The sequence below is a fragment of the Coffea arabica genome, chromosome 6e (genome assembly GCF_036785885.1).
Source record: "Coffea arabica cultivar ET-39 chromosome 6e, Coffea Arabica ET-39 HiFi, whole genome shotgun sequence".
Classification (NCBI taxonomy): domain Eukaryota; kingdom Viridiplantae; phylum Streptophyta; class Magnoliopsida; order Gentianales; family Rubiaceae; genus Coffea; species Coffea arabica.
Genome location: NC_092321.1, coordinates 17,333,535 through 17,394,376, shown reverse-complemented (window position 1 = coordinate 17,394,376; position 60,842 = coordinate 17,333,535). Strand labels below are relative to the sequence as shown.

At 33.9% G+C, this 60,842-nt stretch overlaps 7 protein-coding genes and 1 long non-coding RNA gene across 10 annotated transcripts; 5 read left to right on the top strand and 3 right to left on the bottom strand.

The window, feature by feature from the left end:
- Positions 1-1,688: 1,688 nt before the first annotated feature.
- LOC113697306 (GTP-binding protein BRASSINAZOLE INSENSITIVE PALE GREEN 2, chloroplastic-like) lies at positions 1,689-6,255 on the top strand. Of its 2 annotated transcripts, none has more exons than XM_027216880.2 (4): positions 1,689-2,077; positions 2,180-3,513; positions 4,322-4,489; positions 5,298-5,500. In XM_027216880.2, exons 1-4 carry the CDS (start codon positions 1,957-1,959, stop codon positions 5,382-5,384), a joined length of 1,710 nt encoding a protein of 569 aa, XP_027072681.1. In that variant the 5' UTR covers positions 1,689-1,956; the 3' UTR covers positions 5,385-5,500. The 2 variants fall into 2 exon arrangements, with proteins under 2 accessions (XP_027072681.1, XP_027072680.1); XM_027216879.2 differs by having other exon boundaries at positions 1,694-2,077; positions 5,462-6,255.
- Positions 6,256-6,848: 593 nt separating this feature from the next.
- On the bottom strand, positions 6,849-8,936 carry LOC113696994 (protein EARLY RESPONSIVE TO DEHYDRATION 15-like). The gene is made up of 3 exons (XM_027216387.2): positions 8,779-8,936; positions 7,621-8,033; positions 6,849-7,230 (listed from the first exon to the last, which is right to left on the bottom strand). Exons 2-3 carry the CDS (start codon positions 7,979-7,981, stop codon positions 7,076-7,078), a joined length of 516 nt encoding a protein of 171 aa, XP_027072188.1. The 5' UTR covers positions 7,982-8,033; positions 8,779-8,936; the 3' UTR covers positions 6,849-7,075.
- An 11,529-nt stretch (positions 8,937-20,465) lies between these two features.
- On the bottom strand, positions 20,466-23,049 carry LOC113696472 (uncharacterized). Its single transcript, XM_027215882.2, has 2 exons — positions 21,289-23,049; positions 20,466-21,199 (listed from the first exon to the last, which is right to left on the bottom strand). Exons 1-2 carry the CDS (start codon positions 22,903-22,905, stop codon positions 20,612-20,614), a joined length of 2,205 nt encoding a protein of 734 aa, XP_027071683.2. The 5' UTR covers positions 22,906-23,049; the 3' UTR covers positions 20,466-20,611.
- A 7,951-nt stretch (positions 23,050-31,000) lies between these two features.
- Positions 31,001-32,152, top strand: LOC140009560 (non-specific lipid-transfer protein 1-like). Its single transcript, XM_072055509.1, has 2 exons — positions 31,001-31,425; positions 31,943-32,152. The coding sequence occupies exons 1-2, from the start codon at positions 31,079-31,081 to the stop codon at positions 31,950-31,952; spliced, it is 357 nt and encodes a 118-aa protein (XP_071911610.1). The 5' UTR covers positions 31,001-31,078; the 3' UTR covers positions 31,953-32,152.
- Positions 32,153-33,501: 1,349 nt separating this feature from the next.
- Positions 33,502-38,399, bottom strand: LOC113694671 (uncharacterized). 2 transcript variants are annotated; one of them, XR_011817282.1, is made up of 3 exons: positions 38,226-38,390; positions 38,000-38,131; positions 33,502-33,634 (listed from the first exon to the last, which is right to left on the bottom strand). It is a non-coding gene; the product is annotated as an uncharacterized lncRNA (long non-coding RNA). The 2 variants fall into 2 exon arrangements; XR_003449447.2 differs by lacking the exon at positions 33,502-33,634 and having other exon boundaries at positions 37,829-38,131; positions 38,226-38,399.
- Positions 38,400-41,408: 3,009 nt separating this feature from the next.
- Positions 41,409-42,766, top strand: LOC113695987 (non-specific lipid-transfer protein 1). Its single transcript, XM_027215258.2, has 2 exons — positions 41,409-41,948; positions 42,478-42,766. The coding sequence occupies exons 1-2, from the start codon at positions 41,602-41,604 to the stop codon at positions 42,485-42,487; spliced, it is 357 nt and encodes a 118-aa protein (XP_027071059.1). The 5' UTR covers positions 41,409-41,601; the 3' UTR covers positions 42,488-42,766.
- A 5,102-nt stretch (positions 42,767-47,868) lies between these two features.
- Positions 47,869-48,734, top strand: LOC113694580 (probable F-box protein At5g04010). Its single transcript, XM_027213421.2, has 2 exons — positions 47,869-48,605; positions 48,716-48,734. Exons 1-2 carry the CDS (start codon positions 47,869-47,871, stop codon positions 48,732-48,734), a joined length of 756 nt encoding a protein of 251 aa, XP_027069222.2.
- Positions 48,735-51,251: 2,517 nt separating this feature from the next.
- On the top strand, positions 51,252-59,871 carry LOC113695397 (uncharacterized). Its single transcript, XM_027214481.2, has 14 exons — positions 51,252-51,396; positions 51,483-51,584; positions 51,701-51,766; positions 51,888-51,952; positions 52,785-52,882; positions 53,102-53,153; positions 54,841-54,933; positions 55,423-55,533; positions 55,782-56,109; positions 56,912-57,363; positions 57,900-58,009; positions 58,829-58,887; positions 58,966-59,153; positions 59,557-59,871. The coding sequence occupies exons 1-14, from the start codon at positions 51,345-51,347 to the stop codon at positions 59,743-59,745; spliced, it is 1,965 nt and encodes a 654-aa protein (XP_027070282.1). The 5' UTR covers positions 51,252-51,344; the 3' UTR covers positions 59,746-59,871.
- Positions 59,872-60,842: the final 971 nt, after the last annotated feature.

Below are 60,842 nucleotides of genomic sequence, written 5' to 3'. Positions count from 1 at the left end.
CACCGGATGAGAAACCGCTGAAATTCGGTAAAATGGCTCCGCTGGAGAGTTTTTGCGAGTTTAGTGACCTTTTCGGCCACAAAAAAAGTTTGGTGATCAAAGGGTGCCATTTTTAATAGTTTAGTGATCTTTTGGGCCATTCACTCTAAATATATTGATTGAAAGGAAAAAGAGAAATTAGATGGGTTAAACCTTGTTTCAATTTGAATAATTAATAACCATTGATTTGAGATGCTTTACAAACCCCTAATTCCTTTTTTTTAGAAAAAAATTATGAATTTTTCCCTTAGAAAAAATTCCTAAGGGAATAAGTACTTAAACCACTTTGAATTTATAGTTTAGCCCTCAAAAGACAAATTAATATCCTTTTGAATTTCATTCTCCAACAAATTGTATTATTATGACATTTGAGGCTCTCAAAAATCAAATACTTTTGACCTTTTAGAAGTCAAACTAAAGGAACCAATAATACAATATATGAATTGAAAGGGAAATATTATTATAGATTGAGGGACACTAAGAGAATTTCCATATGGGCTTTTTAAATGTTTCTAAGGTCTAAAAATTGGTTTTTTTTTTTTTTTTGCCTTCTGACAAAGAATTTCCAAAGGAGCAATTGATATTTTTGGGGGGTTAATCTTTATGAATAAAAATATAAGGTAAATCAATAGTGAATCTTGCCATATTGAAGTGTGAATCTAAAATATAAAATATTTTAAGTATATGACTAGACTAATGTGCTACCAATACCATGGTGTGAAAACCATTTTTTTTCACTTTTACAAAATTCTATGAAGTTCCTTATCATTAGGAGGTCATGAATATGATTAATCTTTAAAATATAAAAACTGCATAAGCAAGTTCTTTAGTTTAGCTTTACCAAATCTTCAATTACCAGAGAACAGGATTAAACTGAGTTGTCATTTATGGTCAAATGCAGCAATAGAGACTAGTTTTGCTAAATTAATTCACGAAAATCAGAGAGAATTAGGTGTTGCAAATTTGCAATTAAAATAACAGGCGACGGAAGTGGGATAGATATGTGGCATATTGGTAATTTTACACGGGAACTTATACTTACCAATCTAATATCATGCGGACCAAATCTTCATATAATGCTTGTACCGTGTGCATTGGCAAATGTACCATTTCAAAAAGAACAATCATTTGAGAGAAAATGTACAATCTTTTACTCACATTGATTTAGTCCCTTACTTTTATTTCTAACTAATTTGATACTTGAACTTGTTTTGCAAATCTATTTAAGGACCTCTATGATGGCATCACTATTTAAAACCAATCTAAATTCTAATTGACTAACTAAGTAGAGATATTATAAGAACATCACTCATAAAAACTATAATAAAAAAAAGTAAATAGTGTAAAAAATTATCGGGTAAAACTTTTAAATCATGTAAAAAATTACTAAGTGAAACTTTTTAAAAATTTAATATTATGATTTTTTACGCGATTTACTTGATTTATTACTGTTTCATTAATGATGTTTTCAAAATTCTCCTATTTAATTGATCAATTTCAATTTAGATTGATTTTAGGTGGTGGTGCTGTCGCAGAAGTCTTACATTAGAGCTGCAAAATAAAGTCACATATCAAATTGGCTAAAAATAAAACTTAGGAATTAAATCCATACTAATGAAAAGATTTGGGGACGAAATTGACCATTTATTCATCATTTCAAGCTTTGGTCAGCCGTGGCTATGCAAATTATCCTGGCAATAAAATATTGCAGTCGGATTAGATATGCAGATTGCATAATCATTTTTTCGGAGGGGAAAAAAAAGGAACCCGAGTTCCGCATTACTATGCCTAAAAAAGATTTTAATAACAAAGCAGAAGGAAAAAGAAAAAGCAAAAAAGGGTCCAGACTCCAGCATCTCAGGGGTTTAGCGGAAGAAATCTCTTCTGGGCTAGAAGAAAGCAAAGCACTGAACAAAAATGGCAGCAGTTTTGCCATATGCACCACCTCTATATTCAGCTGTTTGTAATTTCAACGTTAAATTGTATGTAAAGAACTCTATTTGTTCAAATGGTTTTGCAAGGCCTCGATTTGTCACAGGTATGTGATTTCTTGTCTACTTCTTTCTTTTACATTCTGCTTAAATTACTGTAGTTTGTACGTATTAGCCAAAACCCACTTGGAAAAATAATTTCTTTACAGGTCTGAGTAAGAAAAGCAGCAGGAGTAGTTGTGAAATTAGGTGTAGTCAATCGACAACAATCAAGAAAACACAGAAAGATAGTGGAAAAGGTCATAGGAAAGGTGAAGGGAGGTTGATTTTGAGTGAAGGAAGAGATCAGGATGAGAGTTATGAGCCTATTTGCCCTGGTTGTGGAGTTTTCATGCAAGATAAGGACCCTAATCTTCCTGGTTTTTATAAGAAAAAGAAGGTGGAACTTAGTGAGGTCATAGGGGATGAGGATGAGGAGGATTCGGGGGGTTTAATGGATGATGAATTTGATGATTTTGACGAGGAGGATGAGGAATTTGAGGATGGCATTGAAGGGCAATTAGAAGGGAGTGATGATGGGGTTGAAGGAAGATTTCAGGGTGCAGATGGGGTTGATTGGGATTTGGAAGAGTTGGAAAACGAATTTGAGAAAGAAGATGATGAGTTAAAGGAGTTGGATGGGTTTGGTCCAGCTGGTGTTGGTTATGGTAACATTACGGAAGAGGTTGTGGAGAAGGGGAAGAAGATAAAGTTGTCGAAAGCAGAGAGAAAAAGGATGAATAGGGAAGCTCGGAAGGACAAAGAGGAGGTGACAGTATGTGCTCGATGTCATTCTTTAAGGAATTATGGGCAGGTTAAGAATCAAGTAGCTGAGAATTTGATACCGGATTTTGATTTTGATAGGTTGGTAACTACCAGGTTAATAAAGCCCACAGGCGTTGCTGATGCTACGGTTGTGGTTATGGTGGTTGATTGTGTTGATTTTGATGGTTCATTTCCTAAGCGAGCAGCAAAGTCTTTGTTCAAGGCTCTGGAAGGAAGCAGAGATGGTTTCAAGTCTAACAAGAAGCTTGTTTTGGTGGCTACGAAGGTTGATCTTCTTCCATCGCAGATTTCCCCAGCAAGGTTAGATAGATGGGTCCGTCACCGTGCCAAGGCAAATGGAGCACCTAAGCTGAGTGGGGTTTATCTAGTTAGTGCTCGTAAGGACCTGGGAGTGAGGAATTTGCTGGCATTTATTAAGGAGTTGGCTGGACCAAGAGGGAACGTCTGGGTAATTGGAGCTCAGAATGCTGGGAAGTCGACATTGATTAATTCATTTGCTAGAAAAGGAGGAGTAAAAGTTACAAAGCTTACTGAAGCTGCTGTTCCTGGGACAACACTGGGGATATTGAGGATTGGGGGAATATTATCTGCCAAAGCAAAAATGTATGATACACCAGGCCTGCTACATCCATATCTCATGTCCATGAGATTAAACAGGGAGGAGCAAAAAATGGTTGAGATACGGAAGGAGCTTCAACCTCGAAGCTATAGGATCAAGGCAGGGCATTACTCTTATTTGCATGCCAAAGCTTATAAAAAAATTCTGTCTGTTTCAGTACAAACACGCGTCAAGGAGGTTCTTAGATGTTAGAGTTATGGATAGAAACCCTCATCCTTATTCCAATACTTAGATGCAGTTGATTAGTTCTGGCACATTGGCATAAATAGGGGTTTTTGAGGCCACTAAATTAATTGAATACTTTTTTCTATTGAAAACGTAATGGGAAACTGATGATTAATGTAAGACAAAGCAGTAGGTGAGGTCTTGCCACTATTCCTCTTTGACATGATCTAATCTGATTTTGTTTGATAGTTGCTGAGAATTTGGTCTTGAGGATGGAGTAATGTTGAGGTTTTATATGTCCATGAGATCCAAAAGAACTCACTTTTTGTTCTTCCACCCAATAAAGCATCTTCTCTTACTGGCTCTAATTGAATGATGGCTAGAAAAGTTGCTTTAGTAGTCCAAGCTGGGGAAGAGAGTAATATAAATAGTTATAGTTGCAATACATAAGTTCATAATTCCGTTACATCCATGGATTAATTCTTTTCTCTGTTGTTTCAGTTTGATTCTTCCAACTTTTGGTGGCAGACGCCATGTGTGTATATTATTGTTTATCTTGAACTGTAGATAGTTTTTTCTCTTTTTTTTTCCCCTAGCGAGCATTTTGCCTTTGTTATGCAAATACATTTGAGTATTGCTATGTGGAAATGCCAGACCGTAGATGTCGGTTTATTTTCAAGATTGTTTTCTCTTTGGAGAAACAATTTTTTGTTGGCTTTAATGGAATTTGTTAATATTCCAGGCAGGTCAGACTGTACATGTTGGTGCCTTAGCAAGACTAGATCTTATCCAGTCTTCTGTAGAGACAATCTATGTCACTGTCTGGGCATCTGCAAATGTTTCTCTCCATTTAGGAAAGACGGAAAATGCTGATGAGATCAAGATCAAGCATGGGGGAGTCAGGCTACAGGTAATGCACCAACTTATATACACCATCTTTATCACATTTGTTGCTGTGAAGGCTCCTTAACTACAGAACTCATGAATATTATAAATTTAGTCTGAATCAAGTTTTGGTATAATTCCTCCTTTTGGGTTATTGGCCTATTGGGAAGACGAACATATATAGATATCCATGTTGGTACTTGGGTATGTGCCGTGTTCATTCTACTAGATTGCCTCTCAGACCTCTCAGATGAATTAGAATTAAGTTGTAAACACCCTTTATTCCAGTCCAGTGGAAGTGGAACAATGTAAAAGGATGATGTATCTAAACGATACACATGTTGTGAAAATCATTTGGTCTTTTTAGTTATACCCAAAATCTAGACTGTTGTCCAATTTATGTTCTATAAAAGATTCATCACCAAAATTTAAGCATATGGAGGTCCTCAGATGTTGAAAATTTTAACTGGGTATAAACACCAATGCTCTTTAGACTCTCTTAGAAGCATCTGTGTCACTTATGATTATTTTAGGCTTTGTTTCAAAAAACGAAAGATATGATACAACTATGGCATATAATCTAAAGTTGATGACGGAAATGGGTAAATAATACCTCTCAAGAAAGTTAAAAATGAAAAGAATTCATTCCCAATATTTAATTTCCTACCTTCCTCTGCTTGAAAAAGTGCAGCCGATGTGCGTTAGCTATATGCAACTTCCCCACCCCCCCAAAAAAAAAACCCTTTCTATAATAGCAATATTTTGCTGTTTTACATTATTCAATGTTGAATAAATGTAGACAACTTCTTTGTTTGATTTTCTCATATCTACAGAGGTTTCTGTTCTACTTCAAAGATATTGCTTCCTCAAATGCCAAATTCAAAATGTTCTACAATGCTTGCCAGTATTTTCAATGTTAAGCACATTTACTCTCCTCATCCGAAAAGTGGAGTTGGAGGAAGGAATTAGGTGTAACACACTTTTACTACTCTTTCAGCCACCTATTGGTGAAGTAGGAGTTCCTCAATTGGGCAAATGGGTCAGGAAAGAAGTTAAAGTGTCTGGAACAAGCTGGGACGTGAACAGCATTGATATTGCGGTGGCTGGCTTAGGTTGGTTTTCTTTGGGTTTGAAAGGTGAAGCCAATTTAACACTCTGGACATATGATGGCATTGAGATCACCTTGCGAGAACCTTTGGTTCTTGACAGGGCTCCTTTTCTTGAGAGACCTGGGTTTTGGCTACCAAAGGCTATATCAGATGCAGTTGGTAATCAGACTAAACTAGAAGCCCATGTGCGGAAAGAGCATCAAGAAACTAGTATCACATGTGATTAAAATTTTTTGTTTCAGCTTGAGGATGGAAGAACAAATACGAGCAATATAGCAGGACATCTGCAGAAGAGGATATTGAATTTCTTACCAATATAAAACCAGATTTCTGATCGTGCCAGCGTTAAGTAGTTCCACAAATGAAAGCAGTCACCAGTAAAAACGAGTATTTCAGCAGCCTACCGTACAGAATTGATTTTTGATACATGGATTACGAGCCTTTCCGCTCTTACTGTACGGAATACAACTTTCATATTGGAATCAACGACATTGTTGTATGTGCCTCTCAAGGATGATGCTCCCACCAGATATAGAATTAAGCTCTGCTACTTGTAGGAATCTAATGCAATTTCCTGAGATTATAGGTTTATTTTATTTAAACTTCGTAAGTTGTCCATGATCAGAAGTAGCATGTAATGCAACCGTGCAACACATGAAAAAGAAAGTAAATCCTTCGCTGATCCTTGGTATAGATTTTTTTTTTTTTTTTTTTTTGTCGAAACGATGGGATGATTCTTGGTATAGATGGTGGTAGTTGTTTAGTTCACCGTACGATTCTGCATTTGTGGAATTTTATCGAATCAAAATCATATATAATTCGGGGCCTCACACAAGCAAAAATTCTCTCTTGCCGTCCTCGCAATTTTGTCATCTTGGATGCATCTTCTTCTGATGTTAGCAGCCTAGTTTTACTTTAACCAGCGATCTGGCCGGCCACCAAAATTATTTTGGCATTATTAGGCGACCAAAGCTTTATTTTACTTCGGCCCCAGCAAGCGACTTGTTCGGTCGCCAAATACGTACAAGGATGAAAAAAACCTACAAAAATATAAGACTAATCAGTGGTATTAGAACCGAAGCAAATCAGCTGTTTCATACGCCAATCAGCTGATTTATCAGGAAAAGCAAAAACCCATTTTCCTTGCGCAGTTCGGTAACATGATTACATTAGAACTAAAACCCCCAAAGGCAAGAGACACGATGGCACAAGGCGTGTCAATCAATTCTCGCAATCGACGTCCAAACGAGCAACCATTGCAATAAGATAATGACATTCAACTAAAATAACTCTCTTTTTTTTTTTACTTTTCCTGTTTGAAGATGGAAACCTCTTTTTTACATTTTCTGGAAGCTTGTTTATGGTTACACTAAGGAAATGATGTCAGAATATGAACAAGGCAAAGATACAGGAAATGCAACCTTGCTCTATACAGAAAGTTACATAAAGCAGAAGGGCTCTTGGCCGACTAACGGCCAACTAGCATCTAACAATCTAGCATTTCAGCGGGGCTGCTGGATCCGGCGAGGGCTGCATTTTGGGCTAATGAACTTTGCAGGCTTCTCCAGGAACTTAGCTTGTTCTGCAGGAGACCTGCTCCCTTTCTCCATTGACAACTTGAAATTCTTTATCAGTGCCCCAGAGTCACTTGAAAAACCTGTCATACAAAACAAGAAAGATGAGGAACCATAGATAAACCACCTGCCACCTTAAATTGAAAATATATGACTACTATATGCATATATGCTTCACCGAATTAGACTCGAAATTTTGTTAGTTTACATTATCAATCTCTAACATCATTTTATCACTTTCAGCTGATTTTTCTACTTATTAAATGCCCTAAACAGTACAATTATTTCTAACAATTTCAAGCTATAATGAACAGGACCCTCAACTATCCGCCAGAACTCAAAATGGTAATTTATGAATGTCTGTAAAAAGACATTTAACTGGAACAAATTACACAACCTTGATGCAAGCAATAGATTAAGATGCAATTTTTGAGGTATCCTTTGATGAAAACTAAGAGAGACAGAATTCGTACCATTTGCAGGCATTCCTTTATCAGCAGAGAACACTGACATGTAACCCTGTCCAGTTTCAGATGAGCGGAGGAACTCCTCAAACTGAGCTTCCATGGTCAAGTCGTCCTCATCCATGCCAAGATCAATATTATCCGGCAGCAGATCAACAACATCAGTATCTTCATAATCATACCCATCATCTTCACTGCCAAAGAAATCCTCAACATGGTTCTGACTGAGCCAATAGTCACGGAACCAAGTGGAGGTAGTCACCAAGTTCCACCACTCTTGGGAGAAGTCCTCCACTTGGCGCATGCAAGCAGGGATGTACAAAGGCGCATTTGGGTTTAGAGTTGACCTTCCTCCGGACACTAATGCCATTTTTTCCACTTTCAATCTGCAATTATCTTTCTTGATTTCCTTATAGAAGAACCTGAAATACAAGATTAAAAAAGTAAGTCAGCCACTGCATACAGTACATGTAATTAAAGGAAACTGCAGACCTTCTCTCATAAACAAGACTAGAACAAAAACATGTAGAACATCAAAATAAAATATCTAAAATACCACCCCCAAGAGGATCGACAACAAAATTGCAAATATTTCCCTTATTTTTCTCCAGAGACAAATCTTCCACTCATTTGACGCATCATAACCATTAAAACTACCATATAATATTAAACACAGAAATTCACAGGAAAGGAAGAATATATTTGATTTCCATAACTACTATTTGGAAGCACAAACGCATTAAAAAGCAAAAAAAAAAAAAAGAAAAAGAAAATTTCTATTCTTTTCAACTTCCAACGGATATTCTTCCAATACTTCGAAAACCTTAATTATTCATCGAAACCGTTGATAGTCCAATATCAGTTACCTAACAATTCATCAACCGCCGATCTACCTAGTGACTCGTCATTTTCATCCTATCTCAGCAAATCTGATAATCTAAACCGATTTACCTCACCACAATTAAGTTCATCAGCAATTTTCAAACACACTTGACATCAGTTGACTCTATACTCAACTTCATCGAACATTCCCCACTTCCATCCAAAAAAAAATCCGGAAAAAATAGCAGAAATTCATCATCGATCAGATCTAAACAACTGAAATTCGAAATTCAAATTCCAAATGAAAAATGAATTTGCAAAGCGAAATTGCAAAGCAGTCAGTACCTTCCGAGTAGAGCAAAATATCCACGAGAGAGCACGAAACCAACCGGGCCCCGTATGAAGATTTTTCAGCTCGAGACCGGCATATTTGTAGCCGAGCTGTCCGAGCCTATAAGGTTTGGATACCAAACCTCAGGTTCGGAGTCGACCAAGCCCGCCCACTGATTGACTCTCCAGAAGCTTTATCGACAACCAAAAATAATTATTGTTTTTATTAAATGTGCATCGAGAGTTGTACTCCGTGGAGTACCAGTTGTACATTCATCCTAGGCGGTCAGAGTCGGGTAAGGATAAGACGTGTGCAGGTGTTGGCTGACTAGTCGATGGGTTTCATGGTGGGGCCCATCGACGCATGTTGCCCTTGATTTGAGGGTTTGTGGGGTAGCGAGATCAACGGCTGAGATGAAGTTTGGCGTGATTGGATGGATGAGATTGATTGAGTTGTTATGATGATGTGTCCTGTGAGAGGATTGTGGGGTCCACTCTGGGCTCCACAGCGCCCTTTAATCCGGGTCCGTTCACGTGATGGGTAGGTCGGCCAGCCACCTAAATGGCTTTTTTATCGTGCATATGATTGTGTCTGATTTGCATTATCTAAACGCCAAGGCCCCAAAGTTGATTGAAATTTGGGCTTTTTGTGAAAGTGAATGTTTAATTATTATTATTATTATTGTATATAAATTAACAATTGTTATTGTTATTATTATTGTATAATGCCATTGTATATAAATTGTAACTAGAGGAATTTGAATTCATAATCTTCTACTTAAATTACCTCTTAATTTACCATCCAATCGAACCATTCCTTGAATGTTTTATTAGTTGAAAATTAATTAGTTTTTGTTTATATTACATTTAGCATTTTTTTAAAAAATAATACACTTTTTTTAAGATCTAGTTTGTGTGAGATGATAAATTATTTTGGAAAAGTATCAAGAATGTTTTAATTTTTTTCCACAAAAGAGCCCTTTTGTATTGTAATTTTTGAGAACTTTTGAAATAAGTAACACTGTAACATTTTTTTTTTTTTTTTTGAAATGTTTGTGCGTGAGGAGGAGAGGTAATTGAAAAATGTATTATGGCACTATTCTCAAAAAACAAAAAAAATAAAGAATTCCACAATAATTGCAATCCAGATCCAAACAAACTTAGAACTTAAGATGCCCATTACAATTATTCTCCTTTTGTTTCACAACCCCATTACAATCATCCCAGGGTAGCATAATGCCCAGCCCTTTCCGATTTGGGTCGAGATTTTATCCTGAAAAAGGCCTGGCTACATTTGGATTGAAATTCTCAGCCCGACGCAAAAGCGGGAGATTTAGGCCCAGACTTGGCCCTAGTACCATGATGTTGTGAACTAGTGTGAATTCCATGTATATGTTTTGCATGTCTCAGTCTCACATAACAGCCTGTTTAGATTGTAATTTTTTTTGGGAGTTTTTGTAGAAAAATATATTGTACTAGCATTTTATTTAAGATATGATGTTTGTGTGATAAAAAAGGTGATTGAGAAATATGATAAGAAATATTCTCACGAAAACTCGTAAAATTTTTCTGCAAAAAATACAATCTAAACAAAGACCATATGTTTGTGGATTGTATAGAGATGGAAATGGAGGTTCAAGAGAAACGTATAAGAACTACTACTTTGCCACCACTCCAATGTTCATCTTTCTTATGATGTTTACTAACTTGGCCGTCGAATTGTGACTAGGGGATCAAGTTCCGTACTTGTTAATGTTTTAGGGCTAGAATTCACCATTGTAAAGATCTCCCAACTCCCATCACTCTTAAGTTGTTTTTAGCAAATTGTAAAGCCAAGAATATATAGGGTAGTTTGGAATTTGGTGTAGGGGCAAACTCAAATATACAAAAGAATACTGGTTCGTTAATCGCTAGTATAACTTGCGTAATATTAGGTTACAACTCTGTTTCTGGAGAAGATTTAGGTAGGTCATGACCATAATTATTTATGCGGCATGTGAAATAGAATCAAGTGAGATCTTTATATGTTCATATAAAGTTTTTTCGTTGGTTCTGAACCAATTACTAAACATGTCAAATAGTTGATCATAATCGACCTAAAATTTTATCTATTCCCATGTACACACACAACATACCAGGCGTCGACAGCTCTGTTTTGAAACTCGGACCGGAATAGCCGGTCGAACCGATCGAACGGGGAACCGGCCAAGTGTCCGGTCCGAGTCATGGTAAAAAACCGAAAATTTAAAGCTCGGTCAAAGCCGGTCAAAAACCGGGTTTGACCGGGAAAAAACCGGTTTTTCCGATTCAATGGGCATTTTTTTAAAAAAAAACTCAATCTTTTCAATATTATGTTTTGGCCCCCTAAATTGTTAAAACTTATTAATAGACCTCAAATATTTCATACTTTATAAATATTATCCTAAAATTTGATGTTATTTTTCAATTAAATTCATAATTTTAATTCTAAACTTGTTAATATTTATTAAATAACATAATTTGCTACTTGATTGTTCTAATTTCTTTGTATTTTCTTGTTAAATATATTTGAAACATCAAATATATATGAATATACCTTTATTAATATTAATATTAATATATTATTAGATATTTTATATATAATATTTTAATTTTTAAATAATTTTTATTTATGACGTCATCCGATTTGGCCCCTATCGACCCCCGGTCGAACCCATTGACCTCTGACCCCTGACCTCGGCCAAGTCGATACCCGGTCCGGTTCTGAAAACATAGGTCGACAGTCAAAATGGAATATAGGACTGCATATGTAGTCTTCGTTCCCATGAAAGCGTGATAATCGGCCTCTATGCCAGTCTTACTTCGTGCCTTGACATGCTCCTGGAATACAGGAATAGTTGTTAACTGGCCAACTTTGAATCCTGCGTTATGATGAATGTTAGTGAATCCTAAGGTTAGAATTCTTGAAACCTAAGGCTATAAGACTTTACTTTAGCTAATTAGGAGAGGGTTTTAAAGTATTTTCTAGTGCCAATTCAAGATTCAAATTCTGTGTATAGTAATTGAGGGTGAGAAATGTATGAAGAAAGGTAAAAGACAATTGAGGATGAGAAGGGCGAAAGGAGATGTTATAATGAATGCTGGTGAATCCTAACGTTGGAATTCTCAAAACCTAAGGCCAAAAGATTAATTTATTTTACCAAAGGAAGGCTCTTAGAGTCTTCGATGCTACTGGTTTATGATTCAAATCTTGTGTTTGATAGTTGAGGGCGAGAAAGATGTAAGGAGAGGTGAAAAGGTTAAAAAAAATTAAGTACATCACAAATGTCCTACAACTCATTGAATTAAAAATTTCTTCAAAAAAGGAAAAAAAAAAAAGAATATCTCAACATTTGGCAGCAAGCTTTAGGGCTTAATCACATGTTGTCCCTCCAAGCTTTGGGGACAGTCATACTTAATCACCCTGAACCATACAGTTTGCTCCCCATGAACACTAGCCAACCTTACATATCTTAATTCCGGAAAAGAAAAAGTAAAATGTAATGATACTGCTGCTCTTTTGTTACTCAAATTATCTATAGTTTACTATTATTATCATTTTATTGCTAAAAAACAAGTGAGATTTGATTTAATGCCTATTTTCTTCCTCTAAATTTAAAAATAAAGCATATTAGCTCTTCTTAATAATTTTGATTAAGTATTGAATTATTGACTAATTTGAAAACAAAAAATGACAATAGTATTTTTCTAACAATTTTCGATAAAGTAAAAAGTACTAAAGCAAATAACAAGCTTAATATCACCTTACGTAAACGTTTTACTAACTTTATCTATAGATATTAATATGTTATATACATACATACACACACACACAAAAATTAAATTAAAAATAGCTTTTTTATGTTTTCTTTTTAAGCTTTATAGTATCTTTTGATATTGATACTCAAGTAAGTGTACACAAGAGAAGAATTACACCTTAGCAATATACAAATGAAAATAAGGAAATACAAATCAGGCAACCATGAACAAAACTATGCTAACAAATTAGAAAGTGGGGCTTTCAGCTCAAAACAGAGCTCTATTATCTACCATCTATGCCAACCCATGGTGATGCCCCTTAGATCTTTGCATACATGTTCACGTCAATCACCTGAGAAGGTGAAGGTAGGGGTGGCAATTTCCGACACGACCTGAAAATACGACACGAACCTAACACGAAATTAATGGGTTTGAGTTGAAGTTTCAGGGGTTTGGGTCAGAATCGGGTTGAACCCGATGAACCCGAAAAGAAAATAGGTCGATTTCGAGGTGACCCGATATGACCCGTTTACGAATTAAAAATAATTTAATAAATATAAAAATTATTTTATCTAACTAAACTAAGTTATTCCTTTTTTTCAAAGGCATTAATTACTTAATCCTAAATGAATTTATTTAACTTGTGTGAAGTTGAAATTATTATTTTTGGACAAATAATATATTATATTATTTTTTACTTTTATACTGATTTAATTTAATTTATATTTGGTTTGAGATAAAACACTTTTACGGTGTTTAATTTATTTTAGATTTGGTTTGGAATTATTTATTTAAATTTTTATTACTTGATTATGTAATTAGTTTTGTGAGAAATTGATTTTATTAGAAATTATAGTGGTAAATTAATAAATTAAAATTAAGTTTCGGGTCATTTCGGGTCGACCCGCCTACCCGCCAACCCGAAATTTTCGGGTTCGTGTCGATATCCTGACCCGTTTCCGGTTGGCGGGTCAGGTTCGGGTCAACAGATTTTCTGTTATACATGGATCTCAATCCGACCCGTCAACACGAATTCGACCCGATTGCCACCCCTAGGTGAAGGAACTACAAGTCTACCCCTTGACATTGCTGTTGATTTTTGCACCTCAAGATATGGTATACTATGACAGCAAAAGCCATTCTCCCAAGTCCTAACAAGTGACGAAGGAAGGACCAGAACAATATCGAACCATCCACTTTAAGTCCTACTCCCAAGAATCTATTACCCTGTATTCCAGGCATTTTTTTTGAATAGTTTTCGATTGACACCTGCAAAAAGACATGAAAAAAAAAATCAAGTGATTTTGCTGCCTTAAACAAATCCTACATGCAGGATCAACATTCAATCCCCAAGCTAGCAAATCTGTCTTTAGCATATAATCTTCTTCTGGACACCAGTGATTGGACGAGAGCATGGCTGGGAACATGCATTTGGCCCTAGCACCATTAGCTGCTGCATAGTTGATTTAACCGTGACTACACCTGATCCTTCTGCCACCATAAGCTTATTTCTGCGTCAATGATTTAATACTGTATTTTTGTGTAGTAAATCCTATACATAAGGTTGTTTTTTGGGATTCTGATTTAAGATAAGTAAATCAGGAGAGAACCATGTAGTATATATATATATATATATGCAGCTTTCGGCTGCTATGCGATTATATTACTTGTTTTTCTCGTGTTACGTTTATGTAACATTTAGTATATCATATATTTCTCTTTGCTCTTCAAAGTACGTTATTTGATGTTGGCTAAAATTTTCAGAAGATTACGAATCAGTACTACGGCAGTGCGTACAGTGAAAACGTATAAAATGGAGTATTTTTATGATTATCTTGAGTACTTGTATCAATTAAATTTGAGAAAAATGCAGTTTTGATACTCAAACTTTGACCCTTGACCAATTATGGTATCCAAATTTTGGATGAAAACAAATTTGGTACCCAATGTTACAATATTATGCATATATGGTACACTTGACGGATTTTTCTAAATTCTAATTGGAAAAAAAAAATTACATACTGGCGTGTCTCCGATTGCAAAATTTTAAAAAAATTTAAAAAACTGCTAATCCAGTACTAATAGACCATGGATCACTCATTTAAGGACAAAATAGCTTATCCTAAGAAAATATCTAATCAAGCTAATCAAACACGCTCAAAACTCCCCTTTCCTCTTAATACCCTCTAATTGAAAGGAAAAAAAAGAAACTTTGAGACCCTTATTTCAATCGAGACTTTATGGATTCAACCATAAAATCGTAATTTTTTTTTTTTTTTGAAATTTAGTGTCACATGAAAAGCTTGAAGCAACAATTTGAAGACCCTTCAATTAAATTCATGGAAGTTTTTTCACGATTTTGTTGCTGGGCACGTGATAGCACATGAATTTTTTCAGTATAAATTTGGAAAAATTTGTCAAGGGTACCAAATGTACACTTCATATTATAACATTGGATATCAAATTTGATCTCGTCCAAAGTTTCGGTACCAAAATCGCTCAATGGTCAAAGTTTCGGTACCAAAATTGCATTTTACTCATTAAATTTTGTAGACACGTTAATTACTAGCTAAGGTGTATCATCAGCATTGATGCATTTAAGCATGCTTTTTTAGAAAGTATACTTAAAAAACTGCAGCAGATTTCAGAGTAAAAGAGAACTCTATCTTTTGTACTGATATGTTAGAGCATAAATAGTACATATATATATACATATAACAAATCCTTTGATATTCCGTTTTAGGGACTCTATTTACCAAAAAGGAGAGCAGTAAGTAAAAAACTTAGAGCAGAGTTGTTCAATCGAAAAGGGAAAATTCATAAACTCTTCATGGATTCTCAAATTTTAACTGTGTTCTTTTAATTTTGAGATCGTAACCCCTAGTTGAATTGAATTTCTTTACCATTACCAAATTCTAAGTGGTCATCTATGACTCAGACAAAGAATTTTTAATTCATTACGACTTATTTGAAAAGAAAATATATCAGAATTTGGAACTGGAAAGTTGTAATGTATAGTTAGGGATCCTTTTAATTCTTAATGCAAGACTGTCATTTTTAGTTTGTGAGATCCAAGTGCCAATTTTTTTTTTCTTTTTGAGTGAAAGTTACCAAATTTGTACTTTTAATTGGTTATCTCTACAATTGAAGCAAAACCCAAACTTATTTTTTTTTTTCAAAAAAAAATAAAATTGACCTTTAACACGCTGTGTGTAATCTATGGAAGTCACTCTAAGTGGTAAGTTCAAATTTATAACAAAAAAAATTTAATAAGAATTTAGGGATTGGATGTTTGAACTCTTGATAGGAATGTTTTTACATCTCAAACTGCCAATTCAAAATGGCTGGGATGACCGGGATCGTGTTGTCAAGGTTGGTCCCGGGCAGAGGGTGGTTCTTGGCAGCCTCTCTTTGCATTTTAAGCCTGCTGAGCATCATGATCAGCAATGTAAAGCAACTGCTCTCATCAATTGCACGGTTTTATCAATCAATGATGGTTCTGGACTGAGAATGCATCAGCAGGCAATGAAGACACATGTGTTTATCCTCATTGCAAGCAAGAAGCATTGGCTTATCTTCATGCTCTTAAATAGAGTTGCTATTGAGCCGAGTCAAGCTTGAGTAGTACCATGCTCGAGCTCGAATTCGATTATTATCGGTGCTACTCGAACTCAAACAAGTATATAAATTTGACCTTGAATTCGACTCAACATAATAGAAATTGAGCTCAAATTCTACTCGTTTGAACTCAAGTGAACTGCAAGCCTTATCAAGTTCGAACTACTCAAACTCGAGCTGGGGTTTTTTTTGTTTTTAATTGTTTACGTTTTAGATTTATCAGATTACCATTTTGCCATCCATCACTTGTTTTTACTAAACATTATTTCATGTAAATTTATTAAAATACAAACCCATAATAGTCATTCTATAATTAAAATATAAAATATATAAATAATATAAATACTCGATTAAACTCATCAAGTATTCGCATAATTACTACTGAAGCTCAAACTCGATTCGTTACATGAAACGAGCAACTTGAACTCAGTCAAATCGAGTTCCAGCTAATCTTTTGACCAAACCGTTTGCAAGTTACTCGCGAACGGTTTGACTTGCCCACACCCCTACTCTTAAATACATGTATGGTATCGGTCAATCTTTGGATTCCCATTAAGACGGACTCCGTCTTGTTGTTCCAGTACTTTATGAATTTATCTAATGCGCCAGTTTATCTTAGGCCTATTTTAGATGATATAGATGGTCAAAGTTTGTAGGTACAATAATGTTGCTCTTGCGCACTGGCTAGCAACCTCGACTAGAGCTCTATAGCTCTTCTATGTTAATAATATTGTTTTGTTATGAAACAACTAAAATGTGAATGTCCCTTTGTATTCCCAAGAGGATTAATTCATGATTTATGGCTATATTATGTATAGAAGTTACAATCCATAAATCTATTCATGTAGTGGAAGAACCGTTTCATAGGTTTCTTCATATTCTTGTAATAGTGGGTGTTTAATAGAATTGATGTACCTTTAATCTTGTAGTACCTATATATAGAGGTACATTGACATCCTTTGGAAGGACTTTTGTATTCATTGGAATATAAGAATATCACTCTCCATTTCTCTAATGTTCTCCAATATTTCACTTGATATTATAATAGCTTACTTTATTAGTTTTATAACACGTTATCAGCACGAAATCTCTACTTTTGAGCAAAAGGTGAAAACGGGGGCTCTACCTTGAACAAAGGTGAAGTACAAGATTTTGTCGAAATTCTGTCCATATTTCTTCAAGAAAATTCTGAGGTAAATTTCTAACTCAAAAAACTTATTTCAATTTCTTATGGCTAATATTTGAATTATCGCAAAATACAAGTACCTACTGTTGAGCAATCACTAAACACAAACATATATTGTTTGACATCTTTAAGGTAATATTTCTCCTTTTAATTTTACTTATTTATCTTTATAATTATTTGTTATAAATAATTATATTCTGATGCATTCAGTTTTGGAGATGTTATTATAAAAAATCAATTATATTTGAGGATCTACTTGTCCTTTGAAATACTTAAAGAAAAAGATTCGACCACCTGAAGATGGTCGTTGTTTAACGAAAATATTTGACCACTAGAAGATGGTCATTATTTCAAAAGCCTGATATGATAAATTTACCTGTGGCTACAAAAACATAATTATGCAATTTTCAGAATTAATTCTCAGTTGAAATGGTGTTGAGAAAATTTTACTCATAAGATATATTAAAAATAATACTCTCCACAATTGATTTCTCGAATATGCTCCTGTAGTAGCAATATTGAGAGAAATTTTGAGAAGTATTTTGTACTTATTGCATGCTAATTCTAGTCCATTCCCAGAAGTGAATCCGACTAAATTTCAATTTATTAGTTATGGTTGTTGCCATGACTATGATTTTGGTAAATATATATTTTACCATGACAAGAGAAAAAGTTACCACTTGAAGTGGGATAATAATGATAAGGACAAGAAAATAAAGGTCCTAAAGATAAATGTCCCGAAGTACATTTGACAAATCAAAATTATAATCGCATCTTCACATGGCCAATTTCTTTAAACACCCTGAAGGTGTATGATGCTTGATTTAATTTATGATAGTAATTAGCTTTTCTTCCTGAAGAAGAAATGAATGTTAAATATTTGGGATCAAAAAAAAATTATGGTGATGATATTTGTCCCATAAGAATTATGGTGACAATGATATGTGTCTCATTAATAAGTGCTACTATATACACTATATTCCAATGAGAGAGACAAACACAATCTGTTGTAGTGTTTAAGTGATTGAAAGCTCCAGAAGAGCCACTACTATATTTTTCCATAAATAAAACACTACTTTTTATCATGTCTCGAAAAATTTATTGAATTTGAATATCCGTTGAAATGGATATCAAATTGAGACACTAAATGAGACAATAATAGAGATCATGTTTAGAAATCAAATGAGATAAAGGTTAATTATATCATAATAACCATTCGAGAGAGAAATGGTTATCGATATAGTTGTCTTCATTCTCATTTGATTTATAATCATCACCTGTAGTAAATCAGAAATTTACTGATCCCAATGAATACATGATTTGACGAAAATGAGAATATTTGAGAGCCGACAAGTATTTATACATACCCCCTTTATATTATATATGGCTCCAAAAGAAATTTAAATTTTATGTTGGGTATGAATCAGTTTTTACGATTAAATATCGTAAAATATTGATGGGTGATCTATTGAATGATTTATTTATTCTGATGAACTACGATTCCCGACATTAGGGGGAGGAAAAAATCAACCGATAGGAAATCACCTGAAAAATTGAATTTCCTCGATCCTCATACAAAATAATGTGAACTAGAAGTTCAAGAAATTATTCATTTGCAGAAAACTGCAAATCAATTCCTGCAGGAAATATCTTGATTAAAATTGATGTCCCTGAAGGACATGCACAAGTGCTACATATAAATTTAAGACCGGCTTACCTAAATAAGGTATAAATTGATTTCGAATAACTCCGGAGATTAAATAAATGTCATGACAAAATTCAAGCTCTTGAAGAGGTCGCTCCTGAAGAGCCAACTCCCGAAGAGAATGAAATCATAGAAAATTTATTTGGAGCCTAATGAAATGTAGCACTTGATATTATAGAAGTTGATGAGAATCATGAATTTAGATCGGTTGATGAATGTCGGTATAGATATTATTGGGTAAAATGGAAAGATGCGATCCAATCTGAATTGGACTCATTGGCTAAAAGAAAAGTTTTTGGACCTGTAGTCCAAACACTTGAAGGTGTAAAATCAATAGAATATAAATGGGTATTTGTGATAAAGAGAAATGAGAAAAAGGAAATTGTGAGGTATAAAGCAAGACTTGTAGTCCAAGAATTTTCACAAAGGCCTGGATTTGATTATGATGGAATGTATTCACCTATAGTGGATGTTATCACATTTAGATATCTTGTGAGTTTTGCAGTACATGAAAAATTAGATATGCGTCTAATCGACGTTGTTACTGCATATTTATATGAAAATCTTGAAAATGATATTTATATGAGAATCCCCGAAGGATTCAACATGCCTGAAGCATGCAAATCAAATCCTAAAGATATTTATTCTATTAAATTACAAAGGTCTTTGTATGACCTAAAATAATCTGGACGTATGTGGTATAACCGCCTCAATGAATGTCTAACTAAAGAAGGTTATACCAATGATCCAATATGTCCATGTGTTTTTATCAAGAAAAATGGATCAAATTTTGTGATAATTGCTGTATATATTGATGATCTAAATTTGATTGGAACTCCTGAAGAGATTCAAAATAATGTTGAATATTTGAAGAAAGATTTTGAGATCAAGAATTTTGGAAAGACAAAATTTTACCTTGATTTACAAATTGAGCATTTAAAAAGTGAAATTTTTGTCCACCAAACTGCATATACCCGGAAGGTATTAAAGCGGTTTTATATGGATAAGGCACATACATTAAGTACTCTAATGATTGTCAGATCATTAGATCCTAATAAGGATCCTTTTAGACCGCAAGAGGAAAATGAAGAGATATTTGGTCCTGAAGTACCATATCTCAGTACAATTGGCGAAGAATATTGGAATGCGACGATTAAAAGATCTCAAATGATGTTTCCATCAGGGGGAGAAATTAATACACAAGAATAGTGTACTCTTTTTCCTTCACTAGGGTTTTTGTCCCGATGGGTTTTTCCCTAGTAAGGTTTTAACGAGGCATATTCTTTGTGTAATGGACATGCAAGGGGGAGTGTTATGAAACAACTAAAATGTGGATGTCCCTTTGTATTCCCAAGAGGATTAATTCATGATTTATGGCTATATTATGTATAGAAGTTACAATCCATAAATCCAGGGACGGAGCCAGAAATTTATTTTTGGGGGGGCTGAAGTGTATTAAAAATTTTTTTTTGTGACGAAATAAATATATTTAATAAGTAAAATTTAGAATCAATAATTATAAAAATAATAAAAACATATAATTATACATACCCAAAAATTTGTTATTGATTAACACTTGAAGTATTGGTAGTTGTTGCACTCGAATAACGAAGAGGAGGCAATTGCATTCTGCGAGTCTTCATCCGTTGAAAACGTTGCAATATTTGCTCATTTTCAATTGTTGCAAAAATATCCTTCTCGATGTATACAACCAGACAGTCATTCATCCACTCGTCTCCCATTTTGTTGCGCAAATCAGTCTTGACAATATTCATTGCAGAAAATACTCTTTCAACAGAAGCAGTCGCAACTGGTAGAACTAATGCCAACTGGATCAGACGATAAACAAATGGAAAAACTGTATTTTTACCAGTTTTAACCATTTGTTGAGCAAGACTTCCCAAATCTCCAACTTCTGAAAATTGAGGATCGCGTTGCACATTATAAATATAATTTCGAAGTTGAGACTCAAGATATAAATAATCGTTACTTGAGAAGTCTTCAGGATATAAATCAGCAAGACGGAGTAGTTTCTGCACATTGAATTGAGAGAAAGAACTTTTTGGATCAAGACATGCTATGCAACTAAGCAATTCCGTGCTAACTTCCGAGAAACGATTATTCATCTCTTGTATAATTAAATCAACAACCTGACATCACAACAATAATAAAATTAATAACTAAGAAAATCTGCTAACAAGTAACAAATGTAATGAAATAATAATTTCAAAAATAATACCTCACAAAAAATTTCCACGCGATAATGATGAAAATTAGTGATGGTTTGACCTCTGCGACTGCGCCTGGCATTGCCACGGATTGCTATACTGTCTTCCATATCAATCACAGGAATCATATTCAACTCACAAAAATTGTTGACTTCATCTAAAATTATTTGCCATCCCTCTTCCCTAAAGTCTTGCAATTGAGATTTCATAGTATCAATCAAACTCATGGCTTGGACAATATTTTGATCCCTTTGTTGCAAAACAAGTGACAAGTCATTTGTGATTCCCAATAAATACTTCATCAGGTGCAATGCAAAAACAAACTCATAATCATTCATTCTATCAATCAAACCCCTGGCCATACCTCTATTGTCAGAAGTGGAGGCATCATCTTGTATATTTCCCAATATTCCAATCACCGAAGCCCACATAGAGGATAGACGAAGTAATGTTAGATAGTGTGATCCCCAACGAGTATCCCCTGGTCTTGCTAAACTAGTTTCTTGATTTTTGCCTTTTCCACTAATAATATCTCCACTGTCTAAAAGTGCAACAATCTTATCATGTTCTATTTGTCTTAATTGATCTCTCCTTTTACATGATACTCCAGTTAAATTGACAATCATAGAGACATAGACAAAGAATTCACTGATAATGATATTTCCCTTAGCAACAGCAACAATAACTAACTGGAGTTGGTGAGCAAAACAGTGAATATACATCGCATAGGGATTTTCTTGTAATATAAGGGCCTTCAAACCATTGAACTCACCTCGCATATTTGAAGCTCCATCATATCCTTGACCTCTCAATTTGGATAATGATAATCCGTGTTGCGCGAATAAAGAATCAATTGCATCTTTCAAACAAAGAGATGTGGTGTCAGACACATGTACAATTGCAAGGAAACGTTCAATCACACGCCCTTCTTTGTTCACATATCTCAAAACAACTCCCATTTGCTCTTTCACTGAACTGTCTCGAGACTCATCAACTATTAGGGAAAAATAATTGTCTCCAATATCATTGATTATAACACTTGTGATCTCTGAGGCACAAGCATGTGCCAGATCTTTTTGAATCATTGGAGAAGTTAGTTGATTATTTGCAGGAGCATTTTGATTTACAACCTCAAAAATCTCAGTATTTCGCTGGCTATACCAATCAAACAATTCAAGAAAATTGCCTCTATTTGAAGAACTAGTTGACTCATCATTTCCACGAAAAGCCAATCCTTGCTTCAAAAGAAAGCGGGTCACATCCAGAGCAGCAGTTAAACGGGTGCGATATGCAATATCTATTTCGCGCCCACAAGATCGTAGCACATTTGACACACTATGCCTTTGATCTTGAAAACTTTCAAACTGTATTCTAGCATCATTATGGCAACTATTCACAGCTCCAATATGTTCATTAAATCTTTCCATTGCCTTTTTCCAATTATTGAATCCCGTTTTTGTAAAGGCATCCTCTGCATATCGACCTCCCTTATTTTGTGTTTTGAAAAGAAAGCACCAAAAGCAAAACGCCGCATCTTTCGATATGCTATACTCTAACCATACAAACTTTTGATACCAAATATCTTGGAAACTTCTATGTTGTTGACCAAATGATGTTTTTGGATACATATGGCCAATCGGTTGGCAAGGTCCCCTAGTCAAATACTCTCTTCGGACATGGTCTCGAAGAGAAATATCAAATTTCTCAACTGATTTTCGTAATCCCGGATCACTAACAATATCATTTAAATTCAATTCCACACAAGATTGATTTTGAACTGGTTTACTAATATTAGGCTCATTTGAAGATTCACCACTACGGACTCGTTTAGGTTTAAAGAATCTCTCCATTTTCTGTCACAATTAAATAATTGTGGTTAAATTCAATAAAATTATGCAATTCAATAATCAATTAATTTAAAATTCATATAAATAATTCTTTAATTTAATAATAAATTCATATTACTTATATTTCTCAATTTATAAAATTCATTATATAAAATTATCAAAAAGTTAAAATAAGGTACAACTAAATACCCATATAATTTCTAATTCAATCTCATAAAATTTTGAATTTATATTTACATTCAAAATTTCTAATTCACATAATTAATTCTTAAAATTTCAAATATAAAACTAACAAAATTTTAAAAACTAAATACAACCTAAAATCTATACAATTTCTAAACTAATTTCTAATTTAAATTTAATATCATTAAATTTTTTAATGTAATCTTTCAAATTCTTAAATTACATTAACATAAACTAAATAAAAATTAATCTTAATCAAATTAATATCAAGATACTCAAAATTCAAAAATAATTTAAACATATAATTAACAAAAATATAAAGATGAATATTGTAATTTAAACCAAAAAACTAACCTAAAAGATTTATGTGAATGGAATGGTGGAGAGTTGGAGTCTTGGAGCCTTGAATTGAAGGCTTGAAGCAGGATGGTAGAATCTCAAGTTCTCAACTGAAGCTTCTTGGAGTTCTTGGAGCCTGGCGTGAGTGGCGTCTTCTTCTTGGAGTTGGAGACTTGGAGTCTTGTTTCAGTTGTTTGCCCTTTGGCCTTTGGCATTGGCGGCGACGCGGCGTGCTTTTGCATCAGATGAAGCCTTAGGGCTTCATCTGATGTATTTTTTTTTCCCTCATTATACAAAACGACGTCGTTCCACTAAAAGTGAAACGACGTCGTTTTGTATTTAGAGGGCAAAAAAAAAATTCAACATAAATTGGGTCATCTTCTTCCTCGGACCTCAGCAGTCAGCAGACTCAGCAGTGCTGGCAGCGGCTTTCCAGGCCCAGCTATTCTTGAGGTCCTCTGCAGCATTCATGGAGGCATCAGGCATGGAGCCATGGACATGGACAGGCACGGATTTAAGGGGGGGCTGGTGGGGGCTGGCCGCCGGAATCCCCTATATATAGGGGATTTTCCGGCGGCTTGGGGGGGGGCTTAAGCCCCCACCAGCCCCCCCTTAAATCCGTGCCTGCATAAATCTATTCATGTAGTGGAAGAACCGTTTCATAGGTTTCTTCATATTCTTGTAATAGTGGGTGTTTAATAGAATTGATGTACATTTAATCTTGTAGTACCTATATATAGAGGTACATTGACACCCTTTGGAAGGACTTTTGTATTCATTAGAATATAAGAATATCACTCTCCATTTCTCTAATGTTCTCCAATATTTCACTTGATATTATAGTAGCTTATTTTATTAGTTTTATAACATGTTTCTTTTTTTTTAAAAAAAAGGTTTCTTTCTTTTCGAGAGTAAAAAACAAAGAAGGAATGTTTTTATTATATGATTAAATAATGTAATTGATGTTAGCTAATATTTTCCATTTCTGAAACCAAATGATACCAAGTTGCACGGTCCTTTCCACCGACTCTTAAGATTTTTGATATTACATTTCTTGTTATAAGTTATAACATGTATTAGAGTGACAGTTAGGGGAGGAATGGGTTCGGTGATTTCGAGGGATGGAGTATAAATGAAAGATTTTGAATTTATCCCTCCCACTTATACTAAAAAAAAACCAAAAACAAAAGTGTGACAATTGATATCATATGTGATTCACTAACTTCTAATGCACATGAGATTTCAGGTATATATCACCCTAATACACAACAAAAGTTTTTTTTAAAAAAAACTTAATGCCCTTTGAGCACCAGATAAGCACAAAAAAATTAGAAGGTAAATCTAATATTAAACTTTTAAAATTATCACCCACCTCTGAAATTGCAATATTTTTACAAAAGAATGTAGTATTTTTTTTGCCAAAAGATAATGCCAGGTCCACTTCTTAGATACCTTTATGGCACCAAATGCAGAAATTAAAATAAAAGATTAATTACATCTACCTTCCTCGAGATTTGACCAAATTACGAAATCTACCTTGTGGTTTGGCTAAATTATATTCAAATCCCTTGAATGACAAACTATTTATCAAATGCCCCTTCACATTAACTACCATTAGAAATAGTGCTTGTATCGTCAAAAGATATGTCTGAAAGTCCCAAAATACACATTTGTAAATTGCATTGGCTATATTTATCGCTCCTAAGGTTCGTTCAAATAACAATTACCTCCCGTAAAGTTTGTTCAAATGATGAAATGGACCCTATCATTTGTCAAGATTAGTCCAATGCTTTAAATAGCTAATCTTTTATTAGATAACATTTTTCATTAGTCAATTGCAACAAAAATATTGATGAAAATCTCAAAGTACCCATTAATTACTTTTTTTTCCTAGGCATTCTTTTGCCTTCTCCAGAGCTACAGTTAGTGTAACCAAAACTGTAGTCACAGAGCATCGCAAACAGTAATATTGGTTTTATCATCATATAATTTCTTTAGCCACCACTGTTACATTTTTCTATATTAATCTATTTTCCATGTCAATGTGTAAATAATTGAACTATTTTTTCCAAAAAATAAAATATTGATTATAAATCCACCTTAAGCATTTAATTTTAACGTTTATCTACAAAGACAACAAATTAAAATAATAAGTAAATATTCAACAAAATCACTTATCTAGAATTAAGGATCAAAATTAAATAGTATATTATGAATAAAAAACCATATAATCGAGCTAAACTTTATTATCATACACAAAATTATATATTTAAATAAAATGGATAATTGTTGTTGTATGAGAAAAACGAGCTGGAAGAGTGTCATAGAGGCTGAAATAAGCCATAGTCAGAAATTTTCTCAATTTTTTTATTTTTCATTTCTTAGTAATATAATTGATTGTTTTCTTTTAGTTTGGATTTCATTTTTTTCGTGGATCAGAATGAGGGATTTTCTTATAAATAGTTGGCTATTCAAAGGTTAAATTGCACTCAAGTCAAATTCTAGGGCCCTTTCTGTAATTTGGACAAACCTCGATAGTGGTAAATGTAAATTTTGCAAATGGGCAATTTTGTCGTTTCACTAATTCCTTTAGTTGGGTTTTGGACGCTGTCACTCCTAAGGGAATAACTATAATTTGGTCAAATCGCAGCATTAGTTTGGTCAAACCTCATGAAAGTAGTTGTTATTAACCCTAAAATAAAGGGCTAAGATCAAAAACCTCCCTTGAGGTTTCTCCTAATATTACTTGGCACCTCTGAGGTTTTTGAAATATCACTTACCTCCCCTAATAAATATAAAAAGACTATATTAACTCTAACTTGATACATAATTCACATATCAAATACATGGATGTCAAAAATTAAAAAAAAAAAAGAAATGAATGTCACATTCTTCTCTTTCCCTTTTCTTTATCATTCTTTCTTACTCATTTTTTGATGACTAAGCAAATTTTATTTGTAAATTATCATAAATTGAATTTTATTTATCTTTTAATTTTAGTGATTGTGATAAGGTGGAGTATGATTTATTTGCTTATTTTAAGTTTATTTTTATAATGATTGGTACAATTTAATGGTTTGGGCAAGGGTTGAGAAGATGTTGAAAAAAATATAGTTTATAAGAAATCGATTTGAACATATAGAGTGAAATTGGTGCAAGTGTATTTTTTTCAAATATCTTTTTTATTTTTCAAATTTATATTTTTACAAGGTATAATATTATGATGTGAAAGTACTACAAGATATTGTTTTTTAGGTGATGGTTATCTTGAAATGAACAAAATGGTTTAGAAATATTTTTATTTAGCAAATGAAAAGATAGTTTAGGGTTTTAAAAATTTTGTTACACAAATAACAAAAATAAGGGAGGTAAGCAATATTTTTAAAATTTTAAGGGTACCAGATGATATTAAGAGAAACCTCAGGAGAGGTTTCTAATATTATCCCTAAAATAAAAGTACAAGGGATAATTTCAGATACCTCATCTGAGGTTTCTAACAATATCACTAGCCTCTCTTAAAATTTGTAAAATTACACAAACCTCCCTTGAGGTTAATGTTTTGATAATATATTAGTCCAATTAGAAAAAGTAATATTAAAAAAGTACTTTTAAGAAAAGAGATGAAACTTTGATTCTATAAATACCCCTTATGCATATATATAAATTGTATTAGTAAAAAAATAAAAATAATTAAAAGTTAGAAACAGTTAATACATATATTTCACCATTCAAAAAGTTTATATTTAATAAATTAGACAACACAAATAAGCAACAAAACTACGGTTCCGTTTGATAAAACTGAATCTGAATTCTGAAATCTGAATTCTGAAATCTGAATACTGAAACAATTAATTTGCTGAATTTTAAGCACTGAAAAAAATATATGAATGTCTGAATTTTAATGTTAAACCTATTTATACTGTTTGATAAATATTTATAGTTGAATGCTTAATAAATTTAATTTGACAATTTTGCCCTTATATCCTTTCATTCAAAAAAGAAATAGAATCTATGATTTAATTAGTTTAAAATTGTTAGGTATGAAAATGACAATATTTGTTTTTAAATCAAATTAATATAAAATATGAAATATATTATATGAGGAATATGGAGAAGATGTGAAATTGATTAAAAAGGGAGAAAAGAGAAACTAAAAATCGTTATATAGAGAATATTATGTTGTTTAATTAGATAAGAATTTTGAACATAATTAACAAATAAGGATAGATTTGATAGATAAGATAAGGTAGCTGAAGTAATTCTATTGATTCTTATCAAAATTAAGCATTCAGTTAGGATTCTTGTGCTGAAAAAAATACATACAGGTTCAGCACTGCTTAACAAGTTCAGCAAATAGATTTTCATTTATCAAACACTCAAAATATCTGAATGTCTGAAAAAATTCAGATTCAGCACTTTTTTATGTTATCAAACAGACCCTACATAATGATCATAAGATTCAGCAAAATGGACTAGTCATCTCTTTTCAAATGATGTATGCTATGATTCTTATGATTTTGAATAGAAAAACTTTCAAATTTTGTCTTTCTTTTCCCTTGTTTCTTCATTAGGTATATCAATTGATATTATTTTGTAAATACAAGTCATCATTCATCATTAAAGAAAATTTTAACAGTTATTTTCGTTAATTAGTTACTAATAGTTAATTAATGCTCTAATTGCTTAATTGTTAGATATTAGTAAAGGCGAATGAAGGAAAAAGAAAGGCAAAATTCAAAAAAATTTTCTATTCAAAATCACAAGAATAATAGCAAACATCATGTCAAAGAAGATGACTAATTTATTTTGTTGAATCTTGTGATTATTAGTGTAGTTTTGTTGTTTATTTATGTTGTCTAATTTATTAAATGTGAACTTTTTGAGTGGTGAAATGTGTATATTAATTGTTTCTAAATTTTAATTATTTTCATTCTGTTACTAATACAAGTTATATACATGCATAAGGGGTATTTATGGACTCATAGTTTCATTTCTCTCCTTAAAGTACTTTTTTAATGTTACTTTTTTAATTGGACTAATTTGTTATCAAAATCTTAACCTCAGTGGAGGTTAGTGGAACTTTGTAAACTTCAAGTGAGACTAATGATATTGTTAGAAACCTCAGGGTAGGTTTCTGAAATTATCCCGAAGTACAACTGAGAAAAGTGTAACGTCTAACGAGTATCCAAATTCCGGTTTTGATTGCTCGAGCATTCAATGCCTCCTTATTGGTTTCTTTGAGGAATTGAATGACATCTAAATTTATGTCTCGAGAGCACCTCACCTACCAGTACCACTATTGTCGCCCTGAAAAATGACTCAGTTGGTCATCAAGCCGCAAATGTCAACCTTAGGCATGCAGATGATTAATTAACACACAACCAACAAGAAACTGCACAAAAAAGAGTACTACTGCTTTCAGAATAATTTGCGTGTCCAATGACGTGTGGCCCACAACGGAGCCGGGGCAGGACGGTCATCAGAAGGACCGTCCTGAACAGTTAACGGCCAGAATTTGGTCCAAAAAAATTGTACGATCCAGATCACTTCTTGTACCTCGTTTTTAATAACATGTGTGGAGCTCACAAAAATTTATTCTAAAGTTACACGTTCTGGAAATAAAGTTATGCCATGTGCAAATAAAATTACGCGATGTGCAAAATGCATAAAACCGTTAGGACGTTCCTGCCCGTGGTCCGGCCCACAACAGTCTTGTTTTATCCCAGCTGACACATTGAGGTCTCTTATTAAGACTTCCAATGTAGTAAATGGCTAGCAAAGAAAGGTGGAAATTGAAGGTGGATTAAACGTCATGTATATTCAAGCAAATTATCTGGATAGCCAATCAACTTTTTAAATAGTAAAGATTTGATTATTCAACTATATTAATAATATGATATACTCACTAAACTATTAAAAGTGTAAATTTTGGATTATTCTGTCTAATTTCATCGCTATTTTTATCAAATCTAAGTATCCACATAATTTACGAAACATACATTAATAGTTCTATTTTAAAAAATTAACTGTGAAATCAAATGGAATGGTCCAAAATTTATATATTTAATTAAAAAGTGGGTAAAAGTGTGCTATTAATAGTTGAGTGACAAAAACTCGATTATTCGAAAAGTTTAGTAACTGCGCTCAGGTAATTTGCTCTCTATATATTCCAGTATGATTGCAACCAGTTAATTGACAAAATCAACTCTAGAATGCACAGATTGCATTCACAACGTGTTTCTATTGGATATAGCAAGGTTAAAAGATGTTTTCCCTGATTGTTGTTTATTGTTAAGAGATTTGGGTAACCAAGTTCATTGTAGTATGACAAAATTTTGCTTCAAAACTTAGATACCATGTTAGAGTGGAGACACAATAGTTTCCCTGTGGCTTGAATCCGAAGTACGGGATGATGAGTATTTACCCACCGCCATTAATTGTACATCTGTAGAGCTCGTATCTACCTACAAAATCAGTCGTTTTTGCAAAACAAAGAAAAACAAAAACAGACTAAGGTCCCTTTTTTTTTTTCACGACAAAAAGCTTTGGATTCAGGAAAGAGTTTTGTACTTTTTTTGAAAATATTTCTTTTACACATTTTTAATTACTTTTTACTTTTTTACCTCAGATACATCAAATCTGAAAAAAAAAAAAAAGTTCTATAGTAATTTTTCCTAAAAAACTCTCCGGAAATGCAATCCAAAACATCTCCTAATGCTTAAAATGAAGTTATTCAGAGATTTGTGTTTGACACTAAAAATTTGATAACCTAAAGCAATGCTGACATGCTATACAAAATATTCAATGAAAGAAGAGTCTTAACACTGAATCAAGAAAAGCCACCAAAAGTTAATCACAGCTCTGTCACATTTGCTTGCCAAAATTTCCCCATTTATCTTTGTAGGCTATACACATTCATCTTCCTTCGCCACATAATAAAGAAAGGGCGTGATTGATTCTGGCTCCCTTGCTCTAGGCTTTAGCTTATTTGGCAAACCAAAGGAAATGAATAACCAAAAGGACTAGATCCATCAACATTTAATCATCTTCCAACTACCGGAGTATAGAGATCATAAATTGGACTTGATTAAAACCAACGGACGTGTCCACCCTCCTTTAATTTCACACAGAAATCAAGAACGTTCTAAAGTCTAAACTTGATCAGTTAACCAGACAATGGATTTAAAGCATATGCATCAATCAAGCGTCGATCCCTTTATTACCCCCATCTGCCAACCAACTCTTCCGGCCCCCTCCCTTTTGGTCCATTTACCATTCTCGTTCGTGCATGCAATAGGGCCAAAACGATTGCTTTCTTGATCCCCCACCTATATAATGACTTGATCCCAGGACCAAATTTTTCCCACATCAACCTCAAATAGATCTGGTCTTAAGCATTTCGAAAATTCGCTAATTTTCAACACACATCAAAATGGCAAAGTTTGCTGGAGTTGCTTGTCTGGTGCTAATGTGCATGCTGGTTGCCGTGTCGCTTGCACCCCATGCCGAGGCCATTACATGCGGCACCGTAGCTGGCGACTTGGGTCAATGCCTTGGCTATTTGGAGAAGGGTGGCGTTTTGCCGCCTGGATGTTGCGCAGGGATTAGGAACCTCAACAGTCAAGCTAAGACCACCGCTGATCGCCAGACTGCTTGCTCATGCTTGAAGTCACTAGCTGGCAGAGTCGGGAATATCAACGAAGGTCTTGCTGCTGGACTTCCTGGAAAATGTGGGGTTAATGTTGGTTATCCTATCAGTACCAAAACCGACTGCAACAGGCATGTTTTTATTTATTTGATGGCCACTAATGAATACGAAATATAATTAATATGTTGAAAAAGATTTTCAATCATAATCGCTTTTCCACCTTTTTATCTTTTGAATCAACTTTCTAGTGGTCAGGGAAAGCCTTTTAAAGCTTTGCATGCATACATGAAGTTCAAGGGTTTAAATTCTTGATGCATTAAGAGGAAGTTCCATTCATAAAAACGTCCAGCGTAATCTTGACTCCCCAATCCCTAAACAAGTCTAGCTGAGCTTCCCTACCCCAAAGTATAAGAGCAAATTAGGTTGTTATCATTAGATCAAAAAGAAAATTTTTTTTAACTCGTACACGTCACATCATAAAAATGTGATACAATTATTATACCCAAAAAATTTCTTAAATAATCTTCTATCCGAACACAATCAGTATATAATTGTTGTTTTTTCAATTGGTCCTCGATCGTGTTCATATATATATATATATATATATCTCTTAACACGATTTGGTTTATTTTGGTCTGGTATTTGCAGTGTCCATTGAGGTGGGATTTTCTTGAACGTGGTTTCTGCGGAGAGCTTGAGGTTATGCTCGCTAGTGCTAGTAGGATTTCTAAATAAGATGGCCAAGCCCTTAGGCTGCGCCTAATATGTACCTGTAGTCATATATGGTGTCCTATGCAGTCACCAGAGATCTTATGTTAAAACTTATTTGATGGTTATACATCATTATGTCCTTTCGTACTCAGAAATTGCTTGCTGCTCTATATTCTTTTTTTTTTAATAACCATATAATAGCTAGCCTAAATGGTAGTAATTAATTATTTTCACCCATTGACTGGATTATCTATCCATGAAAATCCAAAGCAAACATCAGTTTTAACATTAGTATATCAATGAAGAAATAAACTACATTAGTATATCAATGAAGTTAATGATTTTGCTGTCTCAGAACCTGCCATCTTCGAGCTAAAGATGGACTGCAGAACCTGACTGCGTAACTTGACAAACCATCCTCCTCATATCAGGCAAGAACAAATATCAGAACGTGCATATGAATCTGATCAACCCCTAGTTTTACGAGCTCAAACTACAGAAAAGTTCAAAAAACAAAAAAAGAGGACAGATGCAAAAAAGAAGCCACCATAACTTCTTCGTTTCTAGCGTTGTATCGTTCGGGATGAAAAAACTGCTACCCAAGGGAGGAAAAGGAATAAAACCTAGAGAAACATATACTTACTTAGCCAAAATCCAAAGACAAAAAATTGAAAAAAAACAAAAGAAAAGGCAACTAAATCAACATCTTGCAGTGAAATGCGGCTGGTGCATTTGCCATGTAAAAATCCGTAAAAGCTTTTTTCTTTTTCTTTTTCTTTTTTAGCCTCATGAACATTGAAGAAAATATTTTCCACTGACTCCAGCATTTAATACTGTACGAGTTGATATATCCAAATTAGGCACGTTTAGTTCATCAGTTGCTTTTCACATTCTATATTATTGGGTGTGTGAAACACTAACTCGTGTCCATTTTTGGTCCTCACATGCAGTGTTAGCGTGGCAGTGTGATATGAAAATTTGGCCTATCTAGGTTCATATCTACGTTCACAGGAAGCATTAAAAAAAATGAATGGCCTATCTAGTTTTAGGATTTTTTTTTTAGATCAAAAGGAATTCAAATTTAATTAAGATATAAATATGAATGCAAAGATCAAGATCTACCATTACATGTTGTTTCTCTACATTCTCAATGGCAACAGGGAAGCTTATACAGCAGTATGGTATACAAGCTAGATACAGAAGATCTTGCAGGATGCCTTTTATATCGAAAGATACCTTGTTAAGACCATTTAAATGATGATGTAACAATTTGCAATTCGTTTTATTTAAAACCGAGGTTGCACATCTAGCTGTAGGAATTGATTCACTCAAATTTAATCTCACAAGATTTAGTAAGTTTGGCTGCGGAAGTCTAAACAAATATTGAGGCAAAAGATGAATAGATATAGCAAGAGCAGCGACCCAAAAAAAAAAAAAATCACTCTTTTTTAGCAAGAGCAAGAGCAACCCACTCTCTTTTATTTTTCAATATCACTTCACCTCATATTACACCCTTACACAAGTGAATCCGTTCGTTGCCCCTTGGGGTTGGCTCCAATGGTTTCAGGGTAACCTCTTTAGATCCTGAGGTTGTGTGTTTTCACCTCTCCTACGTCATTGAGATACTCCCTGTGTCGATAAAAAAAAAAAAAAACAAGTGAGTCGGTTGGTTACAAACTGACTCAAGCAACCGAAGTGACAAATTAAGAAAACATTTAACCGCGCGCCCAAGACAGGGATATTAACTTTGCTGCCTGTCTAACCAATAGCATTGCAACCCAACAGTACGTGAAGGAACTCATTAACTAATCCAAGTTTCCATGCATCGCACGGCTGCCTACAAAATCCACCGATCAAAATAACTTGCTCAGGAGTAATTAATAGAACTTGGTTCAATATCTTACGTTGTCTCCCCTAAATCAAGTTTTTCAAATTTCATCATGCCAAGCATTTTCTTCAATCTCTCGAACATCTTCAACTTGAGTGGTTTGGTAAATATGTCCGCTACTTGGTCCCTGGTCTTGCAATAATCGATGGTAATTTCCTTTTCTTGAACCGACTCCTGAATGAATGAAGTGATATTTAATATCAATATGTTTACTATGTTCATGAAATACTGGTTTTTTTGTCAACTCAATTGCAGATTTACTATCGCAAAATATTTTGATAAAACCATCCTGTTCATGTCAAAGAAAACCAAACACCCTTCTTAACCATAGTGCTTGTATAGCACCACTTGCTACTGCTATATACTCTGTCTAGAGCGTCAATAAAATCACAACTTGTTGGTTTTTGGATAACCAAGAATACTTGTTACTCAAATAGAATGCATAACCAGAAGTACTCTCTCTCTCTGAATTGTATCTTCAGCCCAGTCACTATCGGTAAATCCAACTAGTCTAGATTCATCAACAGATGAATAAAATATGCCATTAGACCACGTATCTTGGATGTATCTCAAAATTCTCTTAACAGCTTACAAAAAAATTTGATGTGATGAGTCCATGAATCTATTAATCAAACCAACCTCATAAGTAATATCTAGTCTTGTCGTAGTCAACTATCTAAGACTCCCCCTCAATCTTCTAAAGTTTGTAGGATCCAGAAATTCACTGGTGCCATATTTTGTTAACTTTAACTTTTCTTCAACAGGAATAATCATCAATTTTGCCACATCCATCATAAATTTCTTCAAAATATCACCAGCATATTTTCTTTGTGAAATAACGATTCCATCATTTGATTGACAAACTTCAATTCCATCCATATACAAGCATACAATGAGAATATCTCCTCCAGGATTGGATTTAATGTACAAGGTATGCCCATATGGACATCTCTAAAAATCACATTCAACAAAACATATATCAATGTGAGTGCACCAAACTCTAGGGGCTTGTTTCAAATCATAAAATGCCTTCTTCAATTTGTAAACTTTATTTTCTTGACCCCTTCTGATATAATTTGCAGGTTACTCAACAAACACTTCTTCTTCCAAAATACCACTCAGAAAAGCAGATATCAAATGGCAATAAGAGAAATAATCATAGACTGTATCAAGTCTGATAACTGGTGCAAAAACTTCAAAATAATCAAAATCTGTCTTCTATTTGTAACGTTTAACAACTAACTTCACTTTATAGAGATTCACTTTTTCACTTAGTTTGTACTTGGTTTTGTACACCCACTGAACTCCAATGGGTTTCTTTTCAAGCGGGAGACTAGTCAACTCTCACGTGTCACTCTTCTCAATTGCATGAATCCCGTCATCCATTCCACGTACCCAATGATCATTTTTTAATAGCTTCCTCAAAGGTAACTGGATCACAATCTGTTAATAGTGCAAAATTAACAATATTTTTGTCAGATAAATCATTATCTCTACCAATGGTAGGCGGGTGGCGGGTGGCGGGTGGCGCGCTCTCTCTGTAGGCAACTAGATAGCTCAGGTTGCATGGTAGAAGTTGAAGAATCAGTGTGTGACTGGACAATCTGCCCTTCTGACTGTCCACTCAAGCTTGCTTCTGAAACTCGAGGTGCAAGTGGATTCTTTAGTGATGATGTCTCGAGCTCTTTTCTTTGTGTTCATCAACTTTTGCCTGTAACGCCTCCTTCACTGTACTTATAGATGGTCGTTCCAAGGACTTTTCATATGCTATCAATTCACCTTCTAGGTCAGCAAGACTTAACATATCAAGATCCTTCGTGACTTCAAGAACCGCCTTCTTGGTACAAAACTTAGAAGTTAGAACTCAAGGACTGAAGAACTTTTTCAACAGCTCAAACTTCTTCTAACTTTAGCCGACACATTGGTTTCATCTAGGGTAACTCGGCCTGTCTTTTAAGTTCCTGCAATTTTATTTTTTTTCCATTGAAAGGACCTCAATTTGAATTCGCCAAAATTATCCAAGTCTCTTTCACCGTCTTTGCATTCATAAACTGTTTGAACAGGTGCAATTGGAGTTCATGTTGAGATAATGAAACACCCTACATCCAAATGTCGATTTTTCTCTAATTCTATAAGTGCTTCCTTGACAACTTTGTGTCTACTGTAGGTTCCACATGCCCTTTATCCACGACGGGTCAAATTCCAATAACTTTGAAAAAAAATTTCATTTGTTTACTCCATACCTCAAAATTATTGGCTAATTTCTTAGATTATAGGTAAAAAAAAAAAAAAACATCCGCCTTGACATGGTGTGTTTCTCAATTTATAGCGACCGTGCTGAGTCAGCACGGCGCATGGAAGAATCTTTTTTTTTTTTAAAAAAAAAAGTTTGAAAAAGTCAGAATGGGCGTGACTTTTTTATTGCGTGTCGGCAGCACGCAGTAAAAAAAAAAACCGTCAGACACCTGACAGTCACAAAAGCCGACAAGGCCATGTGAAGTCTGAGCCGGATGAGCAGGGGCAGGGGGTCATATTCTTGTGCACTATTTCGTGAAAATAAATAACAATAACAACACCAAAAGAATTTCATTTCAAGGCAACAGAAAACAGGCATCATATATTAGTTTCACTTCTCAATTTTCAACATTACTTCCAGATGCATATTAATTATTACTAAAATTATCAGCAAAAAAGGCTCCTTTTGCCTTCTCAATTACAAAATTTCAAGAAAATATTATAGTAAAGAAAAAGCCAGAACCACTGTGAACTATAGGTGTAAAACCAACCCACTTAACTAAATTTACTTATACCCGCCCATGAATAGATGGGTATGGTATCTTAAATTTTTGTATATAAGTATAAATGGGTTACCCAATAATACACATTTATTAAATGGGTATTATTGAGTAACCCATCAAACCCAATTAACCTATTTAAAATTCTCTTCCCCCACCCATTTTTTTTTTCAGATTTTTCATTTTGTCATGATGTTAACTACTTTTGTTTCATTATTATTATTATTTGTTGGTTTATCTTATTATTTTATTTTCTCATAGTTTGTTAACTTGCTCATTTTTTAGCATTACCAATTTATGATAAGTTTTAGCCTCTTTTTTTATCTTTATAAAATAAAATTTTAAATTTATATATGAAAAAAATGTTAGGCGTTCAAAATTTTTGGATTAAGTTTTAATATTAACTTTTATAGTACTTAGTTTAAATTTTTATATTCTTATTATTTAATTATTAAATAATATGTAACTTTGCGACATAGAGTATCAATGAAAAAAAAATTGGTAATTAGGCTTATTGAACATTATAAGTAAATATTTAAAACTAATGATGGGTATAAAGAGCGGTATAAATTGATAACTTAGTTTGCAAAAATAAATTTAAATGAGTTTACAAAAAGTTAAAATAAATGGGTTATAAATGGGTAATTGGGTTACCCAATTCATTTTTGATTTATCCATTTATACCCATCTAATTAAACGAGTATAAATGGGTTGACTCACTTATACCTATTACCCATTTTATCCAACCAAAACCCGTCCAAGTCACCCATTTTGACACCTCTACTGTGAACTAACTGTCAAGTAATTTTCTGCCAGTATTCTTTCCAAGAACCATTATTTTATTTATGTGTTAATTCTGTGAATCCTTGCTTGTTCTTTATATCAATTGATTGATTTCTGTTTCCTACTTGAGTTACTTGTAATGGGCATTTTCTAGCATCTTCTTCTTGGTATTAACTGATTTTTCGATGCCTTGTTGAAATACTTCTGCTTAAATTCACATGGCTAGAGGAAAAAAGAAAGAGAAAGAAGCAGCCAAAGGAGAAAGAAGAAGGAAAGAAGGAAGAAGAATGTGAAGAAAAATCCAATAATGTTTATTATTTTTTTACTTTTTGAAGAATTAACTGAACACCAAAAAGATAAAGAATTATGAATATTTATCCGCTTTTCATTAAATACACCAATATGTGCAGAATAACCCAGTAAACAGAGCCCATAAATTAAAAAGAATATATAGACACACAAATTCACAAGAACACGCACACTTAGGCACAACCCACATGGGAAAACTGGGGTTTAAGAGATTCTTACTTTTTTTTCTCAATTTTATGCAAAACAAGAAATGCTGCTCCAAAAGCTCCTCTGCCAATCTGCTCCATTACTTCATATTCTTCCAACCGGGATTCGCCATCTCCATTTTCTGTCTCCATTAGGCCTCTTCCTCTATTTAAAGAGGAAAAACAAAAAACCAAAAGGGTCAGTCCAAATCCAGCCAAAGATACAAACCTGAGCTGATTGAAGCAGTTTCTGCACTTACCCTGCTTTAACCGAGGAAAAAAAATTATGGGCTCACAGCTAAATCCTTAGAAGCAACGAACAAAGGAAGAATCTTGGGTTTTGCACAGCTGCAATCAAGCAAAAGATGCCTTCAAAGTTTGGTTCTTGATAGACAATTTCAGCAATGACTAGGCATAGAAATAAAGTCTGCAAAAAGGCAATATTCTACAATTATGTCAGCTTTGTGTCAGTCCGAGCCGTGCCGACTATGCACGGCTCGAACTGACGCAAAAGCTTGGCTTCAGGTTTGTGTCAGTCGGAGCCGTGCTGACTGTGCACGTCTCCGACTGACACATCGCTAAAAGTGCTGACATTTTTTGACTTGTGGGAATTTTAATTTTGGCACGCACGCATAGAATAAGAACAAATCCGTATCAAAGATGTATTTGGCAGATGTTTTTTTTTTTTACCTATAATCTAAGCAATTAGCCAAAAATTATGTTGGTCATCCAAATGTCGATTTTTCTCTAATTCTATAAGTGCTTGCTCTGACAACTTTGTATCTACTGCAGGTTCAACAAGCCCTTTATCCACGACGGGTCAAATTCCAATAACTTTGTGAAATTTTTTTTCATTCGTTTACTCCATACCTCAAAATCATGTTGGCTGTCAAAGACAAAATCGGGACATTCTTGCAAATAATACACACTACCGATTTTTAATTTTTTAGAATCTCACACAAAGTTCTGAGGACAAATGTAGGAGATTAGGGTGCAATTATCTAAAATTAAAATTTAGAGTCTGATGCAAGAATGAGATACAAATCTGGTAGAATTAGTCCTTTCAAAAACGAATACTTATTCACTCGAAATCCAATCGGCGTTCTCTGGGTAGGATGTGAATGGCCATCCTTTCAAAAAAGAAAGTGATTTATCCAAATAAAAAAAGAAAATCGATTAACGATCATCAGGAAATTTCCTACCAAAAAAGAAAGCTATTTATATCCAAATATATATATATATATATATATATATATACAAAATCTGAGTGTTCTTCTAACTCATCTTCTATTGCAAATTTTAACCTACTTATGGACCTAGTTATGACGTCTATGTAGATTTAAAAAAAAAAAAAAAAAGATTAGACGTCCTAATCACTCGACGATTTACGTATAACCGACCGCCGACATCTTCTTTAATAAATAAGATGATTGACGTACTGGGAATGAAATAGAGGATGGGAGAAACATGCATGTCCTTTGCCCAAGCCCACATGAAAAGGGAATGGAACTCTTTTAATGATATATATGGTGCATATGAATTCCTAGTTTAGGAACCAATTAATTGTATTTCCTAACAATGAAAACATTAGGCACCTGAATAAAGAAAACTGATTTGAGTACAGTGTATACCGTACAGTCATAAATCACCAATGAGAAATTGGTGACCCTTGCTCTCTTGTACAGGCGACGGAAAGTTGGATGGTGTGACATTGATATTTGAATTAAAAGTAGAATGTGATTGATGCTAAACCAAGAAGTTGTTAATTTGAGCAGATCAAAACTCAGAGATTTCTAAGTAACCAGATAATTAATGATAGGAAAGCTTGTACTTTCACCTGCGGACATGCCTCAACGTGTTGTAACTCTATCCCGTGTTTTACCCATGAAAAAGATTTGCGCTAGTCTAGTTTCCTTTTCTGTTTTCATTCTTGAAAAGATTAATCTTTTTTAATTGGATTTGGTATGCATTTCGTGATACATTTGAGCAGATTCTAGCTTCGAAGCACGTAAAGCTTTATACGATCTAGCTAGTTCAAGAACCCACACGGAGCATGTTTACGAAAATGAATGTTTTAAAAACTCATGAAACCAAAGACCAAGTCATAAAAGAAGGGGAAGAACAATATTTAGGAGTGCTGCAGATCATGTCGAGGTTGATTTGGCACCTTGTTGAGTTTATCTTCTTCTTTTTTTTTTTTTGTTGATTTTATCTTCTTAAACAATTGAAAGAGACAATATATGAACGAGGGGCAAATTGAGTCGAGCACGAATATTGCCTTAGTTGAACTTGGTCATGATTTGGCCTTGCTCGAGCTCGAACAATTTACTCGTGCCTGAGTTCAATCGAGCACTAAATTTGATGCTCTGGATCACTTCAAAAATATTTAAGGGAGTTTGAATTTCTAGTTCACCTGAGTCAGTCAAGTTAGTGCTCAATTTCAGCTATTTATAGGTAAAATATGTAAATTATCCAAAACGGCACACATTTTAGAAATTTTGCGTGTGTGTATGTGTCTATATATATATATATATATTCAATTTGCTAATAAGTGCTCGTGTAGAGTATTACCATGTTCGACCTCCTCATTGGCCTTAACAAATATGCTCGAGCTCGAGCATACTTGTTAATACAATGTACCATAATAAGTTTTTTTGCATGCGGCACAACCAAGACTGTCATGTACCCAAAAAAAAAAAAAAAAGAGATTTTGTATGTGTGTCTCTTTTTCTTTTCTTTTTTTTTTTTTTAAAATATGAGATTTTAAATTTAAACTTCTGACCTACAATTTATTTCATTTTACCGTCCAACTCAACCCTCCCCAACGAACTCATGGAAGTTAACTTATGATATGGTACATTGCATTATACGGTCCTAAATTCTTTTCGGGTCACTTCTAGCATTAAAAGTTGCCAGGAAAACCGTTCGAATCTGCCTAATGTGTTTATGAGTACAAGCCATACACCATCCATTGGTCTTCGTCGTGGAAAACGACTTTGTACCTAACTACCTGTCTGCAACATAAACGTCCTGTACGTTGTCAATATTTCAGTGGAGAAGAATGCATAGCAGCAAAGGAGTAGATAGCAGTGTTCAACACAAAAAGTAACCAAGTTTATCATGTGGTGTAAATGATTTAGCATAGCTACCAGACAGTGTAGACCAGATTTATTTGAATAGTTTCTACTGATCTCATTTCTCACTCTTCTGTTTTCTGGTCTTCTTTCTCTTTCCGTTGTTTTTATTCTTTTGGGATTGTAAAAAAAAAAAAAACAAAGGGGGCCAGAAGAAATTAATTTTTTAGCATCCTACAACTCCCAACCACCATGCACGACGTACTGATAGTGATTGAACGTAATTAGAATCAGATTGTGTCTTGTTCTAACTTCAAACAGCTGTTACTCAAGCCTGATCAGTCAAGTGAAGTTTAGATATGGGCATACATCAATCAAGCATCTAAGTTTAATTAACACCAACCACCGTCAAATTAACTCTCCTTTACTTGAGCCCTATATAAGAAGTTGATCTCTAGATCAACTTCACTCAAATCACCGATACTTCCATAGAGTTAATTCAAGCCCAATCTTAGACCTTTTTTCCTTTATTGTGCCCTTTTGAGTTTCATCGTCAACTGCTATGGCAAAGCACGGTGGACTTGCTTGTTTTGCTCTAGTCATCTTGTGCATGGCAGTCTTGGTTGTGCCCCATGCGGAGGCCATAACATGCGGCCAAGTATCGGGCGCGGTGGGGCCGTGCATTAACTACGTAAGGAATGGTGGAGTAGTGCCACCTAGTTGTTGCGGTGGGATTAGGTCCCTCGTCGGGGCTGCCAAGACACCTGCTGATCGGAGAACTGCTTGCGGTTGCTTGAAGGCAGCTGCTGCAAGAATTCCGGGCCTCAACCCTGGCCTCGCTGCTGGACTCCCGGGCAAATGTGGCGTCAGGGTTCCTTTTCCAATCAGCACCAGCGTCGACTGCTCCAGGTACGTATTAGGAGTATCTTTCTTAATTTCTTAATAATCAAGCAATCTAATGATCAAAGGAGCGACACGCATGTTAAGTTAATCTGTTTAAGATCCGGGTATTGATGGGAACATGGATTTTGCAAGTTATGGAAGAATTAAGCACACATTGGTGGACTGGTGGTTATTCGGAGCCAACAATAAACTCTAGGACTTAGTCCCACAACTTGAAGAAGATCGGTAGCTAAGTGATTGAGTTCTGTAGTTCCTCCTCGTACAAAATTGGCTCTTGAGATTATGAAGGTTTTCAATAAATATAGATCTAATATTTCTACAAACGAGTGAAAGGAAGATCCATCTATTGCTACTAAAGAACTTATTCAAATGTAGTTTACACTTCCTTCACGTCCTTCTACAATCATAGAAAAAGAACTCAAAAATACTCACATGTTTACCATTGAGTAAGGGATCTTATTCATTGCCCTAACTATTGAGTAAGGCCAGACAAATGTCTTTAAATTTTTCTGTATATCTTTTCCATGTGTTGCAGGGTGAATTGAGGCGAGCTAGCAACCTTCTTCTACTTTTGACTGTACAAGAGCTAGAAGATGTACTAGTCGGAATATCTCTAAATAAGATGGATGTTAGGCCAAGCCCTTAGGCTTACCCAATGCCCATGCCGCATTGAGAGTTGTCTCTCTTTATTAGTAGTATCTTGTGTTTATGGTGTCATGTGTGGACAGTGGACACCACCAGACAGATGCATGTTACCATATTTACCCGTTTGATGGTATGTGTCCTCTCTTGTTATTAATGTATTGTACTGAGTGGTTGGCGTAGTTGATTGATCCTCGAACCTCGTTTGCTTTCATAACTAAGCTAGAGTTTTTTTTTTTTTTTTGCCCAATTAAATGACAGCAATGAACTGTAGAATCTGAAACTAGGATGAAATCATATATTCTGACACAATTTTACTTGTTTAAATCATCAACATATTTTTCAATCATCTTTTTATCTCACGTATATATGTCACATAAGAAAAAGAGATATAATATTTTTTTTTTCAAAACTAATCCCAAATTATCACTATCCAAACACACTTAACTTTGTGGAGGATCACAAAATAGGTATGTAAAATCCATAGAAAGAATAGATCAGGTTGATCCTCGTTACTAGACCGGAAATTCAACAAGGGCATTTCTCATGTAAGGATTCTGATGCATAACCAAACAAGAATAATTACCACGGAAACATATCATTAGCTATCAGCTTCTCAATTGTTCAATTTCGAAATGGAGATTTTGCTAAACAATCAATATGTGCACTAATTTCAAACAACTAATTCAATTCTAATTCTTTCAGCATTATATGGTTATATCCAAACATTAAAACTAGAATTAGGGTCTCCAATTCAAAATACACCAATTAATTCACTGGTTTGTGCTGGAGTGCATATTTTTGCTGAAAAAATGGGAGGTCTATATTCAACCATATATGCAAAAAGGCTAGGAATCTTGAGCTATCATGTTTTTATCACAACTTCAAGAGAAATGAGAAAGGCAAACATGTGCAAAACACTAGAGGTACTTGAGCTGTGCAAAGCACAGCTTGGGCCCCTAGAAATTTAGTCTAACACATAACATCAAATTATTTTGGCACATGATGAATGAATAGAAATATAGGAGAAAATTGAGTATCAAAACAATTAAAATTGACAAATGTTATTTGAACTCTCATTTTTATTAATCACACTTTCACTATTATTTTTATCATATAGTTTTTATTTATTATAGGATTACAATTAACGAAATATGGAGTATAAATAAAATTTTCCTCAAAATTTGTTGTGAAGAGAAATTCTATCTATGAAATCAACCCCCTATTTATTGTGATTTAAATAAAAAATTTTAAACCACTATTATGATGATACCCAAAAAGGAGAGAGAATTAATACACTACAAGCGCATTGCTGTATTAATAGCAGTATAGTTTTAGTTGTAACTAAACCAAAAGTAGTCATAATACTTCCAGTACTTTAATAATGAGAAAAAGTTTAGAAAGCCACTAAGATATGACACAATCTTCAACATCAATATAACTTATTATAAACTTTCACATTTTCATTCTTTTGATAGAAGAAGTTAGTTCATCTATTTAAATCCCACCTAAAGGTGACAACATTATTCTACAACTCCGTAATATAAATAGCAAGGTTAGATAAAAATATGAATTACTACGTTTCCAGATCTACATATACAAATTAGAACTAAATCATTTTTTTTTATTGCAAAAACATATTCCTAATCAAAATTGAATTTTCTAACAATTTTTTGTCAAGTCACACTCTAGGCTGAAAGTCTTGACTGTGACTTCCACCACCAACTACAAATCCTTGTATGCCAACCCAATTGATACTACAACACTTGAGTAATTAAAAAACAAACAAAAATTAACATTAGTTTAAATATATACACAAAATCTTATTGGATCCTTCAATTAAATTGAATAGACCATAAAGTAATTCCAAAGGGGGGACGGGGAGAAAGAAACAGAGAAAAACAAAGGTAGACGAAATTCTGGTTAGATTTATCTTGGTGGAAGCATCACATGATATATTTTTTCTCCTAAAAAAATACACAAAATTGTAGATAATTACAAAATGTAACAAAAAAAAGAAAAGGAAAAAATGTGAAGTAAGAAATCAAATCTTGGGAGGAGAAAAGAAAAGAATGAATTTTTGTTTTATTCTTCATAGAAAATGATCATTGGTATAAAATGAATTCTAAGATTTTTTTACATATTTTAATACTTCACCTTTTATCCATGAAGAAATATCAAATAACAACGTCAGCCTATAAATTTAACAAACAAATGCTAGTTGGCTATAACATTATGATCGAAGAATAGAGCAAACATGAGAGATTAGAGATACAGAAAAAAAGAAAGAAAAGAAAATGTAAAATGGGATAAAAAAAATAATAAAGACTTCTCTTTGTTAAGTAGCTAATCATCTCGACGAAAAAAATGGCAACAATCTTAGTTAGATTAGTTTTAAAAAATAAAAAAATAAAAAAAGTGAGGGATGATTACAGCTATGGCGAGAAGAAGAATAAGAAGAGATGGAGTTGATTTTCTCAAGGAGAAAAAATATTTAAATCCTTTTGGCCCAATTGAATCAAAAAAGTGAAGGAAAAATTTAGCTAAAATAATCAAGTTTCCACTTGTCAAAAATATGCGTAATACATGTGTTAAAAAGATAGGCTGCTACAGTTACTTGACTTTCTTCTTATATACAAGGTAGAATAGAACTTTGTGGAGTAGATTACAAATCAAAGTAATACATGAACATATATATATATATATACATATATATATAATCAAAGTCATACATGAACATATACATATATGATCTGAGTTAGTGAGTGGGGTCAAACAGATAACTTGGTAAAACATGTCAGAAAAGGCACCACAACTCTGGCCACCTTTACTGGTCCTAAAAGACCTAATAAATGCCCACTATGCCAAGATAAATCTAAGAGATGCGTCATGTGTTGTTTTTCCTTACCAATAGAAAAAAAAAATTATGATTGTAGTCCCCAGTAACTTGTATATGGACCAATTTGATCGATCTTTCTCATTTTCGCGGATATCAATTAATTTCATCCCTCATGTTCACAGCAAAAGATTTATATTATATGTCCTTGTGCTCTGCTAATGTATTTCTCGTAATCATATAACGGCTAGCTGCTCATTGTCTAATACCAGTCATCTGAGCGTGCATGATTTGTATGCATATGCCAAAAAAAAAAAAAAACTAATTTCACATCATTTATATTTAACTAACTCTAGTTTTGCATTTTTTTTTTGGGTTATAAAAAAGTTCAAAATAGAACAATATGAAAATTTTGGGTCACATAAATTTCATTGAGATGAGATTGGCTACTATTTTACTTATAGTTTCTTATAAATTTTTAAATTCGAGATTTATGTGGACTCTTCAAAGTTCTATAAGCTAAAATATTGGGTTGTTTCTTCAATATAAGATGTTTCTTTAATTTTTCCATCATATTGGGGGTGTCGGCATGGGATGGTTATACTACATGTACCAAGATATAGTAAAAAAATCCAATCATGTCCAGTTATTCGGCTAATATTCTTACCGACTAAATTAGATTATTAATTAGGATGCTCAGATCCTACGTACTCTCCATCCATGTATGAAATAGAATTTAAAAGATAATAATGAAAAAACACATTTACTTAAAGGATTAATAACTTTGACCTAGCAACGAAATAGTACTAATTACTATAAGCCTCTCTAAAGAGTAGTGGTCACAACTCACAAGGCCTTCTTGGTCTTCTCGACGGGAACTTGCAGGCGGCAAATATTGAGACAGCTTGGCGAATCTTTGTCTCGTAGTCTCATCTCCCATGACAAATTGAAACTCTGTTTTGTGTTTTCTCATGGTCTTTATATGAGAAAAAGCGGCCACTTTGATCAGTTTCTAAACTAACAAAGAGTTAATTCCTCAAGACTCTGCAATGCAGGCAGGAGTTTGGTCGTCAAATCCTTTGTAGTCTAGACTCAATGTGTCATGGCTCAAAGCATCCACATTGTGGCGACTACAAATGCAAGAATATTGGCTCAGTTGGTGAACTTGCAAGAGTGTTTAGCAAAGCATCTGATCACTCCCCAGCTCAAGTACCAAATCCCAAGTTCCCTTTAGTCTTGGGGTCTTAGCCCTTGGGCTAACAGTCACTTTCACTTTATTAATAATACCAGTTGCCACTTGCACTTTGGAAAGCTTCGGTTGCTAAAAAATATTCTAAAATTGAAATATTATTTAAAATAATTATTATAGCCGTTTTTATAATGTGATATGTACATGATAAAAAGATGATTAAGAGATAAAAAAGATAATTAAAAAACATTTTTGTGATATAAGCATATGTATTATTTCAAATAATACATATCCAAACACACCGAGTAAACTTGTTTTTTTTCTAGGTGTGTCCAACATTTTTGAATCACACAAATCATAAAAGTTAGGGTAAACCACTTAAGAAGTCTCTAAACTATTCTACTTACTCCCTCCATCTCATTGAAAGTGTCATACTTTTCATTTTGAGATGTTTCAAAACAATTGTTATGTTAGAAAAGTCAAAACACCTTTTAGTCTCTTTTTTCAATATGACCCTTCTTTCTAATCATGTATATATTACCATTCAAATTTAAATTTTGAATTTATGGAGGTAAAATTGGAAAGAGATGTACAAACATCACAATTAAATCACTATTTTTAAAAAGTTGGATTCCTCAAACATGACTGAATAAATAGGACGGAGAGAGTATCAATTTTTTGCCCTTCATTTATTTAAGTCTTAAAATAATCTCTCAATAATTAAAAAAAAATCAAAATTTGATCCTTCAACATATTTCTACCTTTTGACTCCATCAAAATTTTCTCTTAGATCCATTAGCTATAAAGGCAAACTAAAGAATTAAAATGTAACACTTTTTAACATTGTTGAGGAGTTCATTTCAAATTTAAAACACATAAGGAACTAAAAGTTAATATTTATAATAGTTTAGGGATTCTTTAGGTAGTTTAGCCTAAAGAAATATATATATTAACAAGAAGAAACTTGTTCGTTTGCTCTAGAGAAAGGAAGTTGGCCTCAGAAAAAGAGAAGGAAATAAACAAGTAGTTCAATTACAAGAAACTAGAAGCCACGTGTCAACTGGACATAACAATGTTACACGTGTTTCATGGTTACCATGCGACATAGGATGACTAGGTTTCTCCTCGGATGTCATATATATCATGTAATCGTGAATCCTTCCATTTCACAGAACAAAACTTGATCCCTATGTCGGCTTCTGATCCTTTGAACCCAAAAAAAACAACGGAAACAAAAACTATCCATAACCACGATCACGATGTCTGAAAAATCCCTCAAATCCTCACCTCCATGGAGTGTTCTTAGCCTAGTCGCCAACCATCTTGACCCCAAAACACTAATTATAGCCTCCTGTGTATGCAAGTCATGGTCCATTTGCATGTCCTCCGACCACCTTTGGAAGCCCATTTGCTCCACCCTTTATCCGTCCCTTTGCAACCTCCGTGCCGCCAATCTCGCCGTCCCTTACCGCCGTCTATACAACTTAGGATGCGTATCAGAGAAACTCAGGCTGCAAAAACCGCTCAAACCCCATCTTTCCCTCGACAGCATCATTTTCGCCATCGACGTTTTCAACGGCAACGTCTGCCTCAGCACAACTATAAAACCTGGTAACCAACTCGTCGTTGACAAGAGTTTCTTGTTCCATTTCGATATTGATGCTGATCTTGGGAATGGTCACGGTGATCCATCAGTGGCAATAGAAGCATTGGATAGCTTGAGGGTTACTTGGAATGTGGTGTTAGGCGGGTTGAGGAGTGTTTTTACGATGATGGACTGTAAAGGGAAAGGAAGCTTCGTTCTGGGGCAAGAAGGATGGTTTTCGAAGGAGCTTCCGCAGTCGGGGTGTTGCTCCAGCGGGGATGCTAGTGGGTTGGTGGCGGATTTGAGGTTGGGGCTGCGGCAAAGTGGTGGGAAAGGGATGGTTGAGAGGATAAGTGTGGGAGTTTTGAGTATTTTGAGTTGGAGATATGTTTGTATTGATGATGCTCTTAGGTATCTGCAGCACTTTCTTTTACCCTGTTAAGGCTCTGTACCATATTGTAGTGTCAATGTAAAAACTCTCTCTTTAATTCTGAATTGTAATTCGTTTTTTCACCTTCCAGGAGCTTTGTTCAGTTATGAGATAACCTTTTCTAAACAACGAGAAATGATGCATCATACCAGGGTTGTGATAGTCTATTCTATACAATAAGAAATGGTGCATCATACTAGGGTAAATTTTATATTGTTCAACGTTTGTCCGATGGAACTTAACTTCGTATAATGAGAATTTTTTTTTGGAACTTGAACTTTTGATTTACAATTCGTTTCATTTTGATCATCCAATCCTTTCATTTTGACCATCCAATCCGATCCTTTTCGTATTTTAACCATCCATTATTTACAATTCGTCTCATTTTGACCCTTCAATCCGATCCTCTTCATATTTTAACCATCCAATCTAATCGAATTTTTTATTTACAATCCCTCTTATTTTAATCATCTAATTCGATCCTCTCCATACGTATATGCTAGAATTAATTACAAGTACTAATGATAAGAGTTAAATTGGCAAGGTTTGGGTTGAAGCAAATAAGAAATTAATGGAATTTTAAAAGAGCAAAATTGTCTGTAATTCATGAAATTTTAAAAGAGCAAAGTCGTCGAAATTGTGAAATTTTAAAAGAGCAAAATCGTCAAAAATGGTCCAAACCAAGGAATACAAGTGCTAAAGTATTCCTTGAAAGTCAATGAATGGGTGCTTCAAAGAGTAAAATTGCTTATTGCCAAAAGTCAAACAAGTGTTTGCGAAAGCAAAATTGGCGAGCAAATGAATGTTGAAAAGAGCAAAATTGGCAAACAAATGAGTGTAATGTCTAAGAGAGTAAAATTGGTAAGCTGTTCACGTTTACATATAGTAAGATTCCCAAGTTCGAACCCTATACAGTATCACTTGAGAAGCAAAGCAAACCAAACAAGGCATGTTCACGTTATATCTAGTAAGGGGGCGTTTGGTAAGAGGGTATCGGATTCGGGGAATGGAATGAACCCCATAAATGGTGTTTGGTTCACTGGAATGGGAATTGAAATCTTGGAATGATTTCTAAAAATTTGGTGTTTCTCCATTCCCAAGTATTTTGGTGGGTTTTGTCTGATTCCCAAGTTTGATTCCAAGAAACAAATCCAATTACATATTATAATTATACAATGATATAATTAATATTTATATATATTATATATATTATATATTATAATATATACATATATATATAATATATTATAATTATAATATTAGTACATTATATAAATATATATTATAATTATTTAGTTAAATATAATTATATTCATATAATATATATTATAAATTTATTAATATTATATAATAATATATTTATAATATATATGTATATTTATAAATGCATATTATATGTGCATATGATTATAATATACACATGTATATAATATTAATAAATTATATAATTATAATTATAATTATATTTATTATTTTAAATACAATAATATATCATAATTACTATATCTAATATTAATATGCATTATACTTATATAAAATATGAGTACAATTAATATTTATATATTATATAATTATAATTATGTATTTATTTTATAGCGTTTGTATAATTATAATTAATTATATATATAATATTTAATTTAATTAGTTACAAACTTATAATAATGATGTTATTGTATTATATAATTATATATTATAATTATTTAGTTAAATATAATTATACTTATATAATATATATTATAAATTTATTAATATTATATAATATTATATTTATAATATATATGTATATTTATAAATGTATATTATATGTGCATATAATTATAATATATACATGTATGTAATATTAATAAGTTATATAATTAATAATTATTATTTTAAATATAATAATATATAATAATAACTATATTTAATATGTAATATATATTATATTTATATAAAATATTATTATAATTAATATTTGTCTTATAATCATATGCACATATAATATGCATTTATAAATATACATATATATTATAAATATATTATTATATAATATTAATAAATTTATAATATATATTATATGAATATAATTATATTTAACTAAATAATTATAATATATATTTATATAATGTACTAATATTATAATTATAATATATTATATATATGTATATATTATAATATATAATAAATATAAATATTAATTATATCTTTGTATAATTATAATATGTAATTGGATTTGTTTCTTGGAATCAAACTTGGGAATCGGACAAAACCCACCAAAATACTTGGGAATGGAGAAACACCAAATTTTTAGAAATCATTCTAAGATTTCAAATCCCATTCCAATGAACCAAACACCATTTATGGGGTTCATTCCATTCCCCGAATCCCATACCCCCTTACCAAACCTTATGCTTTTCCTTAGGACGGGTTTGTTATGCTAGTCGGAAGTTGCTTCCTTTTCTCTTTTTTTTTTTAAACCAAAATAAAGAAAAAAGAAAATCCAACAACAGAAAACGCATAATTCCTATTGCTAATTCCAACTCGCCAAACACCCCCTTAAGTCGTCCACTTACACATAGGCGTGCTTAATACGAAGGCGCCAATTTTTTGTTGCTAGCAATCCAATTGACCAAAAAAGCCTCAGATTTTAACTAAAGTTACATTCTTAGCCCGCTCTTGCCCAGCTATAAATACCCTCTCCCCACTCCCTCCTTGGATCACATTTTCAAAGCTGGAAAATCATGGCGCCAAAACGGAAGCCCTTTCGTCTCTCCCCTGCTCCGATTCCAATCGGTAAATAAAAGAATGGAATCATTTCTATTACTTAATTTCTAAGTCTGAAACCCTAATTGTTCTAATTTTCTCTTCAATCCCCACAGGAAATTGCGAGGTTGTCGTGGAAGCTAGGAATTTTACCTCTGAATCGAACCAAAATAGCCTCCAAATCATTCTTTCGAAAAATGTCAAAATTAAAGTCTCAGGTATCGTCGCCATCATTTTGATATCTGTTACTATCATTTTTTACTCTTTTGGTAGCTATATTGCTATTGTTACTGTTATTATTGTGACGATAGTGATTGGGTGCTGTTCTTGGCAGTGATGGAGGCGGCGAAATGTGAAAATACGATTGACGATACTCCAGGTTCTGGATCTGAAAAAAATGGTAGGGATTCAAACTCCAATTTCCTTTTTTTTCTGGTAATTTTTGTTTATTTTGAATTTGTACGAAAAATAGAAAAAAATCGTTTTTGTGCCCAGTGATTATTTTAAGTAATGTTGATTAGGTGGGTACTATTTCGTGCTTGTTAACCCTAAAGATTCAGGCGACCAAACCAAGTCTTTGCTTCAGGTAACGCTCACATTCAATTCACATTTTCATGCTGTTCATTTACTCTTCTAGATTTTTTTTTTTTGGTTTCATTAACCTATATGCAAAAGTTGCCTCTTTGCAAAAGTTTTTTTAACTTTTTGTTTTTACGTCCTTACTATTGGAAGTAGATTTTGAATTTTGAACAATATAACATTAGAAATGCTAAAGTGTGCAGAAAATGTGGTGAGTTCTTGAGGGGCACTAATAAAATAAACGAGAAATTTTAGAGCTGAGCTTGGATAAACAATTAAGGGTGATTTTTCTTTTTCTTTTTTCTTCCGCAAAAATGCATGGTTTGGCGGTTATAATCGTAAAGTGGTAAAAAAGACTTTTATCTTGGATTTGATTCAAGCTATGACTGCTGACTTGGGAGATAACATTTTGATGTGGCATACCACTCACTAATCCACAGATTTTGGCCTTTTACTTGCTAAAGTTACTACTTTACACATGATTATTAGGCACTTCATCATTTATAATTGTCGGTTTTGGGGGCTGTGAATTACATTTTGCTAAAGCTGTGCTTTGTCATCTTCAGTTCTTGCCATGTTTTCTGAAGATGCTACTCATATTTTGGCTTTCCGTAATTTGCAAAATTTCAAAGGAAGTCGGTGTAGGTGGTCTTTTCAAATTATTGTGGTTGATTTTTGATTCTATAGCCTTCTTTGTAGTCTGTTCACTATTCTTTGTATGATTACCTATTTTTTGTGGATTCATACCGGAAGAATGTTGTGCCCCTACGCTGACTCTAATTTTGACCAAATTTTCACTTCCATCTACGATGTATGTTAGTATGTGCCCATTGTTTCAGGAAGTACTCGACATGTACTCAAAAGAGCTTCCAGCAATGAAATTTGCAGCTAATACTGGGAAGGAATCATTGTTTCTTGAAAGATGTGTATCAAACGGGTAAAAGACGATACCCATCCCTGTTCTTTTATGTTTACGTTCTATGCCTGCATGTGTTAACTTCTTTTCTATCCTGTTGGTTGCGCACACTACTAAAATTATGTACTAGTATCTTTGCAGACATTTTTTTGGAATTTGCTATGTGTTTGGATATCTGCTGATTGGAAGTTGAAATCATTCTGTTTCTCAGAGAAGTTTCTGCATGTTTGACTTTTGCAGGAAGTACTGCACATTACTTCTTATATGCAAGTCTAATGACCAACTAGGAGAGGTATAACATTAATCGCTGGACTCCATATACTAGCAACTCTTTTAAGCAGAGTAACTATAATGCTCAATTGCATGCCACTGGCTTCAGCTTTTATTGCTCAAATGGCAGTATTTCTAACTCTCTCTCTCTCTCTCTCCTGCAAATGTGTGGGTGTGTGTGATTACAACCCACAAAAGTGGGACAAATGCTAGAGAATATTGTCATGACTAAACTCACAAGACTATTTATATATTTTAACTCTTATGTGCATGGTTATTAAAGCAGTTAAAGATTTTATTTAGGCGTGTCATGTAAATAAACCAAATCCTTTGAATAATAAAATAAACTGTGTGGAGGAGTTTCTCCATCAGGGATCATAAACATCTTGTATGCCTATAGGTTTTAAGAATTAAACGTTTCCTCACACAGAGACATAACAGAAAATGCTATCTTCTTCTTCTTCTGTTTCCTAGTGTCTTTGAATGTCAACTTCAGCATTTCTGTGCAATTCCTATTGACAGTTTATTCATAATAGATCACTTACTCCTTTGTCTCTGTACTAGATTATGGACTTGGTTTCTATGTGTATTTGCTTTCTTGTAAGGCAGTATGAACTTTAAAAGGGGATGTGCATTAGCTTGGTGTTTAGGACAAATAGGAACTTTTTGGTGCACATGAGTGAAACTTTACGTTACCTTATCCATTCAGTCATAGTTATTGGTAGGTGCTTATTGTTAGAGATTGAGACGGTACTAGTTCTTACGAACAATAATAGGGTACTTTTTCACTTGCTTCAAGTTAAAAAGAAAATCCATCACTTTTGTAACAGTTAAGTGGTATTTATTACATTATTTTTGAAGCGACAGTTTAACTGTAGACTTTGATTCAGAAAAAACTATGGTGGTTAGTGTACTTTAATTCCAGAGCAGGCATTATATTTGTAGTTTGAATGCACCTTAATGGGTCAAATTCTCTCAACAGAGCTGGTAAAAAACTTACAAGAGTAGATTGTAGAATAATACTGCCCACTCAATATTTTCATGCTGACTAACCCAGCAAGTGATGATTAAATCGTTGAGATTGAATGCCTAACATACACTTTCAGTACCATATACACTTTGTATTGAGATTCTCGCACCACAAATGAATGATTAATTATGTTGTTCCAAGATTGTGTATTGCAGAAAAAGGGGACATGTTTGTGACCCCATTCATTCCTTTTAATACTGTTCTATGATATCTTAATATGAACATTGAATTGAATGGGAGCAGCTAATTTTGAAATTGTAGCAAAATATGTGTCTTAATCAAATAATAATAGTAGCTGTCTTAAGAGGTTCAGATAGTGTTCCATGACTAGAGTTAAGGTGCCTTTTAAATTTATGAATGTTTCTGGGCTGGACCTGTAATTACACATGGGATTCTAGTAAAGGTCTGCCAAACGTTTACCTTCCAGGATAAAAGTAAAGGAGAACACACTTTTTACAAATGAGAAGAGCCTTTTTAGGAGACCGATTCATGTTAGTATGCATAATCTGCATAGATTTGATTCATGCTGGTGAGTTATACACTACTGCAATAACAAACCTGCCTAAATGATTGCTGATTTTTCATTTCTGGCTGTGCTATATCTAACTGACTCATTCAATTGTTAATAACTTATCTATTAAAAAAGTTAACTTCTTTTGACAATCTCAAATTTTGACAGGTTCTTTCTGCTATCACTTATCAAATAGTCCCTGCTGATACACAGTATGCTGAAATTCCATTAGCCGCTGTCAGTTCAATGTACCAGAAAAAGGTTATCTGCTTGTTCTGTAAATCTATCACCAGGTGTCAGTGTTGGTATTGCTACTTTTCTTGGTTTGATCTTTCGGTCTTTTCCAAAGTGGTCTGTCCCTTTAAGAACCATGTGGCTAAATTATGCTCTCCCCATATTTCCTTGGGGAGAGAATTTTGGATGGTGGGTGGGTGGTGGATGGTGGTGTTAGAAGTTTAGTTGGAGATTGTGTAGTGGGATAAGTACATAAAACTAAGAAGTGGTTAGCTTCTCTCATTGCCAGATGATATATAAGCTGCTGCAACTTTTTCTCCTATTATCTTACACTTTATTTTAAGATCTGGATTTCCTGTCAATTACATTATTCTCCTGTATCTACTTATGTTTAAGACATTCCTATTTTTCTAATTCAAATTGAAATTCATGCTGCTAGTGAGTTCAGTTCTGTTGTGCTAATACTTTGGGCTTGTCTTGCATTCAAATGGTTGCTGATAATTAAGCATTATTTAGGGGATTGGTCGCCTTCTGTACATGGAATTGAGAAACAGACTGCAGAAAGTAGGCATCCGCACAATTTTATGTTGGGGGGATCAGGAGTCTGAAGGATTTTGGCTGAAACAGGTATATCCTGGAGAACGGATGCTTGATATTTGGGTTTATCTGTCTGCTTGCTTGTGCTATTGAGTTGCTTTCATCAATCTCCATATTCTGCGATGTTCTCCCAGGGAAGAGGACCTCCTTGTCTAGATATATTCTCTAGCATTTATGTTTTCTTCTATTTTCAATGTATATGGTCTTGGGCAACTTTGCAAATATCAATGCTTCACTTATTCTTGGAAATTGATTTGTGAGGATGGATTCAAAAACAGGGTTTTGTGGTGATTGGAGAGGTCAACACAAAGGGCAGAGCACGGAGACTGCCTATCAAGGCTGAAATCCGAAAGGCATTGTGCTTCCCTGGTGGTTCTACCCTTATGGTATCTCACCTTAATGACAGTTCAGCTGATCCTGCAGAGCAAATAAAGCTGTTGTATCCACTAAAGCTTCCCATGAAGCATCATTTATCTGATGTTGTTCAGAAGCTGCAACCAGAGTGCATAGAGGAGTCTGGCCATTCAGAGGGAGGGAATCAATTAATCAGCAGCACAGCATATGCTCAAGCTGAAAATCTTGTTATCGAGAGATTTCTATTTGATGGTAAGTGAAATCTCTCGTCTTGTTCTCTGTGTATCCTCACATGCATTATTTATGTGTACTCATCTAAAATGCATTTATGTTTCCTAAAACAGTATATATATACAGAGATGAAGGTTCAATGCCTACATAATGATTCAATGACTAACTTATTACTTGTGCCCTTGGCATCCTCTTAGTGATACCTTTGGAAAGAATATTAAATTTGTAAGTTTGAATTTAATCATGCCCCCTATGAAACCCTGGTGTTCTCCTGTATCTTTAAATGTGCTGAAATAAGCAAAGTGGTTTCTCTTGAATATATTATCAGATTTATCCACTAATGCCAAACTTTTCAACACTTGATCTGATGAGGCAGCTAGCCACAGCAGATTTTTTTTTCTGTATGTTTGAGGCCAACTGCAAAAAAATTCAAGGAGAATCAGTTAGACCAGCTATTGACCTACATGATCTATGAGAATTGATAATGTAAGGATAGTCCCTTTTTTTTATAAGGATATCCTATCTTTCTTTGGGTGACCAACATATTTATGGATGCACTGTACTATAATCTTAGCACCATTTCCATGCAAGATGGACCAGGGCCATGCTTAGTTGTTCTTTGCTTTTAACTGTTGAAATGCTATCTTGGTAAGATACAGTGTGTCTGTTTGGCCTAAAACATCATTTCTTTAAGTATAAATATATTTTTCTGGGTTTCTCCTTTTCTTTTTTATTTTTGCCTCTTTCAGGCTCTGGCTATTAGTGGAGTCCTAATTCTTTTTGTACTTTGGAAATGCTTACTCCAGTTGCATTGAAATTCCAGGTTGCCAAGATGCAGATAGTGGAAAGCTTTTGGAATATATCAATACGGCTAACAATTCGGAGTTTGGAAAAAGTGGAGAGGATTTTGAGATGAAGAAATGTTCGTGTTCAACACAAGGGACAAAGAAAAGGATATGGGAAGCCTCACTTACCTCAATGAATTCAAAGAAAGTAAAGGGTGGTCATGCAATTGATTGTCAATCAGATCCCAGAAATTTTGGCTCAAGTGGTGAATGTTGTTCTAATTCAAGTACATTTCTTTATGGAAACAAATTATTGGTGGGTGGAGATGCTTTCGCAAATGACTGTTTGGAAAAGAACAATGTAGAATGTGGAGCAATTAATGAGACATCAGAAGATAAAGGCAGCTGTAAACTTTTGTCAACAGATATATGCTTCAAAATAATGCTAATGAATATTGCTGATGACAAGAAAAAATCAAGTTTAACCAAGGTAAGCCCAGATTTGAAATTTCAAGCTGAACTACCAGATCTGTGGTTTGTCTTGTAGAACTGGTGAGCAGTCGGTCATGTGACCTGAAAGGATAGGGTCCTAAATATTGATGCGGTAAACTGCAGTGTAGTCAATGAGTAATTCATGGTGAAGGTAGAGTAATTATATCACCTAAGCTCTCTATTTTAATTTTAAGATATTGAAGGGATGGTAAGGTTCATCTAAAACTATGGAGATGGAAGTCTTCTTTCCTTTCTCTACGGTAATGGAGGCGCTGTGATCTAAAAGCCCTTGGCAATGTTGGTCTTCTTTTCTAAAGAATCAAAATGATGCCAATATGGTGTATTTTTTTTTCAGTTTTGGCAGTTTTAAGTCCTTGTCTGATACTGGCTTATCCTATTTCACTTTTCAACCTCAGCACGTCCCCTAAAGAAATATAATAAGGCTTAGACTAGAGTTCATTCTTCTTGTAGAATTTAGCTTTCTTGGTAAGTAGCTTTTATGCTTCTTATGCCATATTGATACTGTTGGTGTAGATAATTGAGGACCTAGGTGGGATTGTTACCTCTGATGGAAGAGTAAGCTCACATGTAGTGACAGGGAAAGTGAGAAAAACGTTGAATTTCTGCACAGCTCTCTGCTCTGGGTAAGTTTAGTTTGAATTTGAATGTTTTGACATGCAATCATTAGAATACATGCTCATTAACTCATACTGTCCACATAATCCTTTTGAAAGTCAAGATCAGTTCATTTACCACTTCACTACATCTGGTTCTTTTGTTGTCATGTTGCTTCTTTTAAGACATTCTGCAAAATTCATTTGCTCTAATTCACTTTCTAGATGATTAAGCTTTACGAAGATATTAGGTTCAAAAGGACAGGTCAGTACTTGAAATCACAATCATGCAATATCAAAGACACCATTTGTTCATTGACTCTGCAACTATGGAAATGTCAAGTAGTAATTGATGTAGCAATAGCTGAGGATCATGTCTATCAACTCAGAACTGGAGATCAATTGGAAACTAAAGAGAATTTTAGGCTACGGCAGTATGTAGTGGATGAAGCAGAGAACAAGTCGATTGCTTGTTATCCAAATAACATCCAAATAACAATCAGTGAAAATTACAAAACTAATAGCTACCTGGCGTCCTGAGTCTTGTACAATTCAGAGACAAGCAAACATGCACTGGTGATAGATGAGGTTGTGAATAAAAATGGAATTATTTGGTGAAACAATTATGCCTGCTTATTTTCTACTTTGTTGCCAAAATTGACCTTGGATCTACTCTTCTTGCAACTTTTCCTTTCCCCAGTCATGTAGATCATAATATTGCAGTACACTATGCACTCTCTTGCTAATTTTGCACGCTCTAATGGCTTCATCCATCAAAATTTAGTCTCTTTTAAATTCTTCTTTTTATGTTTCATTTTGTTATTTATTTGGATGTATCCTGTTATGCAGAGCTTGGATTATCTCACCTAGCTGGTTAAAGGAAAGTTATCGGAGAGGCAGATTTGTGGGTAGGTCAAAATGTTAAATTTGATGCTTCAATATGCTTAAAGTTTGGAGATATGTGATTAGTTTGTCAATCACAACAGATGAAATGCCATATCTTTTGAAAGACGAAGATTATGAGTGCAAGTATAAGGTAGAGCTGAAAGCTGCGGTCCTTAGAGCAAAATCAAATCCCAATTCTTTACTTAAAGGTCATGACATATGTCTCGCAGCACATGTTCAACCCCCAATGCGCACTCTATCGACCATCATAAAGTCTGCTGGGGGAAATGTAAGTCTGCTATGAGTTATCCTTTCTCAACAGATTAAGCATATGCCCAATTGTTCCTAAAATTTCTGTAGTCCAAAAAGACCATGTTATATTTTGCTTCATACCAATTCTGTGCCAGTTGAAGCTCAAGCTGTAGGAGAAGGAACTTCTGAAACATTCTGTGTCAGATGGCTACTACATTACGCTTCCAGCGCCTTTATGCTGATATCTGTTCTTCTTAGCTGCTTTTCCTTTCGCTTCTGTTACTTTAACAATCTGGCTTCTTTGTGTTTGCTGGTTTAGCTGCTTAGTTTTAGTTCCTCGCACAAGTTATGGCTTTGGAACATTTTCTGAAATTGCTTATGCTTTTAAGTTGGCCTTGTTAATTGAGATAATCATAATTGCTTAACTCTATAATTTGAAGGTGGTTTCCGGAATGCAAAAAGTGAATGAATCATCAAAAACAATATATATTGCATCTGAAGAGGATATGGAAGAAGCACTCTTAGCTGTAAGGAATGGCATGCAGACGTTTGGCAGTGACTGGCTGATGACCTGCATCATGAAACAAGAACTTGATCTGGAGGCTTCTCAATTTGCAGAATCGCTGTAAATGCTCGCTAAGATTAGTCATGCTAATCTTAAATGAGCAAGCCATTGAACTAGGGAAGCTGTGAGAATTTGTAAATATATGTTTGTCGAAATAACCGGAGTTGGAAAGTACATATTGCAGTGCCTATCTTTTCAAGAACGTATAAGTTAACATGTTATATATATATATATATATATATATATATATATATAAATATATATATATGTGTATATATATGTATGTATATTGTCAACACGATAGCTTTTTTATTCTATTTTTATTTTTACTCTATACCAAGGGGGAGGGGTGGGCTCAAATGGGTTAAGAGAGAATTTGGAGGAAATTAAACTATTATCAGACTAAACGGGTATTTTTGTACTTGGTGAAATTTTTAGAAAATTTTGAAAATGAATGCAAGAAGAGTCTTAAGATTTTTGTTGGTGGTCAACTATTCTAAAGGTGTTTGGTTAACATGCTATATATTGCTCTTGCTTTTTTGGGTGATATTTTCGTTAGTGGATATACCTTTTTATGTTGTGTATTTAAGTAATTGAAATAGTTCCAATCTCTAAAAAACTAATACTTCAATTGACGTCTTACAATCGTACTTCTTGTTAGTCAATCACAAACAGTTAAATGTAATGCATTGTCAAATGTTGTATATTATATTTTAATTCTAAGATCTTTTCTTACATTAGATAAATGATTCAAAATCTGTCTTGTGCGTATACAGGAAGTTAACCTTCCTTGAGCTTTTTTTCTATATAAAAAAAATGTCAAGGTACAAGGATACGGGACAAGGACGTTCATTCTGATGATGACCGTCTCTGAACGGTCCTCTCACAATCCCAAGCGAAAGGATTAGAAATAATCACGTTGACCAATTTTGGGAAGGTGGAAAAATGACGCCACATAAATTAGTAATGGAAAAAAGAAATTGACGCTTTTGACGGACCTCGACATGAAGCATTAGCTCCGTTCCACAAAATCCGGTGCAAATGAATCGTCAAACAAAAAGGTCATTTGTTTTCCCTTCACAACAATTGCCAATTTTCATTTGTCCATAACACTAGAAAACGAAAGCAAACAAAGAATACAAGAAAGTGGCTGGAGGCAGA

Excerpts from the sequence above, each read along its gene's own strand:
- LOC113696994 (XM_027216387.2), bottom strand. The coding sequence starts at position 7,981 with ATGGCATTAGTGTCCGGAGGAAGGTCAACTCTAAACCCAAATGCGCCT. Across the intron at positions 7,231-7,620 it reads TAAAGGAATGCCTGCAAATG|GTTTTTCAAGTGACTCTGGG; the intron begins GTACGAATTCTG and ends TTTGTATGACAG.
- LOC113694580 (XM_027213421.2), top strand. The coding sequence starts at position 47,869 with ATGTCTGAAAAATCCCTCAAATCCTCACCTCCATGGAGTGTTCTTAGC.
- LOC140009560 (XM_072055509.1), top strand. The coding sequence starts at position 31,079 with ATGGCAAAGTTTGCTGGAGTTGCTTGTCTGGTGCTAATGTGCATGCTG.
- LOC113696472 (XM_027215882.2), bottom strand. The coding sequence starts at position 22,905 with ATGTATCCAAAAACATCATTTGGTCAACAACATAGAAGTTTCCAAGAT. Across the intron at positions 21,200-21,288 it reads GCGTGGAAATTTTTTGTGAG|GTTGTTGATTTAATTATACA; the intron begins GTATTATTTTTG and ends TTGTGATGTCAG.
- LOC113697306 (XM_027216879.2), top strand. The coding sequence starts at position 1,957 with ATGGCAGCAGTTTTGCCATATGCACCACCTCTATATTCAGCTGTTTGT. Across the intron at positions 2,078-2,179 it reads AAGGCCTCGATTTGTCACAG|GTCTGAGTAAGAAAAGCAGC; the intron begins GTATGTGATTTC and ends ATTTCTTTACAG. Across the intron at positions 4,490-5,461 it reads ATGGGGGAGTCAGGCTACAG|CCACCTATTGGTGAAGTAGG; the intron begins GTAATGCACCAA and ends CTACTCTTTCAG.
- LOC113695987 (XM_027215258.2), top strand. The coding sequence starts at position 41,602 with ATGGCAAAGCACGGTGGACTTGCTTGTTTTGCTCTAGTCATCTTGTGC.
- LOC113695397 (XM_027214481.2), top strand. The coding sequence starts at position 51,345 with ATGGCGCCAAAACGGAAGCCCTTTCGTCTCTCCCCTGCTCCGATTCCA. Across the intron at positions 51,767-51,887 it reads TTCTGGATCTGAAAAAAATG|GTGGGTACTATTTCGTGCTT; the intron begins GTAGGGATTCAA and ends AATGTTGATTAG. Across the intron at positions 54,934-55,422 it reads GTTCAATGTACCAGAAAAAG|GGGATTGGTCGCCTTCTGTA; the intron begins GTTATCTGCTTG and ends AGCATTATTTAG.